Source organism: Hirundo rustica, chromosome W (assembly GCF_015227805.2).
Source record: "Hirundo rustica isolate bHirRus1 chromosome W, bHirRus1.pri.v3, whole genome shotgun sequence".
Taxonomy (NCBI): Eukaryota; Metazoa; Chordata; class Aves; order Passeriformes; family Hirundinidae; genus Hirundo; species Hirundo rustica.
Genome location: NC_053487.1, coordinates 2,748,645 through 2,820,733, shown reverse-complemented (window position 1 = coordinate 2,820,733; position 72,089 = coordinate 2,748,645). Strand labels below are relative to the sequence as shown.

At 42.8% G+C, this 72,089-nt stretch overlaps 1 protein-coding gene and 1 pseudogene across 11 annotated transcripts; both read left to right on the top strand.

Moving 5' to 3' along the window:
* The first annotated feature begins 28,938 nt into the window (after nucleotides 1-28,938).
* LOC120764826 (AN1-type zinc finger protein 5-like) lies at nucleotides 28,939-57,603 on the top strand. 11 transcript variants are annotated; one of them, XM_058423897.1, is made up of 7 exons: nucleotides 28,939-29,424; nucleotides 35,762-35,825; nucleotides 41,926-42,089; nucleotides 42,470-42,581; nucleotides 43,379-43,476; nucleotides 55,567-55,692; nucleotides 55,972-57,603. In XM_058423897.1, exons 2-7 carry the CDS (start codon nucleotides 35,776-35,778, stop codon nucleotides 56,118-56,120), a joined length of 699 nt encoding a protein of 232 aa, XP_058279880.1. In that variant the 5' UTR covers nucleotides 28,939-29,424; nucleotides 35,762-35,775; the 3' UTR covers nucleotides 56,121-57,603. The 11 variants fall into 11 exon arrangements, with proteins under 11 accessions (XP_058279880.1, XP_058279879.1, XP_039944809.1 ...); XM_058423896.1 differs by having other exon boundaries at nucleotides 35,759-35,825; XM_040088875.2 differs by lacking the exon at nucleotides 35,762-35,825 and adding an exon at nucleotides 41,734-41,838 and having other exon boundaries at nucleotides 28,941-29,424.
* Nucleotides 36,418-41,712, top strand: LOC120764825 (choline/ethanolaminephosphotransferase 1-like; annotated as a pseudogene).
* Nucleotides 57,604-72,089: the final 14,486 nt, after the last annotated feature.

Below are 72,089 nucleotides of genomic sequence, written 5' to 3'. Positions count from 1 at the left end.
ATCAGCAACGAATGGACGGACATTTGCCAATTTCCCGTCAGGTCCCTCAATTTGTACTATGTTTTTTGAGATTTTTGCCATTGTGATTCCTCCTATGCCCTGAAGTTTGCCTACCACAGGTTGCAACTCCCAATGTGATGGCCACATGCTCTCAGGTATAACGGTAATGTCTGCGCCGGAGTCAAGCACCCCCTCCACATGGAGGCGGTCCGACCCATGGGCTAAGTTACATGCCAGAGAAGGTTTGTTCTCCCCCACCACCTCTGCCCAGTAGACTTCCGGTGATTTTCCATCCGCTAGGACCTCAGCCGAAACAGGAATGGCCTGGGCAAGGACTTGCCCCTCTGTCAGGTAGAACGGTGGGTGCATGCAGCGTGCCAACAGCATGAGGCCTGTTATCTTTCCCTTAATGGTCATGGGAGCTACCTCCACCTCCAAGGGTGTGTGTGCTGTGTCCCCAATAACAAAATACTCACTGTTCGGTTCCATGTGGTTAACCTTCTGTCCTAGGGTAACTTAATGATGCCTGTATCCCCAATCGTCTGTTCTGTTTGTGCTGTATATTGAGTCCTGTGCCTTTAAGACTGGTTCTAAGAGCAAGGAGAAGCGCGGAGTTTGTTTTGAGAAAACTGCCTGACTCCTCCACATTCTTCTGCGGACGGGGGTTTGGCAGAGGCTTGGAGAGACTGCAGGACAGAGATTTTTTCTTTGCTTTTAGTTAGTTTCAGCTAGCTAGGGCAGAGAATTTCCCTGGACTGTTTTTTTCCTTTTTCTTGGAACTGTTTAAACCTGCTCTGGACTGAAAACCCAGGGGAGCACTGGGGGCTGCCCCTGCGGCCCACCGGGGCCTGGACCTCGGCATTTTCCAGCAGCGCCGGAGAGACTGGGACTGAGGAGACGCTGAGAGAGAGAGCCGAGCTACATCCATGGCAAGGACTTTCTCAATTTGCCATCTCACTTCAGAAGGAGAGGTTTTATTGTTTCATACTATTCATTCTTTATACTTGTATGCACTTCATTTGTTTAGTAAAATAGTTTTTTCCACTTTTCTCCAAAGAGGGTTTTTTTTTTTTTTTTTTCCGGACCGGTTGGAGGGAGGGGCCACTTGGGTTTGCTTCCTTAGAGGGATCCTATACAGGGGTTTTCTCCCAAATTTGTCCCAAACCAGGACATATTTCTAACTGGTGCCCAACGTGGGGCACGAGAGAGTGGAAAAAACTTGTATTGATTATTATTAACTGCATTTTTTGGTTGTCCTTTGGGTGGGGATTAAACAGTCAGTGGCCATGTTGCTTCTTGAATTCCTAATGTCTCTTAGAATGGAGTCTTTTCTGCATTTCTGTTCCCTAGGCTTTTTTGAGGTCTTAATACCTTTCTGGTCCCTAGGTTTGTTCTCTTACCCAGAAATAGCTCCAATATTGTCCCTAACATACAGCTTTTACACTAGGGATGCACAAATTAGAATAGTTATTTTGCTGGGTTCGGTGATTATGGTTTACAAGAAGCTTATAAAGATACTGGAGTTTGTTCTGGGTATGTTCAGTTTATGGTTTTTTCGTCCTACCCTGCGTCCTAGTTCCAGCAGCATGTTTTGGGGATTTATCAACAATTGCACCCAGTTTGTTAGAGGAGGAGTAGGGGATGAGGCTCTTCAGCCTCTTCTTTCCTTCTTCTCTTTTGAGTCAGTTACATCACTTTTGGAGAAGGTTCAGCGTCTCCTGAATGTTAAAGACACCACCTTCCTGGTATTTCACCTGGTGAGCTTCCTCTATATGGTTTATAGCTTTTCTAGAATGAGTCACACACTGCTAAACACTGTAGGGCAGCAGATAGAGGCAAGGGAGCAGGGAGATAAATCAGTCACTCAGGCTGCAGCCAACCCCACAGCTATTCAGGCTGCAGCTAAACCAGACAGTGAGGCTAAGACACCGGCAGTTGCTGCAGTAAAGAAGGGAAAGAAGCACACGGACAAAACCGGTCGACCAGTAGACGATGATTCGGGTGAAGGATCCTCAATGCCTCCTGACACCCAGTCAGGAGTCAAACCACCTGACACACAATCAGAAGCTGAAGCAACTGATGATACACAGTCAGAAGCTGAACCAACTGATAGAAAATCAGAAGCCCAATCAACTGCTACAACATCAGGAGCCTGACCAACTGCTGCAAGAGCAGGAGCCCGACCAACTGCTGCAAGAGCAGGAGATACTATTGAGTCCTTTTCCCTGAAGGACCTTTGTGGCCTAAGAAAGGATTATACTCGACGACCTGATGAATCTATAATTAGTTGGTTAGTCCGTCTTTGGGATGCTGCAGGCGAGGCTACAATACTGGATGGCACTGAAGCAAGACATCTGGGATCCCTATCACATGATCCAGTTATTGACCAAAAAATGATGAGGGAGGCTAGTCCTTGCAGTCTCTGGGAATGGGTCCTGGGAAGTGTGGCACAAAGATATCTGTGTGCCGACGATCTCTATATGCAGCAAACCCAGTGGAAAACCATTGAACAAGGGATCCAGCGCTTGAGAGAAATGGCAGTGGCGGAGATTGTCTTCTCAGATGACATAAACACTAGGAACCCCGACTTGGTACCATGTACACCTGTGATGTGGCGAAAACTTGTACGACTTGGGCCACAAGAATACTCCTCTGCTTTAGCAATAATGAAGCGGGATGAGACAGAGGAGACCGTGCTTGATATGGCGAAGAAGCTCCGAACATTTGCAGATGCTGTGCATGGTCCAACACATGCAAGAATTGCAGCTCTGGAAACACAGGTGCGGGAATTAGCAGACAAGATGGAGGAGAATCACAAAGAACTCAAGGAGGACATTCTCCAGATCTCTGCAGTACAGGTTAGAGGCTCTGGCACCACACGCAAATGTTCCCCAGGTAGAGAGGGAAAAGGCATCCCACGGGCTAATCTGTGGGTCCTCCTGCGTGAATGTGGAGAAAACATGAAAAGATGGGATGGAGAATCTACAGATGCTATGACACAACAGCTGCATGAATTGTTGGATGGCAAGATTATGAGAGGAAGTTCCAGCAAGAAGGAAGCAGCTCCGGTTACCCAGAGAAATAAGGATAATCAGGCTTAGAGGGGCCCTGCCTCTAGCCAGGTAGAGGCTAGGGAAAACCGTGTTTTTTGGACTGTGTGGATTCGTTGGCCTGGCACATCAGAACCACAAAAATACGAGGCCTTAGTTGACACTGGTGCACAGTGCACATTACTCCCATCAAGACATGTGGGGGAAGAATCTGTTTCCATTGCTGGTGTAACAGGGGGTTCACAAGATTTTACTTTGGTGGAGGCTGATGTGAGCCTGACTGGAAATGAGTGGAAGAGACACCCTATTGTGACTGGCCCAGAAGCTCCATGCATTTTGGGCATAGACTTCCTCCGAAATGGGTATTTCAAAGACCCAAAGGGATTTAAGTGGGCATTCAGGATAGCAGCTGTAGAGACAGAGGGTGTTAAGCAGTTGAATACCTTGCCTGGACTATCAGAGAACCCATCTGCTGTAGGTCTTCTGAAGGTGGAAGAGCAACAAGTGCCAATTGCCACTTCAATAGTGCATCGCCGACAGTACAGAACAACTCGAGATGCTGTGATCCCCATCCACAAGATGATTCGTGAGCTGGAGAGCCAAGGGGTGGTCAGCAAAACCCACTCACCCTTCAACAGCCCCATCTGGCCTGTGCGCAAGTCTGACGGAGAATGGAGATTGACCGTGGACTACCGTGCCTTGAACGAAGTGACTCCACCATTGAGCGCTGCTGTGCCGGACATGCTGGAACTCCAGTACGAGCTGGAGTCCAAGGCAGCAAAGTGGTACGCCACAATTGACATTGCTAACGCATTTTTCTCCATTCCTCTGGCTGCAGAATGCAGGCCTCAGTTTGCTTTCACCTGGAGGGGCGTGCAGTACACCTGGAACCGATTGCCCCAGGGGTGAAAACACAGCCCCACCATCTGCCATGGACTGATCCAGGCTGCACTGGAAAAGGGTGAGGCTCTGGAACATCTACAGTACATCGATGATATCATTGTGTGGGGAAACACAGCAATGGAAGTGTTTGAGAAAGGAGAGAAGATCATCCAGATTCTCCTGAAGGCTGGCTTTGCTATCAAGAAGAGCAAAGTTAAGGGACCTGCTCGAGAGATCCAGTTTCTGGGAGTAAAGTGGCACGATGGAAGGCGTCAGATTCCCACTGAAGTCATCAACAAGATCACAGCAATGTGCCCACCAACCAGCAAAAAGGAAACACAAGCTTTCCTAGGCGCCATAGGTTTCTGGAGGATGCACATTCCTGAGTACAGCCAGATTGTGAGCCCTCTCTACCTGGTCACCCGCAAGAAGAATGATTTCTACTGGGGCCCTGAACAGCAACAAGCCTTTGCCCAGATCAAGCAGGAGATCGCTCATGCAGTAGCCCTTGGCCCAGTGAGGACGGGACCAGAAGTGAAGAACGTGGTCTATTCAGCAGCCGGGAACAATGGCCTGTCCTGGAGCCTTTGGCAGAAGGTGCCTGGGGAGACTCGGGGCCAACCACTGGGATTCTGGAGTCAAAGCTACCGAAGGTCTGAAACCAACTACACTCCAACAGAGAAGGAAATCTTGGCTGCCTATGAAGGAGTTCAAGCTGCCTCAGAAGTAGTAGGGACTGAAACACAACTCCTGCTGGCACCTCGACTACCGGTGCTGGGATGGATGTTCAAAGCAGAAGTTCCCTCTACCCACCATGCCACCAATGCCACATGGAGCAAATGGATTGCCCTCATCACTCAGCGCGCCTGCATTGGAAACCCAAATCGCCCTGGGATTTTGGAAATAATTACAAACTGGCCGGAAGGTGAAAACTTTGGTCTCATGAATGAAGAGGAGCAGGAACAAGTGACACGTGCTGAAGAAGCTCCACCATACAACCAACTGCCAGCAGAAGAAACATGCTATGCTCTTTTCACTGACGGTTCCTGCCGCATCATTGGGATGAAACGAAAGTGGAAAGCAGCCGTATGGAGTCCCACACGACAGGTTGCACAAGCCACTGAAGGAGAAGGTGGGTCAAGCCAACTCGCTGAGCTCAAAGCTGTTCAACTGGCCCTGGACATTGCTGAAAGAGAGAAATGGCCAAAACTCTACCTCTACACTGATTCATGGATGGTAGCCAATGCTCTGTGGGGATGGCTGGAGAAGTGGAAAAAGGCCAATTGGCAGCATAGGGGAAAGCCAATCTGGGCTGCAGATGAGTGGAAGGACATTGCCACTCGGGTAGAGAAGCTACCTGTCAAAGTCCGTCATGTAGATGCCCATGTCCCCAAGAGTCGGGCTAATGAGGAGCACCGAAACAACGAGCAGGTAGATCAGGCTGCAAAGATAGAGGTGTCAAAGATAGACTTAGATTGGCAACACAAGGGAGAGTTGTTTCTAGCTCGATGCGCCCATGATGCCTCAGGCCATCAGGGCAGAGATGCCACCTATAAGTGGGCACGAGACCAAGGGGTGAATCTAACCATGGACAGTATTTCTCAGGTTATCCATGACTGTGAGACGTGTGCTGCCATCAAACAGGCCAAGCGGGTGAAGCCCCTATGGTATGGCGGGCGATGGTCCAAGTATAAGTATGGGGAGGCCTGGCAGGTTGACTACATCACCCTTCCCCAAACCCGCCAAGGCAAGCGCTACGTGCTCACAATGGTAGAGGCCACCACAGGATGGCTGGAGACCTACCCTGTGCCTCACGCTACGGCCCGTAACACCATTCTAGGCCTTGAAAAACAAGTTCTTTGGAGGCATGGTACCCCTGAGAGGATTGAGTCAGACAATGGAACTCATTTCAAGAACAGCCTCATCAACAACTGGCTAGGGAACATGGCATTGAGTGGGTGTACCATATTCCCTATCATGCACCAGCTTCAGGGAAAATAGAAAGATACAATGGACTGCTAAAACCACCCTGAAAGCACTGGGTGGGGGATCATTCAAAAACTGGGAGCAGCATCTAGCAAAGGCCACATGGTTAGTTAACACCCGAGGTTCCGCCAACAGAGCAGGCCCTGCCCAATCTGAGTCCCTACATACAGTAGATGGAGAGAAAGTCCCAGTAGTACATGTAAGAGGTTTGTTAGGGAAGACAGTTTGGATCAATTCTGCTTCAATTACAGAGGATCCCATCCGTGGGATTGTCTTTGCTCAGGGACCAGGCTGCACATGGTGGGTAATGCAGAAAGATGGAACCACACGATGTGTACCGCAGAGAGATCTGATTGTTGGGTGAGAACCTGTGTAATTATCGCTGTGTGCTGAATGGTACTGCCACTGTATGTAGCTGTATATTGCATATTGTTTTTTATATAGATGTATGTGTGTGTAGAGCTGGAGAATATATTAGTTTTAGTAAATTGACAATATGGGGATAAGGGGTGGAATGTCCTAGGGTAACTTTATGATGCCTGTATCCCCAGTCATCTGTTCTGTTTGTGCTGTATATTGAGTCCTGTGCCTTTAAGACTGGTTCTAAGAGCAAGGAGAAGCGCGGAGTTTGTTTTGAGAAAACTGCCTGACTCCTCCACATTCTTCTGCGGACAGCGTGTTTGGCAGAGGCTTGGAGAGACTGCAGGACAGAGATTTTTTTTTTGCTTTTAGTTAGTTTCAGCTAGCTAGGGCAGAGAAGTTCCCTGGACTGTTTTTTTCCTTTTTCTTGGAACTGTTTAAACTTGCTCTGGACTGAAAACCCAGGGGAGCACTGGGGGCTGCACCTGCGGCCCACCGGGGCCTGGACCTCGGCATTTTCCAGCAGCGCCGGAGAGACTGGGACTGAGGAGACGCTGAGAGAGAGAGCCGAGCTACATCCATGGCAAGGACTTTCTCAATTTGCCATCTCACTTCAGAAGGAGAGGTTTTATTGTTTCATACTATTCATTCTTTATACTTGTATGCACTTCATTTGTTTAGTAAAATAGTTTTTTCCACTTTTCTCCAAAGAGGGTTTTTTTTTTTTTTTTTCCGGACCGGTTGGAGGGAGGGGCCACTTGGGTTTGCTTCCTTAGAGGGATCCTATACAGGGGTTTTCTCCCAAATTTGTCCCAAACCAGGACAACATGCTTTGTAAAACAAAAAGTTTTAATAATGACAAAACTAACAAACATTATAGATAAAAGAAATATGTCAAACATAGTGCAGAGAACATTCTTACACTGCTAAGGCTGTCCAAAAAAGCGATTGAGCCCCTCTGTGCAGTCTTTTTTGTACTTGATGGTCCAGGTGGGCTTTTTGGCACCTTGCCCAATGAAATTGGCAACAGGCTTTGAGGTACATTTCTAAAGCCCAATCAGTGCTCCTATGCTGGCTCTGGGCCAATTACAATGAGAAGGTTATGGCAAATTCTAGTTTAACTTCCTTACGTGTTCAAAGATAAGTCAAAACTCTTCTCCTTATACAGAAAAAACTGCTTGGGTGTGGAAGTGCATTACCACAGGCCTCTATCTGAGGGCATCCCAAGTGGCACCCCAAATCTCGGTATGATTTCTTTAAGCATGATTTTTACCACTTCCCTAGTATTATTGGTGCAACAGGGAAAGGCTTCTGCCCATCTGGAAAATGTTATCTACCAGTACTAAAAGATAGTTATACCCATTTTGCCTGAGTAATTCAGAGAAATCTATTTGCCGATAATCTCCAGGTGAATTTCCCTGTTTAATGTTCCAGGAGGTGGCCTCTTCCTATATATGGGATTGTTTTTTAAACAAATTGGACATTTCACTAGGATTGATTTTGCTCTTTCAGTCATTCCTATGCTGAGTACAGAAGTTTGGAGACTAGATATCATGGACTCAATTCTCCAATGGGTTTTGTTGTGTTCTTTTTCCATTATTTTTCTCATTACAGAAGTTGGAATTATAACCTACTGGCTGTCTGTTAGCCACCATCCCTCCTGATTCTTAGTGGCTTTTAATGTGTTTGCTAAGCACGGATCCTCACTGTCATAATTAGGTGTAAATTCAGAGATGTCAATTTGTCTTTGTGGTACTAACACTAGGATGCCTTTTTCAGCTATTCCTTGAGCTGCTTTGTCTGCCAATCAGTTTCTGCTATAACATTAGTTTGTCCAGGTTGATGTGCTTTGCAATTCACCACTGCCACCTCCTTTGGTTTTTGAATTTCTTCCAAAAGTTGTAAAATTTCTTCTTTGTGTTTAATAGCTGATCCTTGAGCTGATAGCAGTCCTCTTTCTTTCCATATAGTTCCATGGGCATGAATTACACCAAATGCATACCTAGAATCAGTCCAAATATTCACCCTTTTGCCCGCTGCCAAATTCAATGCTTGTTTTAGTGCTATTATTTCTGCCTTTTGTGCTGACATTTTAATCGATAAAGATCAAGTTTCCAATAGTTCAGTAGTGGTCACCACTGCATATCCTGCCATCTGTTTTCCATCCTTCACAAAACTGCTCTCATCTGTGAATATTTCTAAATCAGGATTCTCTATTTGCTCATCTCACAAATCAGTTCTGCTGGAATATACCTGTTCAATCATTTGGAGACAATCATGTCAGGGCTCCCTCATCCACTGCCTTTGGATCAAGAAACATGGTTGGATTTGTGGCTGCTGTCGTCTTCAATTCCACATCATCCTGTTCCAAAAGCACAACTTGGTATTTGAGCATCTTTCTGGGGGATAGCCAATGCCTCCCCTTTTGCTCTAATACGGATATTACCATGTGAGGGACAAAAACAGTTATGTGCTGTGCAGTTGTGAGCTTCCTGGACTCTTGGATCAGTAGAAAGGTTGCAGCAACCGCTCGCAAGCATCCTGGCCATCCTTTGCTTACGTTATCCAGCTGTTTGGAGAAATAGCCCACAGGTGTCCTCCAGGTTCCCAGTTTTTGCATCAGGAATCCCAGGGCTAAATGTTGTCTCTCATGTACAAACAGTTCAAAGGGCTCGGTTAAGTCAGGAAGCCCTAATGCAGGTGCTGTCATTAATGCCTTTTCAGTTCTCAGAAGGCAGTTTAGCATTCAGGAGTCCACACCAATTGTCCTTCCTTTGCTTCTTTTAGGGCTTCATAGAGAGGCTTCCTTAAAAGTCCATAGTTTAATATCCACAACTGGCACCACCCAACCACTCCTAGAAAACCTCATAATTCTCGGATGTCCTGAGGTTCTGAAGTTTGGCAGATTGCTTCCTTTCTGTCAAGGCCAAGAATTCTCTGCCCTTGAGTGATCTTGAAACCCAAATAGTTCACAGTTGTTTTTTTTATTTGAGCTTTTCTTTTAGTTACTCTGATCCCATTCTGTCCCAGAAAGTTCAACAGACTTATGGTCATTTGCAAGCATTGGTTTTGGGTCTCCACTGCCAGCAGAATGTCATTCACGCACTGTAAAACTACACCTTCAGTGTTATTTTTCCTCCATTGGTCTAATTCTTTTACTAGGCGATTTCCAAATATTGTTGGGCTATTTTTAAATCCCTGCAGTAGAACGGCCCAGGTTAACTGAACTTTGCATCCAGAGATGGGACTTTCCTATTCAAAAGCAAATATTGCATGACTATTTTCCTCCAAGGGTATGCAAAAAATGGCATCCTTAAGATCAATCACTGTAAACCATTTATATTCCCTTTTTAGTGCTGTCAGAAGTGTGTACAGATTAACTACTACTGGATGAATATCTGGTACTATTTTATTAATGGCCTTTAAATCTTGCACTAATCTATATTCTCCATTTTTCTTTTTAACTGGTAATATCAGCGTGTTATATTCTGATTCACACTATTTCAATAACCCATAATTTAAATTTTTTCTAGCAGCTTCTCCAGCCCCTTCCTTGCCTCCAACTTAATAGGATATTGGTTTTGCCTTACTGGTTTAGCTTCAGGTTTTAGAGTAATCTTCACTGGTTTGGCCACTTTTGATCGTCCAGGCATTTCAGTTGCCCATACCAATGGGATCACAGCATTCTCTACCTCCTGTGGGATTTCTTCCTATTCATTTGATTCTTGTAACATAAAAATCCTTGCCTCAATGGCTTTTGATTCTGGTATTTGAATTTGTATTTCCCCATACTGAAAAATTATTTGAGCATCCAGTTTTCCCAATAAATCTCTCCCCAGCAAGGGGACTGGGCATTTGGACATATATAGAAACTGGTGAGTAATCAAATTCTTTCATGATTTGCATTTCATGGATTGTAAAAAGGATCAAGTTTTGCTTTTCCCTATAGCACCAATTACATTTACCACATCCCTAGTAAGTTTTCCTTTGCATGTATTCAATACGGAATAAGTTGTTCCTGTGTCCACCAAAAATTCCACTTCTTCTTTCCCCAGCCTCAATGTAACCAAGGGTTCAGCTGGGGTAGAATCCTCCAGTCCCCTTCAATCTTCATTTTCTAATGTAACAGCCTGTAAGGCCGGGTCTAGTTTTCTAGCTTGTAGGCATTCTCACTTCCAGTGCCCCTTTTCCTTGCAGATTGCACACTGGTCTTACCCTAACCGTTGTCGGTGAAACGGTGGAAGCCTCCTGCCTCCCCTTCCCCTTGATCCCCTGACCCAACCTCCCCTGTTGGCCAGTCCCTTAGTACCCTTCACAGGTCCCTTAGCCACCCCCAGAGTCGCAGTTTGTCGTGTCTTGTTTTCCCTTCTAGCCTGCTGTAGTTCTTTTTCCCTATCCCTGCTGTGATATGCTTTCCATGCTTCATCTAACAACTTACCTAGGTCACATGACTCCGCTCCTTTCAGTGTCTGGAGTTTCTTTCTAATATCCAAGGCAGACTGCCCTTTAAAGATAGTTGCTAACTATACAGCCTCCTCTGGATTCTTGGAATCCAGATCAGTATATTTTCTGGCAGTCACTTTCAATTGTTCCTTGAAAGTCATGGGGGATTCACTACTGTCCAGGTTTACCTCATACAGTTCTGACCAGTTCATGGCTTTTGGTATAGCATGCTTTACACCAAACAATATCCACTTCTGATATCTTGTCAAACAATCTCAGGGCCCTGTAGCACTGTAGAGATGGATGGTGGTTGCTGCTACCTCTCCCCAAAAAGTGTCTCTTCTCAAGAAGCCGTTTTGGGGGGTACACAAGCAGTCACTCAAGTCCACACATACACACACCACAGCTAGCTCAGCGAAGAAAGACGGGAAGGGTCTCCTGTATAGAATTCCAGCAAGGTGCATCTTGCAGACTCATGCTGAAGGGCCAAGAGACAGAAAGACCCAGATAAAAGGAATGTCCAGGGTTAAGTATGGGGTCAGACGCCAATGGTCTGTGGGCACAGGAGCGGTACGAGGGCAGGGCAAAGGGCAATAACCAATAAGGGACATAAGGGCAGACCATCAGCGATACCACAACCAATGGGGAAACAGGGAAAGGAGAAACCTTCTCGAACCGGAGACATTTATGAACAATAGAGGTGGGCAAGGCCCACAGGCCAATGGGAAAACCAAAACTGAGGTAGATTAACATCATGCTGCAGAGCATCCTGGGGGGAAGCCTTTTTGCTCACCCTAAGCTATGAGGCTTTCTCGAAGCCTATGTTAGATTCTTCCAAGGCATTGGCCTAGAAGTTTCCCTGACAGGCTCAGGGGCCTCCACACCCCTTTTAAGGTTTTGTTTCCCATTATAATCAATTAATGTTTAGGAGCTCCTTAGAAGGGACTCTAACTCATCCCTTTTCCCACCTTAGGTACCTTTAAACCCAATCCTGCAAAGCTTTTGCTGTGCCTTATAGGCAGGTTAACAGTTAACACCTTTAAAGTAAAGAATGCCTTTATCTTACATGGGGTCTTGCTACAATTTCCTTCAGACTTGGGATCAAAGGTACTCCAGAAGAATCCCTTGGTACTGGCTGGAGGACCTGCAATCCCTTGGATCTATTGAAATTCAGCTGTCTGTCCCATCTGGGCTGCCAAAACTGTCACCAAAAATTCAGTAAAATAAAAAATCTCTTTAATGCAAATGTAGCATTAAGAAGCAGGCATTCTTTACTCAGCCACATGCATGGGGGGATATCTCCTCCCAAAGCCATGCATGGTGAGTACAGGAAAGTTTCTGTTTATATACTGTATTCTACATACATATTCATTGGTTGTCCCAGACTAAACATACATACGATAATCATTTCCCTGAAATCATTAACATATTTCCCCTCCCCTTTACACATGTGTTCTTCTGTCCTGGGGGGTCTCTCTGGTGGTCACTGGTGGTCGTAGACCCCAGTGTTCCAGGTGACCTGGTGTCCTGGTTTAAGAAGACAGGTGTCTGCTAAGGAAGGCAGAAGCCTCCCTTGAAATGGAGAATGTAAATCCCTTCCCTCTGAATTATTATAATTTTGAAATTAAGGGGCTCTTGGGCAAAGATATGGGAATAAGAATAACAGGTTTTTACTAGGAAAATTAAAATAAAAATTCAGTAGTACAAAAAAGTGCCCAGGAGGAAAGGGACCTGGGGGTACTGGTCGACAACCGGCTTAACATGAGCCAGCAGTGTGCCCTGGTGGCCAAGAAGGCCAATGGCATCCTGGCCTGTATCAGGAATGGTGTGGCCAGCAGGAGCAGGGAGGTCATTCTTCCACTGTACTCGGCACTGGTGAGGCCACACCTTGAGTATTGTGTCCACTTCTGGGCCCCTCAGTTTAGGAAGGACATTGAGATGCTTGAGTGCGTCCAGAGGAGGGCAACGAGGCTGGTGAAGGGCTTGGAGCACAAGCCGTATGAAGAACGACTGAGGGAACTGGGGTTGTTTAGCCTGGAGAAAAGGAGACTCAGAGGTGACCTTATCACACTCTACAACTTTCTGAAGGGTGGCTGTGGTCAGCTGGGGGTTGGTCTCTTTCTTCAGGCAACAGCAGACAGAACAAGAGGACACAGTCTCAAGCTGTGACAAGGGAGATATAGGCTGGATATTAGGAAAAAGTTTTTCACTGAAAGAGTGATAAAGTACTGGAATGGCTTGCCCGGGGAGGTGGTGGAGTCACCATCCCTAGAAGTGTTTAAAAAAAGACTGGATGTGGCACTTGGTGTCATGGTCTAGTTGAGATATTAGAGATGGGTTGGACTCGATGATCTTGAAGGTCTCTTCCAACCTAAAAAATTCTGTGATTCTGTGATTCTGTGATTCTGTGAAAAATAAAACACTGACAGAGTCAGAATACAACCTGACACCTTGCTGCTCAGGGTGTTGATAGCAGTCCAATTAAATCGTGGCTGCAGTCCTCCTGGAGTGACAGATGTGGTTCTGTTGAAACAATGATCCTGTAGAAGGGTGTAGTTTTCCTCTGTAGGTCCAGTGGTGGTGTAGATGGGTCTGGTCTTCTGGGAATCCAGTGGAAACAGGCTGCCTCTGGTGTTCCAAATCTCAGATTATATCCAAGTAGGAATGCTTGGTTCCTCCTCCTGCGTGGAGCATCTCACAATATGATGATGTAATTTTATCAGTCCTGCAGTGAGACTCAATGGCCCATTAACAGAAGATATCTCCCTGGAGGGAGGATGGGTCCTGGAAGCGATAAAGAAGACTGCCCTACCTGGTTTTAACAGATAGTAATAGAATACATACTTTTGGTTACATCTTGAATTGCAACATAAGACACCTGGCTGAGTTGGTAGGATACTGAGGGTGGTGAACTTGCAGTTCCAGACTTATATGTGGCGTAAAGCAGACAATAGGGAATACCAGACCATAAAGTCACCCCAAGACATTACACAATGAGTATTGTGAAGTTTCCATAGGCCAGTAGTTTGGGAGAACAAGCATTGTATTATCTCACCAGGTGTAGGCAATTTATCATTTGGTAACACTGAAGGAGAAAGTGGTGAAGGCACAAATCAACAGTGGTGCTGAACTGACAGCACTGGTGTGGAGGCTGCCACAGGGACAGGACCATTGGGGATGACTCCAGCCCTGACAAGCCCGTTGAGCTGAGCGGAGGGGACCCCAGCTGGGCCCAGCTGAGCTGAAGAGAGCACAGAAGAACGGTTGAAGAGGTGGCAGCAACCTGCAGGAGTAACCCCCAGCATAGCAGAGGAGTAGAAATGGTAGTGCAGACACCTGTGTGGAACTGAGCCCAGCAGGTCAGCAGAGTGGTACAGTTTGGATGACCTGGCTTTTGGGGGGTTTGTTTGCCACTGTTTTTCGTTAGGTGCAATAGCTCCCTGGCCATCTTGCCTTTGGGGGCAGAATCTATTTCTATTGCTGGCGTGACTGGGGGATCACAGGATTTGACCTTGGTGGAAGCTGAGGGGAGCCTGACTGGAAATGAGTGGAATAAACACCCTATTGTGACTGGCCCAGAGGCCTCATGCATTTTGGGCATAGACTTCCTCCGAAATGGGTATTTCAAAGACTCAGAGGGACTCAGGTGGGCTTTTGGGATAGCTGCTGTGGAGACAGAGGGTGTTAAGCAATTGAATATGTTGCCTGGACTATCAGAGAACCCATCTACAGTAGGTCTTCTGAAGAGGGCAGAACAATGAGTACCAATTGCCACCTCAACGGCGCACCACCTACAGTATAGGACAACTTGAGATGCTGTGATTCCCATCCACAAGATGATCCGTAATCTGTAGAACCAAGGGGTGGTCAGCAAAATCCACTCACCCTTCAACAGCCCCATATGGCCTGTGGGCAAATCTGAAGGAGAACAGAGATTGACTGTGGACTATCGCGCCTTGAATGAAGTGACTCCACCATTGAGCGCTGCTGTGCCAGACATGTTGGAACTCCAGTACGAGTCCAAGGCAGCGAAGTGGTATGCTACTAGTGACATTGCCAATGCATTTTTGTCCATTCCTTTGGCAGCAGAGTGCAGGCCTCAGTTTGTTTTCACCTGGAAGGGCATGCATTATACCTGGAACTGATTGCTCCATGAACAAATCCATGAGCGATCTGCTTAATCTGGGTGAAGGCTTGTTGTTGTTCAGGGCCCCACTGGAAATTGTTTTTCTTGCAGGTAACCTGGTAGAGAGGGCTCACAATCTGGCTGCACTCAGGAATATGCATTCTCCAAAACCCTATGGTGCCTAGGAAAGCTTGTGTCTCTTTCTTGTAGGTTGGTGGAGACATTGCTGTGATCTTGATGACATGGGTGAGAATCTGATGCCATCCATCTTGCCACTTTACTCCCAGGAACTGGATCTCTCAGGCAGGTCCCTTGACTTTGCTCTTCTTGATAGCGAAACCGGCTTCCAGGAGAATCTGGATGATTTTCTCTCCTTTCTCAAACACTTCCATTGCCGTGTTCTCCCACACAATGATGTCATCAATGTACTGCAGATGTTCTGGAGCCTCATCCTTTTCTAGTGCAGTCTGGATCAGTCCATGGCAGATGGTAGGACTGTGCTTCCACCCCTGGGGCAATTGGGTTGTGTGTGGGAACGGTTGCCATATTGCCTTTGTCTGGGGAAGCCATACAGATGCAACCTATGGGGAACATCTGCCATCTTGTTTTTGTTCCTGGCGGTGAGGACCTTTTTGTGGGTAAAACACATTCTGGTTTTTTTATACCTTTGTTATTAATATTGCTGTAACTATTGTGTGTGTCTTATGCCATTGCTTTTTGCTTTCAGTAAATTGTTATCTCAGCCCACAATCTCTGCTTTTGTCCCTCCCTTACAGAAAGGGGCAGGTGAAGGGGAGTGGATTATTTGGAGTTTAATATCCATCTGGTTTTAAAACCATCACAGTGGCTCACTAGCTGGTGTAAATAGCTCATCTTAATATTATCAAAAGAATCAGACTGTGGTAACTTTTGGTCCACATTACCAAAGATAGACACTTCTGGCCAATTTTCCTGATGTAGTTCTATAGCTTGGGCTTTTGACAACCCACCTGTTCTATCAATAGATTTCCAGTGTTGCAATAATTCATCTATTAGTGATAACTTTGTTATACTTTATCCTCTTCCCATTATTATTAAAAAATCACCTTACCTAGTCACGACACCAGAGGTTTATGTCCAAAAGGAGACAGAGGAGTCCTTCAGCTTTATTCAAATAAAGGGAGAGAGTCCACTGGGGCACATGCCCACGGGGTTTTCTCTCTGGAGCTTTCAGAGGGTGCAGCCTCCTTTTATCCTAACTTCCAGCTGCATGTTGCCCTCTTCCTTTCTCCACTGGCTGAGGTACTAGGAAGGTAGAGCCTTCCCAAACTTCCTACCACATATCCCCCCTTGAACCTGTCATTGTACCCCAAAGTTCAGAAGTTCAGGCTTGTGCAGGCCCACTTATCTATTTCAGGAGCCAAGCTGTCTGGGCTCTGCAACAAACCTGCTGCCCAAAGTCAATAGAACCGTTAAGACCCATTTCAAAGATGTTAACACCCATACCTTCACCCATCAAATTGTTTGTAAAGACACACATCTTCCCTATCACCACCAAACAAGATCCACACTACACCTGTGCCTGAGTATCTTCAGATGAACTCACCCACAGGCCAGCAGGGCAGATTGTTGGGATCCAGGCAGTAGTGAGATGTTGGATCAAATGAGTTAGCGAAGTCCCAATTAGGTTGCCAAACTGTCACAAAAATTTCATAACTCCCATGTCAACTGAGAAGAGAGGTGTCCTAGGGTGACTTTATGATGCTTGTATCCCCAATTGTCTGCTCTGTTTGTGCTGTATATTGAGTTCTGTGCCTTTAAGACTGGTTCTAAGAGCAAGGAGAAACGCAGAGTTTGTTTTGAGAAAACTGCCTGACTCCTCCACATTCTTCTCCGGATGGTGTTCGGCAGAGGCTTGGAGAGACTGCAGGACAGAGATCTTTTTGCTTTTAGTTAGTTTCAGCTAGCTAGGGCAGAGAAGTTCCCTGGACTGTTTTTTTTTTCCCTTTTTTCTTGGAACTGTTTAAACCTGCTCTGGACTGAAAAACCCAGGGAAGCACTGAGGGCTTGCACCTGCAGCCCACCGGGGCCTGGACCTCAGCATTTTCCAGGAGCGCTGGAGGGACTGGGACTGATAAAAGACTGAGAGAGAGCCGAGCTACACCCATGGCAAGAACTTTCTCAATTTGCCATCTCACTCCAGAACGAGAGGTTTTATTGTTTCATATTATTCATTCTTTATACTTGTATGCACTTTGTTTGCCAAGTAAAATAATTTTTTCTACTTTTCTCCAAAGAAGTTTTTTTACTGGACTGGTTGGAGGGAGGGGCTGTTTGGGTTTGCTTCCTGGAGGGATCCCATTCAGGGGTTTTCTCCCAAATTTGTCCCTAAACCAGGACAAGAGGTTAGGACACAAAGTATAGAATTGTAAGAGTAATTCGTTATTCATGTTCATGAGGTATCCCATTCAAATCAGGGCACCCCAAATGTGGTTTTATACGATTCTTATACCTTTCAAACATCCAGGTACATGATTTGGCCAATCATTACTTACACACAAAAAAACCCTATTTTATGTCATCACCATCCACCTTCTGCTTTCTTGATCTAGGCATCCCTGGAGTTGGTCTTGCTACAGTTACTTGTATATGATGCCAGATAATTTGAGGGTTTCACAGAGGTGTTTGGAGGGGCTAGGATGCTGGCATTATCTCAGTATTATCATCTCAGTAGTCCAGGGATAGCCTTTCTTTGTGGATGGTTTTAAGATTTTGAGAAACAAAAGGTTCTCATCTTCAATATGGGGGGCTGTCCTTGCAGTGAGCCAGGGCCCTTTAGTTATGTTGACTTAACAATGTTTATACAATGTAAAATATATCTCTTTAAAAGCTAATAAAAACCCAACACAATTTCATACTATAAAGACTATTTGGTAGAATTTTTAGGGAATACAATTTTCCTAACAAAGCTCTCCTGTTGCTCTTGACATTCCTTGGAAGTCTCAACTCCAACTGAACTTTAACTTTCCTGATACCATCCTTATATGCCTGGGCAATGTTTCATAGATACTCCTCTGTAGCCTGTCTCTGCTTTCATCTTCTGCATGCTGCTTTTGTGTTGGAGGTTCATTATTAGTGCCCTATGCTATTGCAGAGCTTGCTGTCCTTCAGCACAGTATAATTACATTTACCTGAAAGTTTCATCTATCTCTGATAGAAGTTTTTGGGTCTCAGGAGCCATCCCTCTGACAAACAAGGAAAGAGATCAGCTCTAGAAGACATGTCAGACAAAAAGGTTTTTTCTAAAGATTTCAGTGGCATGCTTCATGTAAAACCACACCTTCTAATTCTAGCTGGATTTTTTTTTTTTTTTTCAGATTAAATGGTTGTAGTGGTTTCATGTTCACTAAATTCTGGTCTTAGTACTCACTCTTTTTCTGTGGGAGAGAGACTAGGAGAAAAACAAAGCAGGCTCAACCTTAAAAATGAACAAAGAGTTTTATTAACACACACTAAAAGAATAGAAAAAGAAAGTTGGAAAAAAACTAAAACAGAATGAAACTCTAAAAACACTCTTCCCTCCCCTTAAAAACTGTTAACTTTCTTATAAAACAACATAAAGAGACAAAATTCGTAATTTTCAGTCAGTTTCACTATCTGACAATAGTCTTTCATCAATTCATTAGGGGAAGAATCTCTCTTAGAGTCATGGATCCCACTGACAACCTAGAACAGTTCTCTTGTGGGTTTCTTAACTGTCACAAAAACAACCACCCAGAGAAACTTGCTTTTGTGACTTTCCTAGGAGCAGTTTCTTAAGCTGCTTATGGGTCATGGGTCTTAGACTCTTGCATACTGGGGTGTCACCTTTTAAAGATGAATAACTCCAAAGCAAAGGATTCTTCATCTCAAGGTACAGAGATATCTTCTCACTTCTTCACTGGCGCAGAGGGCTTCTCATCTCTATCTTTGTTTAAGCATCTTATAGGATTAATATTACTTAGTCCATCACAAATACCTTTGCTCAAATCCACACGCAAATCTAAACAATCATCTCCCCAAATGCTTATCTTTCCCATGATTTAAAGGGATAATCTAAATATAGAGTTCATTTCCATGGCTCAAATAAGAATGGAACAACCAACTCTTCAACCCTCTGTCCCAATAGTCTTTTCACTCTTACTCTACTGACTTCATGCTGTTTTTTTCTTTATGTTCACTCTGTCCTTTCTTACTCTCTCAGAGAAGGGCCAAGCTCTGGAAGCTTCATGTTGCCAGGAAAGGGTTAAATCTGCTCAGAGTCTTTGTCTCTCTTTCTGTAGCTCATGGTATTAGACGCTCAAGGCCTCGCTGGTGAGGGAGGAAGAACTCACAGAGGAACATCAGAGATCAGAGCACCCAGGCAGTCCAGAATCACAAAAAAAAAACCCAGGCAGGATCATAAATGCCTTCTCAGCCCATCCCTCGGTGTAAATTGGGGTAGCCTCAGCCTAAATGGTGCCCATAGCTCTTATCAGGGGCCTGGCAGAGATCTCTCCCTGCTCCAGGGAAGTTTAGAGAAAGTAGTTGTTGTAAAGCAGCAACCTCTCCTTTCCCCTCCCCCCCTCCACCCCCCCGGGAGCCGATAGAATCCGGCCAGGCCTCAGGCCAACTCCCTCCCAAAAAGGGGGGAGCAGCAGGCCTGACTCGATGTTACCTGTCTCCCTCTAGCCAAAAGAAAGAAGGAAATAGACCCACCTATAGGAAATCAAGGGGTTTTATATGGTACTTCACAAAGTCGTAGCTAACAATTTTCAGTGGTCAAAACAGATGCCAGTATTCCAATGTTGAGGGTTAAGATTCCTGTAGAATTTTTCCCCCCCCACAAGTTGCTAGGAAACTAAATACTGGTAGTTAGACAGTGCTTAACCTGGACAAAAGAGGCTGATCACTTAGTTTTGGGGGAGGGAGAAAGCTCCGGGGAGAGCTGAGGGTGGTGGTCACGGCTCTCAGTCTTCTGGGGAGCACAGATTGGGGGACTGCTGGCTGCCGGGAGGACACGGTTAACGGAGGAGTCTGGTCCTGGGAATTCTACCATCTGTTAGAGCACCCAGGAATTCGGAGTTTTCTTCGCTGTCCTGCTGGATTTTGGGTCAGCCCGGGTTCAGCCGCTGCGGCTTCTCCGGCACTGCCAACTTTGCCTGCCAGGACACCCCCCTGCCTGCGGAGGACAGTACACCGTGCCCGGCTTCCAGCCAACAGCGCCAGAGCTTCCACCGTTTGCCCTCGGGGTTCTTGGTTCTGTTTTACTATTATTATAATTGCTGTTGTTTTTTTGTCTGTCCTGTTATATTTACTAGTAAAGGACTGTTATTCCTTTCCCCATAGCTCTGACTGAAAAGGGTTTTTTTTAATCTTTCCAAATTATAATAACACGGAGGGAAGGATTTGAATTCCTCATTTCCTAGAGAGGCCTGCCTCTCCTTAGCAGACATCTGTCTTTTCAAACCAAGACAGAATTTGGTGCCCAAATCGTGGGGCATTGAGAGAAAAAGGAATAACAGTTCTTAAGTGCCTACATTGTTGTGTACTGGATATCATGTGGTCTGGCTTAACCTGGTTCGGGTGGCATGTGGTGGTGACCGTATTCCTCCCATTTGCAGGCCCTTTTCTAAACATGGGCCCTGTAACTAAGGTTACTGTGGCCGTCATCCAGTTTGCTATATGGGTTAACGAAGTGAGGAAATCGTGGATTTTTAATTTCCTCTGGAAGGCAGGCACATGGATTCAGGGCTATCATACACTAACGGTGTGTTTCTGGGGTTACTTTAACAACGGTACCTACTGTGAAGAAATGACACCGGGGGAAATTTTTTCACAACCCTTCACCCAGCTCTTTGGGCCTACCCCACCAGTCTTTGAAGGGTTCAAATCTCTGAATGTTAATGACATCATACAGTGGCTGGTGTTGCTAGTATGCCTGTTCTGTTTAGCATTTAGAGATAAGGGGAGACTGACCTAAATAACCACCCTGATACCTACCCTAGAGAATAAGGATACAGCCCCACAGCCTGAGCCCGTCCCACAGCCTGAGCCCATCCCACAGCCTGAGCCCGTCCCACAGCCTGACCCTGCCCCACAGCCTGACCCTGCCCCACAGCCTGACACTGTCCCACAGCCTGCCTCAGGAATAAACCAACCAGATTGGGTGAAGGAGATAGGTGAGATGCTAAGGGAGTACCTTTCCCCTGTAGTAGCCTCATTAGCCCCAGCTGGTGGGAAACCCTCCCCCTGCCCTGACAAAGGAGAGTCTGATGGTGCAGCAGCAGAACCCACAGACGTTACAACCGTCCAGGTTCCAGCTGAACCACAGGGGCAGCCACAGCCAGCAGCAGTGGCCCCTGTGGAAACAAAGAAGTATAAGGTGAAATCAGAGCACCCAGGCAACAAGGATAAGAAAGGAGGGCCCTCACAACCCGGGGGGGAGTCAGAGGTTGAGATCATCACTGAGTCCCTGACATATGAAAGTCTCCGTAATCTGCAAAAAGATCTTGCACGACGGGGACGTGAGGCTTATACAACCTGGTTAGTTCGGGTCTGGGACCTTATAGGTACAGGCATGCAACTAGATAATAGTGAGGCAAGGAATTTGGGACCCTTGACCCAGGACTCAGGTGTGAATCAGGTATTTGTAAGGGAGCCAGGGCCCCTTTCCCTTTGGGAGCAGCTTTTAATGAGTGTACGGGAGAGGTTTGTCCACAGAGACAGAATGCAGGAGCACCATCATAGAATGTGCTGGAAGACCCTTGAGGAAGGGATCCAACAGCTGAGAGAAGTGGCAGTATTGGAGGTACTCTTTGGGAGGGGTGGACAGCATGATAATGACCCCGACAAAGTCAGGTGCACAGGGCAAATGCTGTGGAATCTGGCAACTCTAGGACCATCTCAATACGCCACATTCATTGCAACAATTCATCCTGATAACAACCGAGAGACAGTGGGTTCTGTAGCCAACAAGCTTAGAAATTATGAGAGTATCATCAGTGGCCCAATGCAGGCTCAGGTCTCTGTCGTGGCTAAGGAACTCAGAGAGGAGATGAGGGAGATGAGGGAGGAGGTGACAGAGAAGATGGAGGAGATGATGAGGAGGAACAGTTCCCATGTGGCACCGGTGCGAGTTACAGGCCCCAGAGTCAGAGCTCAACGGCCCCCAGCTAGAGAGAGAGGGTACACCCCACAAGCTGACCTGTGGTTCTTTCTGCGTGACCATGGGGAAGACATGGGAAGGTGGCATGGGAAACCCACTTCTGCCCTGGCAGCACGGGTGCGTGAGCTCAAGGAGAGAAACACTAACCGAGGGGTTCCCACTAAGATGAAGGTAGCCTCAACATCGCATGACCAGGCTGCCAGGTATTATAGAAGTGAGGATGATATGTCAGATCCCTGTGAAGGAACCTCCACCATGTATGCCCAGGAAGGGAATAATGACCAGTGCTAGAGGGGCCCTGCCTCTAGCCAGGGAGAGGCACGGGAAAACTGGGTCTATTGGACGGTGTGGATCCGATGGCCTGGAACATCAGAGCCACAGAAATATGAAGCTTTAGTTGATACTGGTTCTCAGTGTACACTGATACCATCGGAATATGTGGGGACAGAACCTATTTCCATTGCTGGGGTGACGGGGGGATCACAGGAATTGACTCTGTTGGAAGCCGAGGTGAGCCTGACCGGGAAGGAGTGGCAGAAACATCCAATTGTGACTGGCTCAGGGGCCCCGTGTATTTTGGGCATAGACTTCCTCCGGAATGGTTATTACAAAGACTCTAAAGGACTCAGGTGGGCTTTTAGAATAGCAGCTGTGGAGGCAGAGGGCATTAAGAAAATGAATAGCTTGCCTGGACTGTCAGAGAACCCATCTGCAGTAAGACTCCAGAAGGTAGAAGAGCAACGAGTTCCAGTTGCCACCTCGACGGTGCACCGCAGACAGTATCGGACAAATCGAGATGCCGTGATCCCCATCCACAAGATGATCCGTGAGCTGGAGAGCCAAGGGGTGGTCAGCAAAACCCACTCACCCTTCAACAGCCCCATTTGGCCTGTGCGCAAGTCTGACGGAGAATGGAGATTGACTGTGGACTACCATGCCTTGAACGAAGTGACTCCACCATTGAGCGCTGCTGTGCCGGACATGCTGGAACTCCAGTACGAGCTGGAGTCCAAGGCAGCAAAATGGTATGCCACAATTGACATTGCTAATGCATTTTTCTCCATTCCTCTGGCTGCAGAATGCAGGCCTCAGTTTGCTTTCACCTGGAGGGGCGTGCAGTACACCTGGAACCGACTGCCCCAGAGGTGGAAACACAGCCCCACCACCTGCCATGGACTGATCCAGGCTGCACTGGAAAAGGGTGAGGCTCCGGAGCACCTACAGTATATCGATGACATCATTGTGTGGGGGAACACGGCAATGGAAGTGTTTGAGAAAGGAGAGAAGATCATCCACATTCTCCTGAAAGCTGGTTTTGCCATCAAGCAGAGCAAGGTCAAGGGACCTGCCCGAGAGATCCAGTTCCTGGGAGTAAAGTGGCAAGATGGACAGCGGCAGATTCCCACTGAGGTCATCAATAAGATCACTGCAATGTCCCCACCAACCAGCAAAAAGGAGACACAAGCTTTCCTAGGCACTATAGGATTCTGGAGGATGCACATTCCTGAGTACAGCCAGATTGTGAGCCCTCTCTACCTGGTCAACCCGCAAGAAAAACGATTTCCACTGGGGCCCTGAACAGCAACAAGCCTTTGCCCAGATCAAGCAGGAGATCGCTCATGCAGTAGCCCTTGGCCCAGTGAGGACGGGACCAGAAGTGAAGAACGTGCTCTACTCAGCAGCTAGGAACAATGGCCTGTCCTGGAGCCTTTGGCAGAAGGTGCCTGGGGAGACTCAGGGCCGACCACTGGGATTCTGGAGCCGAAGCTACAGAGGATCCGAAGCCAAGTATACTCCAACAGAGAAGGAAATCTTGGCCGCCTATGAAGGAGTTCAAGCTGCCTCAGAGGTGATTGGCACAGAAGCACAACTCCTGCTGGCACCTCGACTACCGGTGCTGGGGTGCATGTTTAAAGGAAAGTTTCCCTCCACCCATCACGCCATCGATGCCACGTGGAGCAAATGGATTGCCCTCATCACTCAGCGCGCCCGCATTGGAAACCCAAATCGCCCTGGGATTTTAAGATAATTACAAACTGGCCGGAAGGTGAAAACTTTGGTCTCACAGATGAAGAGGAGCAGGAACAAGTGACACGTGCCGAAGAAGGTCCACCATACAAACAACTGCCAGCAGAGGAAACACACTATGCTCTTTTCACTGATGGTTCCTGCCGCATCGTAGGGATGAACCGGAAGTGGAAAGCAGCTGTATGGAGTCCCACAAGACAGGTTGCACAAGCCACTGAAGGAGAAGGTGGGTCAAGCCAACTCGCTGAACTCAAAGCTGTTCAACTGGCCCTGGACATTGCTGAAAGAGAGAAGTGGCCAAAGCTCTACCGCTACACTGATTCGTGGATGGTGGCCAATGCTCTGTGGGGTTGGCTGGACAGGTGGAAAAAGGCCAATTGGCAGCATAGGGGAAAGCCAATCTGGGCTGCAGATGAGTGGAAGGACATTGCCACTCGGGTAGAGAAGCTACCTGTCAAAGTCCGTCATGTAGATGCCCATGTCCCCAAGAGTCGGGCTAATGAGGAGCACCGAAACAACGAGCAGGTAGATCAAGCTGCAAAGATAGAGGTGTCAAAGATAGACTTAGATTGGCAACACAAGGGAGAGTTGTTCCTAGCTCGATGGGTCCATGATGCCTCAGGTCACCAGGGCAGAGATGCCACCTATAAGTGGGCACGAGACCGAGGGGTGGATCTAACCATGGACAGTATTTCTCAGGTTATCCATGACTGTGAGACGTGTGCTGCCATCAAGCAGGCCAAGCGGGTGAAGCCACTATGGTATGGCAGGCGATGGTCCAAGTACAAGTACGGGGAAGCCTGGCAGGTTGGCTACATCACCCTTCCCCAAACCCGCCAAGGCAAGCGCTATGTGCTGACCATGGTGGAAGCCACCACTGGATGGCTGGAGACCTACCCTGTGCCCCATGCTACTGCCCAGAGCACCATCCTGGGCCTTGAAAAGCAAATCCTGTGGAGACATGGTACCCCTGAGAGGATTGAGTCTGACAACGGGACTCATTTCAAGAACAGCCTTATAAACACCTGGGCTAGAGAACATGGCATTGAGTGGGTGTACCATATTCCTTATCATGCGCCAGCAGCCGGGAAAGTTGAACGATGCAATGGCCTGCTTAAAACCACTTTGAAGGCACTGGGTGGGGGGACTTTCAAGAACTGGGAGAATAATTTAGCAAAAGCCACCTGGTTAGTGAACACTCAGGGTTCTACCAACCGAGCAGGCCCCGCCCAATCTGAGCCCCTGGGAACAAGAGATGGAGATAAAGTTCCAGTAGTACACATGAGAGGAATGCTGGGAAAAACTGTTTGGATTAATTCTGCCTCCAGCAAAGACAATCCCGCTCCTGGAGTTGTTTTTGCTCAGGGACCTGGCTGCACATAGTGGGTGATGCAAAAGGATGGAGAGACCCGCTGCATACCTCAAGGGGACCTTGTTTTTCGGTGAACACTGTGACTGTGTCTGTATTTATATTCACATGTATATATATATATATGTATATTATTTAAAAGTTTAAATTCAATATAATATGTTGGTGTGGGAAAAAATTCGGGGTGGATAATGTTGAGGGTTAAGTTTCCTGTAGAATTTTTCCCCCCACACAAGTTGCTAGGAAACTAAATACTGGTAGTTAGACAGTGCTTAACCTGGACAAAAGAAGCTGATCACTTAGTTTTGGAGGAGGGAGAAAGCTCCGGGGAGAGCTGAGGGTGGTGGTCACAGCTCTCAGTCTTCTGGGGAGCACAGATCGGGGGACTGCTGGCTGCCGGGAGTCCACGGTTAACGGAGGAGTCTGGTCCTGGGAATTCTACCATCTGTTAGAGCACCCAGGAATTCGGAGTTTTCTTCGCTGTCCTGCTGGATTTTGGGTCAGCCCGGGTTCAGCCGCTGCGGCTTCTCCGGCACTGCCAACTTTGCCTGCCAGGACACCCCCCTGCCTGCAGAGGACAGTCCACTGCGCCCGGCTTACAGCCATCAACGCCGGAGCTTCCACCGTTTGCCCTCGGGGTTCTTGGTTCTGTTTTACTATTATTATAATTGCTGTTGTTTTTTTGTCTGTCTTGTTATATTTACTTGTAAAGGACTGTTATTCCTTTTCCCCATAGCTCTGACTGAAAAGGTTTTTTTTTTAATCTTTCCAAATTATAATAACACGGAGGGAAGGATTTGAATTCTTCATTTCCTAGAGAGGCCTGCCTCTCCTTAGCAGACACCTGTCTTTTCAAACCAAGACATCCAACTAACCTTCTGATAGGTCCCTGTCCTTTCTAAAGCAATTCCCAGGTCCTGACCTGGAGAATTATTCTACATTTTTCTATAACTAAAAAACTAAACTGTAATAACACATGACAATGGTTTAAAGAGGCCCAGAACTATGTCCAAATATACTGTAGCTTCAGAAAATCGGTAGAATATAGTAGAAACTAGATTTAAGTAAAGTTGAATTATCTAGACCATTTATCTAAAACAGCTTCGAATTTTACAGATCTTCTATTCCTAAGATACATGTAATTATGTAAGCATGGTATGTTTGTCTTCCATTTCCTAGAAATACTACCTTACAAATATTTAAATTACCTGTTATTTATTATGAGAAATTAATCACTGTCCTATACTTACTGACAATGGTTTGAAACTATAAGCTACCCTGTGCTCCTCCAACAGTGAGGAAGAAGTCTGAAATAACAATCTTTACTCTTTCCTTTGACTTCCTTTTCCTCTTTCCATGCTCTCCAGGCTTGAAAACCCTTCTAACTCCCTCTCTCCACAGTGATGTAACTTTTCTATCACTCTTACCTGCCTAGGTCAATGCTACATCCTCTGAACACGTAATATTATCAACATCCAATAGACACAAAGTCTGATCTAAAGCTTGGACATGCAAAAATATATAAATACTTAACTGTGAGGTTCAGTGACCCACAAATTTGTAAACCTGAATGCAGGTCAAGGTTTGGATTTCAAGATTACCCTATGTTTATAGGGGATCACAACCAATAAAGTCTGTGAGGAAAACAACAAACCTTCAGGTAGACCATAGAACAGAGAGATTTTATCCCATATATAACAAATCCCTTCCTGTCTTAATTGTCTGGAAAATATGTTTTAATATGATATCTTTGTATACTATAGAGATTCCTTTGCTCTTTTAGCAAATACTGTTTATAAACATTCAAAATTTTAGAATTTTAAATCAATAAAACTCACAAGAAATAGAAATTCTTTATACTATAATCTCACCCAAAAAAAGTCCATCATCAAGCACAGAATTATCCCATTTCTTTTAAAACTGAGTTATCACTGCAGACAATTCATTATCAGATAACCTATTAAAAATAAAAGTAGCCAACTAGTGCCTAATAGTTGTCTAGGTAAAAAAGTGTAAGTAGCCAATAGCCAATGAATCCAAAAGATAGATAAGACAGGAGTGCAAGGTTAAAAAACTATTAGCTGCTTGTGATGGATACACCTGCTATGAATGAGTGATCAGTACTTTGGTTCAGGCATCAACAACTAGGCTTGACTGAAATCTTCCTTGATGTGCAGACCTTGAAAACTGTGCTAGGCCATAACTTCTCAGGAACTAAGGCGTCTGTCAGGAACTAACAACACTAGCCTGAGCTGGAACTAGACAAAACTGAAACTGCTACAACTGCACTCCTGCACATACACCAAAGGGGGGTTTGACTACAAGTCAATCACTATGTTATAAATATCTGTAGCCCCCTTAAACCCATTGAGCTCTCTTGTATTGCAGCAGGCTATACAGAAATTATCTCCCCCTTGAGCAGGGATGCCTCTTAAGATCACTCCTTGCAGGTGAGACCCCTTATCCAGCATCTAATATCTATAACGAGGTAAGCAACATTTCACATTAGGCCTAAAAGTATATTGTATGATTGTGATAAACGCCGATCACTTGTTTTAAAATTTTAAAAGTTTAATAGTAAATAAGATGGTTATAAAAATAGAATTAGAGTAAAAAATGGAACAGTTTTAGAGTTAGGACAATACAAGACAATAAAAACAAAGTTACAGACGTCTGGGTGCCTCTCCCGAGCTACAAGCTCTGAAGAAGGACCCCTGTTAACAAAAAAATATCTCTTAAAAGCAATAGCCTGTTGAATATTCATACAATTTATACATAATGCATAAATTCCATTCTAACTAAGAATTGTCTCTGGTTAGTATCACTTTTTTCCTTTAATCTCTATGGCGTCCACTAGGCTGAGAAAAGCAGGAGGAGCTGGTCTCTTCTGATAAGAAAGTAGTAAATTCTTTCTTCTTTGAAAGATTTATATTTTCCTGTGGTTGGTACATAAAAACTACATTTTAACTACAAAACTACATTTACCATACTATCAAAATATTAATACCACATTAACAATTAGCACAACATAACACATATAGTAAATATCTTGCGTAGAGCCATATAATATGCACTTTTCACATGATAGCAACACTTATATATCTATCTAGAGCTTACTTATTAAGTGTAGTGTTTGACTGATATAAAAATCAGTCTAAATTGTTAAGTCATTTAAATATTTGTCAAACCACTCTCAAATTACCATTCAATTATTGCTTAATCATCATTTGTCATTTACTTTTCATTCAATCATCAATAACTATCATTTAATCATCGCTTAATGATTAATAGAACCCCTTTAGTTAACCCCATGACGATGACTTCTTTTAATAATTCACTTGTGACACCACTGCACGTGCAAGTTTAAATGGAAATGTTAACTAGGGGCGGAAGCGTCTGTTATTAGGGCAAGTGCATGGGGAAAGGCTTTGTTTCCTCTGCGCGCAGCTCCATCCTTTCTGTGAACAGGGTGAGGCAGCGCGAGACAGCTGTCACTGTTTGGACACCGCTCCTTCCGTTTCCCCACCCACCTGGAGAGCAGACAACATTCGCCATTAACGCGCGGAGTCTCTGTCCATTCCTGTATAGTCCCTAGTCTCGGGGAGGGGGAAGTTGGTGACTCCGCAGGCAAAGGCGACGGTACTGTGAGCCGCCTCACGTGTGTTTCGTGCTCACTTTCCCTTTCCCCTCGTGTAGGACCGCGCTGGCTTGTAGGCCTCAGCAACAGCCAGAAGGAGGCGGAGCTGACGCGAGCGGACCAGCTGGTTCAGATCCCTCCTTCATCTACCCTTCTTCCTCAATTCTTTCTCCTTTTTGCGTCTTCTCTTCGTCTTTCCCCTGTGCGTTGCGCGTCTCATTCCGTGCTGCTGCCGCAGAAAGGAAGTGGTGGTGGCACCGCCAGCTTCGTGCTCCCACACCATCTTGCCCTTCGCTCTCCCAGAAACAGTCTGAAGCCATTTGCAGTGCCTTCGACATCGGTTGTGGTGTTTCTCGCTCCGCCCCCTTCCAGGAGTAGGTACGCGGGCGCTGAAGGGTGGCTGCGGGAGGATGTGGACTCGATTTCTAAGAGCTGTTAGCGCGGTAGCGTTGTGCGCAGAGGAGCGCCGCGGTAGGTGCTTGGGTATCCTCGGGGCGTTTTCCCCGGTGGACTCTTTCACTCTGACGTGATGGGTACTGCGGCGCGAGGCCGCGAGCCAGGATGGCACACACACTACTACTCCCTCCTTAGTTGGGGCAGACAGGGAGAAAGACAATGAGGCTTACTCAGTTCTCGCTGGGAGAGGAGCTGTTTTTTTGTTTGTTTGTTCTCCTTAGACCGGTAGCCTCCACGTCTTTTGTGTTTTGGTGTCGGGAGGGGGTGGGGCGAGGCGAGTGTGTGGAGGTGATGGCGACTAAAACATACCACGCTTTGAGCACTTGGCGGTGCCGCCCTTTTTGTCTGGATTATCGAGCTGCATTTAATTGTTATTGGGAAATGCCTGGGTTTGATTCGCGTTATTCGCATATACTTCGTCTTTTTGCTTCACCTAGATCTCTGTTAGAGAGGTGTATACCTGAAATAGCCTTGCTGGGGTTTTTTGTTTTGAGTTTGTTTTGTTTTTTTTTTTAATGGTCCATTTTCTAGCTGAGGATATTCAGGTAAATAAGTATTTATTTAACCAGCCCGTTTAGGTTTTACTATTGATTTAAAATTAGTTAGTATTTGTATTCCCTTATTATATTAAGTAATTAAGTTAATCTAGTACCTAAATGGGGCCTACAATAAAGTAGAAGAGGGATTTTTTACAAGGGCATGTAGTGATAAGAAAATGAAAAATGGCTTTTAACTAAAAGAGAGTAGGTTTAGATTAGGTATTAGGAAGAAATTCTTTGCTATAAGGGTGATGTGACACTGGAACAGGTTGCCCAGAGAAATTGTGGATTCCCAATTCCTGGAAACGTTCAAGGCTGGGCTGGATGGGGCCCTGAGCAACCAGATCTAATGAAAGATTTCCTGCCTGTGGCAGGGGGTTGGAACCAAATTATTTTTAAGGTCTTTTCCAACCCAAACCATTCTAGGAGTCTGTGAAGTATTAGGGTAACTTGAAATGCTTTTATTATGTATTTCACATAGATCATGTTGTATTTTCTTGGAAGTGCACTTGGTGTGCACAAAAGCTTAATTATATTTGCCACTCAATCTAAATATCTGCTGTTATTAGAGTTGACTATGCCTCAGTTTAGTTGTAATTTGGAATTAAAAGATGTCTTAGTTATGAGACTGATAACTTTAATAATAACAAAGTATTTATTTTCCCCTTTTAGTTTGGCTGGGTAAATTTGCCAGTAACTGAAGGTCAGTGGTGTAAATTACTGTTTGACTTGACACACTGAAAAAAAAAGCTCCTTTTTTATTGGGAGGTCAGGGTTAAACAGGGACATCTCTTAAATGTTGACTTTTTGGAGGCAAGAGAGATAATTATATGTTTTGTAAAGGTTTGGTTGTAACCAGTCAACCAAAAGATCTGGGAATGTAAGGTTGTGAGGGTGTAATATGTTAGGTCTCTGATCATAGCCATTTTTTTGTACTTGCTGTGAAATAGAGATGAAAATGTCTGAGATGACTGCCTCATGATGCTGCATTTTCTTGATTGAAGTATCTGCACTCCCTTTTCCTCTAGAAAAGAAGCTGTAGTCATGTTAATTGAATTTCACATTTTCCTCTTATAGTGGGTATGTGCTTGGCTGCTTCAGGTCTGTGGGTTTTAGGAGTTGGCAGCTTTCAGAGATATAAATAGAAGCTGATTTCAGAGGCCCCTGTTGAAAAGGTTTTGTGTCTGAGCCTTTAGATTAGTCTGTCACACGGCAGCCTTGTGACAGGCAGAAGTTAATATGCTCAACCATGTGACCCAAGTGTTATGATCCAATTATTAAAAAATTTTAGAGAGGTGCCTCTGCCCAAATTAAGGTGCAAACTAGAGCATGTGCTGAAGTCAAAAGTATGGGTTTTATTTAATAGTAAATGTGCGTGAGAGATAGAAAGAAATAGGAAAAGTGGTGGGGGGGAAGAGAGAGTGACAGATTAAGTAGGAAACCTCACCACTCTGGATCCCAACGGTGTCCTTTTGATCCTCTTCTTGTCTTCTCAGTGGTGAGGGGCCAGCAAAACACAGAGTTCAATGGATTAATATACAGCCAGGTGTGAATGCCTAGGTGCCTCCCCTGGAGAGGGCAAGTTTGACACTGTCTCTTGCAACAGACTGGATCTGTTGCATCACATGCAGTCGTCTGGTGTAAGGCCTCAGGAACCAGTCTGGGGGGCACTTCGGGGGTCTTTGATGGTTTATGACACCTTCTCAGCTGCTTCTCACATGAATGTCCTGTGTATATGTGACTTTCCCAGGGTGGGGGGGGTTATAACTGAGTCAATTTGTGTAAAGGAGGATGGGTGTTAACACCCTCTGTCCAAGGGTTACGCCACACACCCCAAAACTCTCCTCCCTTGGTTGGGGGGGTGGGAGTGTGTGCAAACCTGGCCTCAGCAGATGAGCCTGTGGGCTATGGCTTCACCCACCCCAAACCCAACCAGAGCTGATTTTTAGGACAGCTGCTGGGTTTGACTTTCTTGTGGATACATTCTTCTCCCTCAGCCTTGTTTGCTTCTCCCTAGGCCTGAGATAATTGGATAGTAGTGTCACCTTTATCTTATCTCAGGTTCTATTAGGCAGCTTAACTCACAGTCCAAGGTTCCAGTCAGGAGGCATATTCAGGGAGGGTGGGCTTTATACAGCTTCTTTATAGAGTTTTTCCATAATGGGCAAAAAGTCCTTCATAACAATGTTTAAGCCATTAACCATAACATTTGAGTCTCTCACACCAAGTTTCTGAGAAAAGGTCAGGAAAACAGATGCATAATGGTATTTGCTTGTTTTTCAGGGTAACAGAACTGAATTTGTAAGACCTTAGGTACTTACTGTTCTTAGAAAAGTTAGTAAGGAAGAATTTCAGAAGTCTGTAATTGTCTTTTCAGAAAACTTTACTTTTGCTCTTGGTTCAAAATATTAAATGGCATATTTTAGTTTTCTGCTTATTAAACTCTGGAAAGTATATTATAACCTAGTCAGGTGATACCTAGACCTTAAAGAGTGAAAATCAAAATTTCTTAAGCATTGGATAACAATTTGATCTTTTTTTAATAAGCAGCATGTATTTCAGGTAGTAAAGGACTGTGCTGAAAAAGAGTTATAAAGACTCATTTGTAATATGTTAATATCATCATTAATACCTAAAGCTAAACTTAGTGCTGAAAGATTCTAATTTGAGTTGAGCAAGTCAAATGAGATTGATGATGATAGTGTTAGCACTTTTGATAGTGCTTTGAGTGTACCTGCATGTAATAAGGCCAGAAGTACAGTCTTTATTTGTGTTATAACAGAGACCTACAATAAAGATGAGAATATTTTTTAAAGTCTTAGATTTTCTGTTGTGTCCACTGATTTGGTGTGTGACTGTAAAACTGCAAAATCTTAAGTGGTATATCAGAATAAGTACAAGTTTGCTTTGTAGTACTGAAACAAAGGTATAAATTGTTGAAATCCTGTGACCACCAGCAGGCAAGCAGATTGATTTTACTGTTGCTATATTCTTTTTAGCCTTCTGATTGTTTGCATTTTTGTAGTGGAGTTTCTCACAGATTATAACATAAACAAAGTGATTGTTTTCACATTTGTCTTTGGAGGAGGGACAATTGATAGACTTCTAGTTTGACCAGTGGGGTCGGAGATGTAGCAACCTCATTCTCCAATCCCTGGTCATTGTCCAAGAATCTATATAAATCGAGGTCGAGAAATAAACTGCTCTCTTTTTGCTCTGACAACAGGCTGTGTGAGGTTGTTCCTTTCATGTCCTCTAGCAACAATTTTACTCTTTTCTCCTGCTGTTGATTTACTTTGATCCCAGAAGTTTAGATTAACTAGTCAAATACTGCTGTCAATTGCAGTTGTCATGCTGTTGAGATATATGGTTACAGCTTGTAGTATGGCTTTTTTAAGTTATAAAATGTATTTCTTTATACACTAGAGTTAATTAATGTTTGGTATGCTTGAGTTTTCATGAGCATCAGCAGACAAATATCTTGTTTTGTGGCTGCCCTTAAAGAGGAAGGTAGTAATCTGGAATTTTCACTAAAATGTCTATATGCTATAGGCAGCACTTTCACTAAATCTAAATTTTTGGAGGACAAGTGTGTCCTCAAATTGTAGTAGATTGCTTGATTATTATATTCTTAGTTCCCAATGGCAATAAAACTAGGATTTAGTTGCTATATCAGTTTTTCTACTAGCCTTGTTTTGCAGAGGTCAACTGCCAGTGAAGGTGAAGTATTTTTATTCCTAACTTTTGCAGTTGATGACAGAGATGAGGGTTAGAATTATCTACCTTTGAAAGATGCAGAAGTCTGCCTATATTTTAAAAACAAAAGATTTAACTGGCTCTTTGGAAATGAATATAGTGTGCAAATGAATGTATTCAACAGTCAAAAATAGTTTTATTTTTCTTGGAAGAGCAAAATTTGGTTTAAGCATATTTCAGTAATGCTTTTGGATCATGTTTTGAGGGCCTACTGTATGCATGTTGTTGCTAGTTAATATTCGGTATTGGGCTTTGTATGCAATTTAGGCAAAGTTAAAGGTCTTGTTATAGAAACGTCCCCATAAGACATAAAATACAGTTTTAAAATGACTGTTGCTCATCCTTCAGTGATTTTTGTTCTGTTTAACAAAGGTGTTGTGAAAATACAAACTGCTAATAATGTTATTAGCATCAAAATGATACAAGATCACCATTACTGGAAAGGTAGAGCAGTTCTGGAGTCTGCAAAAATAAACTGTGCTAATTACCAAAACTGTTTAGTAGACCCAAACTTGGTCTTGCTTGTTTTACCCATCTAGCTGTGGTTTGTTTGGGTTTTTTTATACCCTGTAAGTGCTCAGAGGTTAATGAACTTTTTGTTGGCCAACTAATTAAATTTGGTCATAACCTGCACACAGTTTGGTTTCTGATAAGTATATTGCTTCTCAGTATTACTGTGTGTATTGGGTTTATGTGGCAGGATTTTGGTAGCGGAGGGCCATGGGGTGGCTTCTGTGAGAAGCTGCCAGAAGCTTCTGCTATGTCAGATAGAGTCAATGCCAGCTGGCTTTAAGATGGACCTGCTGCTGGCCAGTCAGCAATGGTGATAGCACCTCTGTGCTAACATATTTAAGAAGCGGGGGAAAATGCTGCACAACAGCAGCTGGAAGAGGAGTGAGAATGTGAGAGAAACAACTGCAGGCTCCGAGACCAGTGGAGGAGGTGGCCTAGGTGATGGAGTAGGGGCTGTGACCCTGAGGGAAGCCCATGCTGGAGCAGGTTTGCTGGTAGGACTTTTGACCCTGTGAAGGACCCATGCTGGAGCAGTCTGTTCCTGAAGGACTGCACCTCATGGAAAGAAAACATGGAAGGGACCCACACTGAAGTAGTTTGTGAAGAACTGCAGCATGTGGGAAAGACTCATATCAGAGACATTCATGGAAGACTGTTCCCTGTGGGAGGGACCCCACATTGGAGCAGGGGAAGAACGTGAGGAGGAAGGAACAGCAGAGACATGTAATGAACTGACTGCTACCCCCATTCCTTGTGATGCTGGAGGATGGAGGGGTGGGGGAATAGAAAAACTGTGAGTAAACTTTAGCCCAGGAAGAAGGGAGGGGTGGGGGGAAGGTGTTTTAAGATTTGATTTTTGTTTTCTCATTATCCCACTCAGATTTAATTGGTAATAAATTAATTTTTCCCAAGTTGAATCTGTTTTGTTTGTGATGGTAATTGGTGAATGATCTCCCCTCCTTATATCTGTTATGAATGGACTAGGAGACCAGCTCCAAAGTGATTTCAGCTTTTATTAAAAAAAGTAAAATAGCCTTTGTAGCAGGATTTTTGGAGACAGACAAAGAGAGGCCTGACAATGCTGGGAAAGTTCTATTGTTTTAGCACTGTCAAGGACGTTGAGCCTGAGAACCAAGACACTGAGCCTGAGAACCAGCTTTTTCCCTCAACAAAATTGAAAAACAAGTAACTGCAAAGGAATGCTTATGCCGATAACACTAGTCAATAGCTAGTAGCAAAATGCCGTGTGAACAGCTTATGCACAAGAATGATATATGTATAAAAGAACCCTGTGTACCCTCAATAAATGGAGCATTTGCCACTACTTCTGTGAAGGTGTTTGACTCTGGCTGTTCCCCGTGTTTTTGTTTTCGTTTTGTTTTTCTTTCTTTTCAAAAATCACCTTCAATTGGCGCCTGAACTTCGGACCTTGGGGTGACGACCCGGAGGAGAAATTAGCAGTGGGATGCTGAGCGGTTGGACGCTGAACTCGCCGACAGATGCAGCTGCATTGAGGTGAGACCCTCCGGAAAATAGCGGTCAGACGCTGATCTGCCGAGAGATGCATCAGCATTGAGGCAGAAGCTCGCCGTCCTTGCAAATAGAGTGCGAGGCTGAGCTGGTAAGGGGAACGGGGGCAGTTTCTTGAAAAAAGATGGAAGGCTCGGAGTACTCACTTCCCTGCCCCATTGATGACGGCAAGCATGGAATGCGAATTTGCTGCCGCATTGAAGTTATTTATTATTATACTCTCTGAGAGAGGAAAAACAGTAGCAGAGAAAGTACTGCAAAAGCTGATTAACTGGGCGCGGGGAAATGGACATTTAACAACTCCGTGGCACTGCGAAGTCGGGGAAGCGCCGCGGGGCCCCTGCTATGCCCTCTGGCCGCCTCCGGCGCCCCGGCACCGTCGCTGGCCGATGCCCGGCTCGCCGTTCCCGGCCCGCGGACCGCTCCCGTCCCTCCGCGGCAGCGGCTCCATCGTGCCCGCCGCCCCGCAGCAACAGGCAGGACGAGGAGAAAGCAGCCCCCGGAGGTCCGCCGTTCCCTCCGCCCCGCAGCAACAGGCAGGACGAGGGGGAAGCGGCCCCCAGGAGTCCGCCCCGCCGCCGCCACCATGGGCCGGAGCAGCCGCCGCGCCCAGCGCCACCGCTCCCACAACGCATGTGCAAAGTTCCCCCCCTTTCTCGGCTGTGCCCGAAGAGGCACCGGTCGACCAAGAGAGGGGAACCCATGACCCCTGCTGTCATCCACCTTCCCTCGACAATGTTCCGCTGCTGGACGAATTAGAGGAGGACCCCAATGATGGAGCAGAACCCACGATTGGTTTAAAAGAACTGACTGATCAAATTCAGGCAGTGATGCAACGCCTGGATGAGCGAGGGCAAGCAGCAACTAAGCTGCTGCTGGAAAAAGCCCAAGAACTTTCTACAATAAATGCTAAAAATCAGGAGGAGCCAACATCTTTCAGCTCTCAGTTAACTCCAATGCAACAATTGCTAGAACAAACTGCAGAAAGCAGTTCCCAGGCAACACCTTTGGCTGCCCCCCCCGTGACTCAATGGTCCAAAATTATAGGTGATGTTATACTAGAAGGACAGTGGGAACCTGCAGGACACATGGCATGTCCTATAGCGTGTCCTGTCGTGTTCAGAGATGGCAATCCTGTGTGTGAGCAGCATGAATGGAAAATCTTGCAACAGGAAAAAAAACCCCACGGTAAAAGAGCACAGCTTGAAATCTGAAAAGTGCTCGAACAATGTTAGATTGGATTCATACTGCAGATATCCATTCTCCAGCCTGGACTGCCCCCAGTCTGATCACCATCATCGAACTGTTAATAATATATTTACAACTCTGTTATTAGTATGTTACTGCTCAACAGCTTCAAAGGCAGGCACCTTCCTGGACATTCATTGCATGTGCCTGTGGCATTCCAGTCCCTGAATGCTACAGATGGAAAACAAGCAAGAAGGACAAATAGCAGCACTCCGTTAAGAGAGCTTTTTGATCGTGGCTGTGATTCATTGTCCACAGTCTTTGTGGTTTTAGAAACTTGTATTGTTGTGCAGCTGGACACCAACCCTGATTGGATGTTCTTCTGTTGTTTTGATGTGACATTCATGTTTTACTGTGCACACTGACAGACGCACGTCTCAAGAACGCTGTGCTTCGGCATGATTGATGTGTCTGACGTACAAATCTTCATAATAATCATGCATTTACCAGCAGTGATTGGAGGACTACCTTTTTAGTAATCTCTGATTCCAAGACTGAACATTCAGGTGAAAATACTCCCAGCCCTTTGTACTGTGGCAGGAACCATATTCTCCTGTACAAACTGGAGTTGGCAAAAAAGAGATCCACTTTAGCAGGAACAAGTGTCCTCTCACCTTTTCTTCATATTGGCTCCGTGATTGCCTTGGCTGCAATGATCTACAAGAAATCTGCTGTGCAGCTCTTTGAGAGGCATCTCTGCCTCTACATCCTGACTTTTGGCTTTGTGGCTGCCAAAATCAAAAATCAACTGGTGGTTGCCCACGTGACCAAAAGTGAGATGTATTTATATAACACAGCATTCATAGGCCCAGCATTGCTGTTCCTTGACCAAGCATTTTAACAGCTTTATTGATAAGTATATTGTCCTCTGGATTGCCCTGATCCTGTCCCTGTTTAACCTGCTCCGATACTGTGTCAGTGTGTGCAGCCAGAATTGCTGCCCACCTGCACATCCACCTGTTCCGCATCAAGGGCTCCGCCATGCACTCGAACCATCACTAGGGATGGGAGCTGCCACAGGGGAATGGAAAAAGAGTTAGGTTTCTACAGGAATGGATGAAGACTTGTAAGAGACAAATGCTAAAAGCAGATGAGAACAAAGTAATTTATAATAATCAATGTTGTATAACTTTTCTTCTTTGTTATCAGTAATACTCCTTAACTAGTCTCCTGCCTGAGAGAGTGAATTCCGAGTTCACCCTAGTCAACTCTCCATGTAGTCAACTCTGTTGATTCCAAGCCTGGAAAAGCATGCAGGAAACAAATGCTCTTTGTAATTACTTTGATTACTAATTTCTCTCTATATGGTGAATGGATCTCCGCCAACTGGAGTTTCTAATGTAGTATAATTACAGCTGCCATCTGACTTGCTTTTAATTTTAATATTTCATCATCTCTTAGTGAAATACTTGTTTATTGTCCACTTGGAATTTATTTACTAAAGACTTAAGCTGGTAAAATCCCAAAGATATCTTATGAAGTTGTGTGGCTGCAGCAGCTGTCAAGTAAGAGCCAAGCTGGGGTGGTTTTTACCCGTGCATTGCTGACAAAGTGGTTTCATGCTGAACAGGGTCACAGTAAGCCTTCTGCAGGCAGTGATCACCGCAAGCCCTCTGAAGATAAAATGCCAGATGGTCAGCTCTGGAGAAGATAAGAGGAACACTTCTGGCCAGAGCAGCTGATCTCAAATTCATCCCAGACTGACAGATCTCCAAGGGCCCTGGAATCTGTCACTCTGAAACCTGCTGGTCAACTATCAGGACACCTCTGAGGCGAATTCGACAACAGCTGCACCCAAGCCTTTGAGCTTTGCATCTGGGCCACAATGGATACCGAGTAAATGGACTTGGCCAGAAAGGAAGGAAAAGACGTAAGAAGAGCATGGACCGTCAAGTCCTTGCTGAGACAGCTGGTGGTTGAGGCTGCCGGTAAACAATGGCCTCCTGACCCAGACTGGGTTGTAGCATGCATTTTTGATCGCCAAGGCCCCTTGAGATCGTTGGAACTTTCCCAGGACTTGCATGAGTGGCGAGAAAGAGTGTCCTCAGTGTCAGGAAGTAATAGTTATAGAAGTGAGCTGCGGCGTTTGTGGTGCACAATTTGAGAGAGAGACACCAAAGCTTTGGCGTGAGGGTGGTTTGTGTGACCATTGCTATAGTGGTACCCTTGGTGCCTTTTATCAAGCAGCACAGGTAGTGTTGAGAATACCTAACCCTGTTCCTTACGATTTTGGTGGAGTAGCAGATTGGGGATTTGCGCAGACAGTGTGGGCCATTAAGAGAGAGATATAGTAGGTCCGCATGGTAAGATGTTCTTGCGTGTTGCGTGCCTTTTGCTCATGGTGTCAACAAGTGTTGCAGGATCTTCTCAACTAGCTCATCAGTTTTCTAAGAGAACTAATGTATGGGTAACATTTGCCAAAATGACTGGACAGGATTCTATTTGCCTTAGCCTGGCCAATCCCCAAGACCCATTCAGAACTTGTTTGATAGGAACAACCCTTGGGAGCCCTCACAATTTAAAGGTTATGTGAAAAATGAGACAATGCTGAATTTTACCGTGGCAAACAGCACCGTGTGAATGTCAGGTTTCGCAGCCGCCCAGGCTGATGAAGGCTGGCAGTGAAAAATTATAGAGCAACTTAATGATATGCTTACTTCACCACCTGAAGAATTAGACCTCCTTGGATGTATGAATGCCAGCTCTACAAATAGAAGTAAGGGAGGTTGGGTGTCCTTTGAGCCCCCCACAGAGCAGAGTTTAAATATACATAGCCAGAAATGGGCTGCAGTAAATTCAGCTTGACTATCTAGTAGCAGTGTATACCAACAACTTTATTCCAAATGTAACTTGACTGGCAAACCAGCGCGACGTCTTCCACCAGGAATATTTTTAATATGTGGGGACTGCGCTTGGAATGGAGTTCCAGCCAGCCCACATGAGGGCCCATGCTATTTAGGGAAGCTTACCCTGTTTCACCCTAACATAACCACATTGATGACTTTGGCAAAAGTCACTCAGAGTAAATGTGCCATACATGAGTTGGACTGTACAGACATAAAAGATCCTAAATTCTAGTCCCAAGCTAGGACAGTGTTAACATCCATGTTTATACCAGGAGCAACAGCCGCCAGTGCAGTGACACATTGAAGCAGATAGCATGCTGGACCAAATCAGAAGTGAATGTGACTAGCCAAATTTTGGATGAGCTATCAGCGGAAGTTACCAGTGTTAATCATGCTGTTTTACAAAACCGTGCTGCGATTGATTTTTGCTTTTAGTGCATAACCATAGGTGTGAAGAGTTTGAAGAAATGTGTTGCATGAACCTGTCCAACCATTCTGGATCAATTCACAAAAATTACAATTAATGAAGAACAAATTACATGATTTAAAAGAAAGTGATAATGTACTTAGAGATTAGTTAAGTAGCCCTAGGATTACAAGATAGCTGAAGTTTGTTATTAAACAAGTGATTGTTATATTAATAGGATTATTTGTACTAAGTTGTGTAATGTCATGTATTAAGATTATGTTGTGTAAGACAATATCTAATGCTTAGCTTGTGCAAAAGAAAAAGGGGGGATTGTAGCAGGATTTTTGGAGACAGACACAGAGGGGCCTGACAATGCTGGGAAAGTTCTGTTGTTTTAGCACTGTCAAGGACACTGAGCCTGAGAACCAGCTTTTTCCCTCAACAAAATTGAAAAACAAGTAACTGCAAAGGAATGCTTATGCAGATAACACTAGCCAATAGCTAGTAGTAAAATGCCGTGTGAACAGCTTATGCACAAGAATGATATATGTATAAAAGAACCGTGTGTACCCTCAATAAATGGAGCATTTGCCACTACTTCTGTGAAGAAGGTTTTTGACTCTGGCTGTTCCCCATGTTTTTGTTTTTATTTTCGTTTTGTGTTTTTTCTTTTCAAAAATCCCCTTCAAGCCTTTATTAAAAGAACAGCCGGGGGGGGGGCCGACACACACCGCTGCTGCTCCCCTGACGACTCAGAGGAGGAGGCAATCAGTTCCGTTTCTGCAGGGCGGATCTGGGTCTTCTCACCTCATGAGAGGCTCCAGGAAGACACTTGCTGGCTCTTTGTCTAGGGGTGCCATGCTGTTTGAGTGCAGTCCTGGTCATGGTGACAAGACGAAAAGCTTTGGTTGGTGGTCTGATGTTCTTTTCTGTTTTCCTCATCTAAAGGTGTTTAGAGATCTTTATTGGTACTAGGGCTCGTTGGTTTTAGGGGTTTTGTCTGCTAATTTAACTTCCGCCGGGTACTAGGCCTTATGGGAGTCTTACATTTGCATAGGAGGTGATGCAATCTTCTGCCATCATGGGTACAAAGGGAGCAGCAGGGCAATACTCAATGGTAAGGGGGGATATTAACTAGGAACTGATTAACTTACATAACTTATGAGACATTTACAGAACATTTTAACAAACAACTGTATAACTTAACATTGAAACAGGTAATTAACCTTTAGAAACTTTATTTCCTACAATATCAACTCATGAGCCTTTCATTGTCTTTTTTTCCACCTGTCCAGTTAAGGAGGGGGAGTGATAGGGCAGCTTGGTGCACACCTGGCATCCAGCCAAAGTCAACCCACTAAACTATGATAATGTTTTTTACCTCTCTTAGATGTTCCTGACAATGTTACTTATCAATACAATTGAAGTATTGAATTATATATTAACATCCATATAGCCATCTTTAAAAATGCTGATATCACTTTTTGTGGGCAAGGTAAGCAGACCTACTTTAATTCTATAACCCTGTAATCAATTTTGGTGAAATGCAAGTTCTTAATGCAGTTCTTGGTTTTATTTACAGCACTGAAATGGCTCAGGAAACAAACCAGACCCCAGGGCCCATGCTGTGTAGTACAGGATGTGGATTTTATGGAAATCCTAGAACAAATGGCATGTGTTCTGTTTGCTACAAAGAACATCTTCAGCGACAGCAGAATAGTGGTAGAATCAACCCAATGGGTAAAGGTTTGAGATGTGTTTTTTTGTGTGTATCTTGAAAATAATGTGTAGGTGATGAGATGTATTCAGATCTTCTGATAGCTGCATATTAAAACTACAAATATCAAAGGGGTTAATACTTTAAATCACAATAAAAATGCTTTTTTGTGTAATGTATTCTGGCCCACTTGGTGTTGAACCTTAAGTTGGATTTTTACTTACTCTCTGCTACAGTTGTGTTCTTATACAATCCTTGTGTTTTGGTCATTAACAATATAGTCTCTATTAAGAAGATGCGGTAGAATGAGGAATGATTTGAAATGATTCATAACTGTATTAAAACTTGCTTGACTAACTTGTATTCTATAGTTTGCTTATAATTAACTTCTCAAATTTCTGTTGTATAGGGACAGCTAGTGGTTCAAACAGTCCTATCTCAGACTCTCCATCTGTACAGAGAGCAGATGCTAGTTTAAGCAACTGTGAAGGTACTGCTAGTAGTACATCTGGAAAATCAAGGTAAGATTATACAATCATTTAGGTTGGAAAAGACCCTTAAGATCATCAGGTCCAACCATTAACCTAACATTGCCCAGTCCACCACTAAACCATGTCCTTAAGTGCCACATCCACATGGCTTTTAAATACCTCCAGGGATGGGGACTCAACCACTTCCCTGGGCACCCTCTTCCAATGTTTGACCACCCTTTCTGTGAAGAAGCCTTACCTATTAATATGCAGTCTAAACCTCCCCTGGCACAACTTGAGGCCATTTCCTCTTGTCCTATCCCTTGTTACTTGAGAGATCAGCTCCCACCTCGCTACAGCCTCCTTTCAGGTAGTTGTAGAGAGCAATAAGGTCTTCCCTGAGCCTCCTTTTCTCCAGGCCAAACACCTCCAGCCCCCTCAGCCGCTCCTCATAAGACTTGATTTCTAGACCCTTTACCAGATGAAGGTATTATTTTGAGGTTTGAATGAACTGTGAGTATATAGTAAGTTAAAGTAAGGTTGCCCTATTACAGAGAGTTTCTGCAGAGGAAAAAGTGACAGTGCACTTTACAATGCTCTATGAATCTTTATAAATTAGGACAAATTAGTGTTTGCTGTTGGACTGCTACATTTACAAGGACATTTCTGGTTTATCTGGGGAAATGTTTGCTACAGTTTGCTTAGTTTCTTCTAGGGAAGAGAGATAGAAGTACAGGTCAGGAACAAGTATCAATAATAACTGATTGGGTAGTCTGATGGATTTTGACAGTTTAGGCTCTTATGTACTGTAAACTAATGTAATCACCCATTTCACTGTATGTAAACAGAAATGTGCCTGTTGCTGCTTTGCCTGTAATGCAGCAAATGACAGAAATGAGCATTTCAAGAGAGGAGAAAGTATCACCAAAAACAGACATCGAGCCAGGTATGTTTGCAGAGTAACACTGGATACAACTGGCTTAACAGAAGCTGACAATTTATTTGCTTTCTCTTAAGGCATCTCTATGGTGATTGTCTTGAGGAATTAATTATGAATGCTTCTTGAGTATTAATACTCTCAGAATCAAGAAGACTTACTAGTGCTAGAACATAGTTTTCAGATGTTTCAATTTTACTACATAATTTTTGACACTTGAGGAGCATTTTGGCTATCAAGCCTTCATTTTTAAAAATAAGATACTTAAATTGTATGTGGGCGCAAGATGTTCAATTCTGAAGTCAGTGTTGATTTCTTTATAAAGCCTAGCAATGTGGTTTCTGCTGACTTGTGGCAATCAAAATGATTTGTTGCATTTGAAGAACAAGGTTCTTAATTCTATTCTACAGAAGGATGAGAATGGGGCAGAAGGGAATAATTAATTTAAAATACTAACAAAGACTGCTAAAGGATCTTGGACTAAGTGGGTAAATAGTGGATATAACTGAAATGCTGTTGTGGATATAGAGTACTTATGGCATTAATTGCTTAATAAGAATATTCAATTTAAAAAAGCTAGTGAATTAATGTTTATTATATAACAGCTTGTTCAAATGGGTATCTTAATGTACTTGTTTGATATCTATAGATATTGATACTTGTTAATTTTAATAGTTCTGAAAGTCTTAAAACATTGAAAGCTGATTTTTAATAGGAAAATGTGTTTGCTACAACTGAAGATAAAATTACTTCTTTTGTGTTGAAAATTCCAGAATTTACCACTCAGCACTGTATAGATGCATCTTTGTCTTTGTTTAAGACTGCTGTTACAGCTGATATTTGATTGCTTGGGTTTTGTACACAGGTTTTTACTATTTTAGTTGTCATGTTAAGTTAAAATTGTGACATGAAATAAATTACAGTTGCTTTTACAATATTCTTTTTCGGTTATGTACAGAGTGAGGAGATTTTTACATGTTTCAGCTTCTTGTTACTTGTGTTATCTGAAGAGACTTATTGTATGTAACTTAGAAATTTATACTTTGTTACAATATTTCTAAACCTATATTGTCTTGTTATGTATTGGTATCTGAAAAAGAGATAAACAGGAAAGAAAAATGTAAATTGGTAGCAGTGATCAAGTAATATCTGAATTTTGTCTTATTAAAACTGCCAATAGAGATTTGTCATTTTGCTAACTATAAAGGCCAGTCTTCTATTTGTGTTGACTCATTCATTTTCTTATAACAAGGCAACTAAATGGTAGTGTCACACAGCACTCTACTCATTAGAATAGGAGGAAGAAAAAAAAAATCCCTAAAAGCAACTCAAGATAATAATCTTGCAGCTTGAAACTCTGAGTTTAAATCAGTCAAAGCTCTGTTAAAGCTTGTGTAGAGATCATTGGGAACATGACTATGGAATTTAAAAGTTTGGAAAACAAACTTCTATAACAAAATTGTCTTCCTTAGTACATATCCTTAAAATTCTTGAAACAGTCTTCAGCTGATCTAAAAGTTAAAGTTCATAAATTTGAGAGCAGATTTTAGACAGCACAGAATAGTGCATTTGTCTGCTGTTTTTAGATTAAAGGGTTTATCAGACATTTAAGATACAGCATTTGCTGTATTTACTAGTACATTGATCCTGTGTCTTGCAGTCAAAAAAAGCTGGTCTCACCTTTTTATAAGTCCCTATTGTGTTTGGGTTAGTTTATTTTTTTTTCCTTTCTCTTTTTCTGCAGCATCCAATGTGTTGGTCTCTCTTGAGGAGGAGCTGAAAAACAATAGTAGAGTAGATAATTAATGTCACCTCATAAAACAAAGCTAATACTTTCTATGAGATGTAATTCTCTAAGCTAATGCCTGTCATGATGTTGCTGATGAAAATACTTTAGTTTTATCTGTAGTCTCACCTTGGCAATTGAATTTCATAACTGTCTATTAGATGATAGGTCTGGAACAAGCAATGTATCCTTCAAGTAAAGTAGGTTTGGGGTTTTTTTTTCTTAAGCATTATGAAGACATTCTCCAAGTCGAAGTTCTCAATAGTTAGGTCTGCACAATTTTCTTTAAGTCTGTGGGCTAAAAGAGTACTCTTGCTGTTTGGGTTTTAAGCATCTGATTCCAGAGGGTTCTGAAGTTGAAAAAAACTTAATCTTAACAGGCTTGTATTTTCTTTTGTTTTTCTCAGGTTGAGGTTGTAATCTGGATTCTCATTCAGAACAAATCAGGTCTGAAGGCAGTGAATCATATCTTAGCAATTGAAGGAAGAGAGGCCTAACAGATGTAACTGGCCTAGTTGGTTATAATTTAGATGTCTAACATGCTATATTTTAACTTGTAATTTCTTAATTCAACTTTGTTGCTTGTTGTAGTTTTATAATTGAATTGTGGCATGTGTTCAGTTGCTTATCTGATGAACTGTGTGGAAGTCAATGAAATATAAATACCTTTCTATCAAAACTCCAATTCATAATTGGGCATTAAGTATATAATGCATTTTATAGGCTTTTGATCTGCTTCTGCACTTCTTAACTAAGGGTTTAATTTTTGTTCAGTCTTGACCATAGTCAGAATATACCTCAAATATTCTAGAAATATTGTTCATATTTGTGGGATTTTTCCATGCTAACTTACAGGAATTAAATGCCAAAATCCCCTTATATAACTAATTTACTTTCCTTGTGTTGATTATTGCATAAGAGCAATACCATTACTAAGTTGGTGAGGCATAGTAGAGGCCTTGAAGAAACCTGTTTTGTTTAAGCAGATTTTTAAGTGGCAATAAAAGATTCTAACATGACAGCTGACTTGCATATTGAGCACTAAAACTCAACTGTTGTGAAAACAAGTATGTTTAAATAATCATATTGTATCCAGTCATATCATATTTCTAGCATTTTTGTGGGTCATTACTTTTCTGAATAAATCTCCTCTCAGGGCTGTTAGTGTTTCCAGACTTAGTCTAGTGTGCATATCAAAAACCTTATTTTTCTGAACCCAATAATAGCTTTGTTTTACAGAGCAGTGTGGTGAGTTATCACTCTGAAGCCACAGCTGTGCAATAGTGCTGCCTATGAAGAAGGTGAACTGGAACTTGAAATGCATATAGTCTTGTGTAAAATAAGTGTTAAAAGTTCTTCCACAAACATTTTTAACTTAGTCTTATTCCATCCATGTTGTAGGTTACTCTTCCCATTCCTGAATGTTGTCATATAATGAAATTAATGAGATGATGATTAGCTCATTTTTCTTTTGGCTCTGTACCAAGCCAATATGATGAGTTATTCTAATGGTCAACACCACAGCTATCTTAGATGCAAGACCCTGTTTAGGGTTATGTTACAGATAAAACCAGTAGCTATGAAATTTACAGTGTGTTACAGAGAATATTTTGATTAATATGCTGAATATCTTATGAGCTATTAAATGTTCAAGATAATAGATTATATTGCTTGCTTCTTGTTTTAATATCTGATTCTGATTTGTTTTCGAACATGGCTATAGTATTTAAGTGTGGGTGCTATCTGTAGACAGTTCCTTTGTGGCTGTCAATAGAACCATCAGATATATCAATTTTGTCTTGTGTTCAAAATTACCTCCCCATTTCCCATGTCTACTGTAGCTCAAGTAGATGCCCTCAATTGAAACAATTCTGAAATTGAACTAATAATCTCCTTGAAGTCGTGAAGCTATCTTGAAGAATAAGACTGGAGACCAAACTGCTGGTCCTGTGCTTGTTGTGAATAATGTGCAATATCTTTTTGAGAGATGTGTAAAAGGCATCAAGTCTTGATGGCAGCTGATCTAAACCATATTTCAGTGTGATACTTAAACAGGGGTATCTGTTATATTGATGTAAGAGTAAAAATATTCAGTGTGCCTGTTGAGCATGTGAGATTAATTTCATGCTGCAGGATAATTTTTATCCCAGTTCTTTGGCATCAAATTGAATATACAGTTTATTCTTTAGCATTTTATCATGGACAGGTAGATCAACATAGCAGTTGCAGTTTCTAAATAATAAAATATTTATTCTCAAGCTTGATAAAGCATAATAAATACTGTCCATCTTATTTTCATTTACTCAAACTTTATATACAAGTCAGTTGTGTGTGCAGCACAAGAATTATGTAATTTGTAGTATAGTCTTCAGTTTTGATGCTGTGGAAGTGCTGTATGTTTTTCTGGTGACTTTTTAGGTGCTCTTTGTCTATTACCTTTATTCCTTCTTTGGTTTTATTTTTTCCAGCCCTTCTGTGGTAGGAGTTGGGGTTTACCTTCATGTAAAAGTAGTTAGAACACTTAAAACTTTTTCTTTTTAATGCTCTCAGGCACTTCACTCTTCACTGGCATGCTTACTGCTTCCTGTTACTGTGGAAGTCAATGCATTTTTTAAAGTGATAGGGTTCTATTTTGGCTAATTTGTTTGGGTATACAGGAAGCTTCTAAAACCTTGCTGTTACTTTAGTAGTCCTTTCTGGTTTAATTTAATGCCAATTAAAAATATAGCATGATAGTAAGAAACAAAACTAAAAATGCCTTCCCTTCACCCATTTCTTCCTAAACCCATCTTTTCTTCCAGACTCTTCTGCCTCCTCTCCCTATACTCTAAGTAATTCAGGAGGAATGGAGGGTTGCAGTCAGTTCATAACTGTTCTCTGCTGTTCCTTCCTTCTTGCACATTTTACCTGCTTCAGCATGGGTCCCTCACACAGGATACAGTCCTTTATGAACTGTTCCAGTTGTATTGGTTTGTGTAAGGAAAACCACTGTCAGTTCTGACAGTCTAGTTACAGAACCACAGAATGGGTCAGGTTGGAATGGACCAGTGGGCCATCTGGTCTGACCTCCCTCCTCAAGCAGGGTCATCCTGGAGCACATGGCACAGGATTGTGTCCAGGCAGTTCCTGAATATCTCCAGTGAGGGAGACTCTACAACCTTTCTGTAAAATCAGTCCCTGTGCTCAGTCACCTGCACAGTAAAGAAGTTCTTCCTCATGTTTAGGTGGATCTTCCTGTGTTCCAGTTTCTGCCCATTGCCTCTTGTCCTATTGGTTGGCACCACCAAGAAGAGCCTGGCTCCATCGTCTTGATACCCTCCCTTCAGTTACTTATAGACATTGATGAAGTCCCCTCTCAGTCATTTCTTCTTGAGGCCAAACAGGCCCAGCTCCCTCAGTCTTTCCTCATAAGAGAGGAGCTCCATATCTCTTGTACTGAGGAGCTCAGAATTAGACAGTACTCCAGATGTGGCCTCACCAGGGCTGAGTAGAGGGGCAGGATCACCTCCCTCGACCTGCTGGCAATGCTCTTCCTAATGCATCCCAGGATTCTGTTGGCCTTCTTGGCCACAAGGGCACTGCTAGCTCATGGACCCAATCCTCCTCAACCAAGGGAAAGTCTTCCTTCTAACATACCTTTACCTTGGTCTCCTGGGTCAGAGATCTCTGAGCGCTGGCCTTGTCAGTGCAGACTGATGCAAAGAAGGCATTCAGTAACTGCCTTCTTTGCATCCTCTATCACTAGGGTCCCCCTCCATTTAGAAATGGTCCCACATTATCCTTAGTTTTCCTTTTATAATTTTATTTGAAGAAATCCTTCTTGTCCTTGGCATCCTTGGCCAGGTTTAATTCATGATGGGCCTTGGTCTTCCTCATCTCATTTCTGCTTACTCTGACAACCTCTCTATATTAATTCCAAGTGGCCTGACCCTGCTTTCACCTCCTGTGTGTTTTCTGTTTGTGTTTGAGTAATGACAGGATTTTTTTATTCATCCATGCAGGTTTCTTGTCCCCTTTGCCTGATTCCTTGCTCATTGGGATGCATTGTTCTTAAGCCTCTTAGTACAGTAGTTATTGCTTTTTCAGAAGTCTTAGTCACTGTGGGTTTAACACTTTGGGATCAGAGTAGCATTAGTCTTCCTATTTGCAGGACCTTTTCTTTGTGTAGGTTGAACAGCTGTCATGCTGTGGCTTGTGGTTTACTTCTAATCATAAGCAACCTTGCTGTTCTCCCTCTGTCTGCTTTGAAGATGCATGTTACTTAGGAACTGAATGAAATAAATGTTCCCAAATATACAGTGCAACAGTTGTATTTGTGGGGGGGTTGTTTGTCTTTTTATTTTTCGGGCACTTTTTGTACTAGGATTAGGTTGGTTCCTTATCCTAGCAGATTTATGGTAATAGAATTGTAGAATTGTTTGAGTTGAAAAGGGACTTTAAAGATTGTCTAGTTCCAACCCCCCTGCCATAGGCAGGGCACCTTGCACTATTCCAGGTTGTTGAAAGCCCCATTCAACCTTGCCTTTGACAGTTCCAGGGATGGGGCAGCCAGAGCTTCTCTGGGCACCCTGTGCCAGGGCCTCCCCAGCCTCACAGTAAAGAATTTCTTCCTAATATCTAATCTAAACCTACCCTCTTTCAGTTTAAAGCCATTCTCCCTTGTCTTATCGTTACATGCCCTTGTAAAAAGTCCTGCTCCAGCCTACCTGTAGGCCTTCTAGGTACTGGAAGGCTGCTCTAAGGTCTTCCCTGAGCCTTATCTTCTCCAGGATAAACAGCCCAAACTCTTTCATCCTGTCTTCATGGGAGAAGTGCTCCAGCCCTCCCTCCTGAAGCCTTTCAGTGGCCCTTCTCTGGACTTGTATGAACAGATCCATGCCAGTGTGCACTGGTCTCTGCTTGGACATTGAGCTGTTGACTGCAACTCTTTGAGTGCAACCATCCAGCCAATTTCATATCTACCAAGTGGTCCATCTGTCAACTCTGCATCTCTCCACTTTAGGGACAAGGATGTTGTTTGGGGCAATACCAATGCTTTGCATGAGCCCAGGTAGTTTTTTGGGGTTTTTTTTTTGTCACTCTTCCCATATTTGCCAAACCTGTAACCCTTTCGTAAAGACCTCCATGATTTGCCCTTAGTGAAGCCATGTTGATTGTCACCAATCCCCTCCTTATTTTCCATGTACCTTAGCATAGTCTCCAGGAGGACCTGCTCCATGATTTTGCCAGGCACTGAGGTGAGACTGACTGGCCTGTAGTTTCCTGGGTCTTCCTTATTTCTGTTTATAAAAATGGGGTTATGTTTCCCCTTTTCCAGTCAATGGGAACTTCACTGGACTGCCATGACTTCTGAATATGATGGATAGTGACTTAGCCACTTCATCCAATAGTTCTCTCAGGACCTGCAGATGCATCTCATCAGGTTCCATGGACTTTTGCACCTGCAGGTTCCTTAGATGCTTTCAAACCTGATCTCCTACAGTGGGTGCTTATTTGTTCTCCCAGTCCCTGCCTGCCATCCAGGCTTTCATCCACCAGTACCCCTAAGTCCTCTTATACAGGGATGATCTCAATCCCTGCATCCCCCAGCCTGTATTGATATTGGGGGTTGTCCTGACCCAAATGCAGGACTTTGCACTTTGCCTTGTTGAACCTCAAGATTCACATGGGCCTACTTCTTGAGCTTGTCCTGGTCCCTCTGAATGGCATCCCCTGTGCCTGTTTGTTGTTCCTGATGGCACTGCATTTTACACTGCCTGTGGTTAAGTTACTGTTGTATTACTTAATAAAATTAAAAAATCATGTCTGTTTCTGGAAACGTCTTTTTGCTCCCAGGTTCTTCAGCCTTGTAGCAGATCTGGTCTCCTAAAACTGAAGTGAAACAAACCTCATCTGGTAACCTGAGCTGGTGGTAGACAAGAGAAATAACCATGGTGGTGAAGAGGGCTACATGCCAACAGGACCTCTGTTAAGGCAATAAAACATGTTCTGGTGATAAAAGGTTTTGCTCCATATGAATAGGGTTATTGGTACTGAGGAGGCGGGTCTGCAGGTGACAGTAACAACCATTTTCATACCATCATTTCACCTTTTGTCTAGTGATTTGTTTCATGGCAGTTTGAGTACTTTGCCTGATAACTAACACAGTATGATTTCTGGTGTAAAATTTGTTTAATGTATACTAGAGGGAGCTTTTTGTGACAAGCAGTTGTCAGAATAGTATCTGATGGATGTGGGTACTAATGTCATGTCAGAGGAACTAAAACTTATATTTCATTTGAGATACAGTTTGATGAAAAAATGGGGGGTTGTTTTTATGTGTGAGCTTTAGTTAAAGGGTGTTGTCCCTGTTCTAGCTGTTACGCAAAGCTACTTTGAGGACTTCATAATTAAAACCCATTATTAGATCTAACTCTGCTGGCATAAAAGTGGGTGGATGCCTACTTTTTGCAGGTGTTATCTGTGTTGAGTAATAAATTGAACAATTCTGATTTAGGGCAACCTGTGAAATCTTGTGTTGGGACCTTTTAGTTGCCCATTTCTGCATGTTACCTGCTTTTCATTTTTGGAATATGTTTTAGTTGTGGAGGAATGATCCTGTTTGGCAACTCTTTTTGGAAATGGGCCTTTGCGCTTTGGTTTATCATCTAGTTCCCAGGTTGCTGGTTGTGGCAGTGAACACCTGTCAGTTTCACAGAGTTCACAGAATATTATGAGTTGGAAGGGACCCACAAGGATTTCAAGTCCAGCTCTTAAGTAAATGGCTCACACAGGGATCAAACCTGTCACCTTTGTGTTACTAGCACCATGCTCTAACCAACTAAGCTAATCTCAGGGTCAGTATATATGTGTAGAGGAGGAAGTAAATATATTTAAAGTAGTTGGTAACATTTTCCCTTAGATGGATTTGGTCTTAATCTTTGTTTTGTGGCACAAAATTATCTAATACACTATCTCTTTGTCTTGATGGATCAGTGAGCTCAAATCTGGTTGCTGCACTTGCTTGCACTGCTTCTTATGACGTTTGTCCTTCATTGGTTCAGGTGGTTCCTGCTATAAGTACATCCTATAACATGTAACTCCAATACCAGATTACAACAGTTTAAAGGCATATTCATTACAATCTCTAGCATTGATCCCTTTTTACCAGGCCATAGGATTTAACATTGCAATTAACTCCTCCCCTTGCCCCTGGTGTGACTTGGATTTATTCACGGACTGCAGTCCCCCAGGAGTGTGCCTGCTCCAAGTGGAGCTTTATCTACAAGCCACAGTCTCTTTAGGGTATACCTTCTGCTGCACACTTATCCATAGCCACAGTTGCTTTGAGGTGCATCTGTTCCAGCATGGCCTTTTTCATGGGCCACAATCCTTTCAGAGATGTACCTGCTCCAGTGTGGCTTTACCCACAGCAACAGTCCCTTCAGGAGTGTACCTGCTATGTTACAGACTTATCCACAGCCACAGATGCTTCAAGGTATACCTTCTCCTGTGTGGACTTCTTGAGCTACAATCCCTTTAGAGGTGTACCTGCTCTGGCACAGATGTAACCATGGCCACAGATGCTTCAGGGTGTCCTGTTCCCATGGGGACTCATCCACAGGTCACAGTCCCTTTGACTTGAGTTCACACAGAGTTCCAGCCTGTCCAGCACAGCAGCAATGTCCTGGCCATTTACCAGCCCATGTGCATGCATGGTCATTGCTGTTATCAAAATGTTTCCAGGCAGAGCAGAGTAAGACGATAAGCAGCGAAAGCAAAAAGCAGCCACTAATGAGCACTAGAGTTTAATTTGCAGTCAGGCAAGCAAGCCTATGACAAGCCCAGGAGCCTGCTGATTACTAGTTAAACAGCACTAACAGCTATTAATTTGACCTAGCACATTCCAGTCAAGTCTGTTGTTACCTCAAACCCTTCAAGCCCTTTGTTGGGTGCCAAAATGGTCTGTTGTGGTTTAACCCTGGTAGGCAGCTAAGCACACACAGCTGCTCACTCCACCAGAGAGTTGGAAGGTTCCTTTGTTCCATCTGCCATAGCATATAACTAGCATTTCATTTTAAACAGACTGGTAATATAACAAATCAAAAAGGAGCTTGACCATGCTGTTTGATTTGGGAGATGTTTAGTCAGTTTCTTAATTCCTGTCAGCTAAGGTGTGTGGTATCCAACAGCCTTACACTGTGGTATCTGTTTTTAACCTGATTTTTTTTGGTCATAGGCTTTCAACTAGATTATCTGATACTGAATCCTACTTTCCTTGGGGTTTAAAGATGTGTTCACAAGGTTATATCTGTTTATTTTGAAAATATTAATTGTCAAGACAAAGGAATTGCTTAATTTAAAAAAAAGCAGCTGTTGAAATTACTCTGAAAAGTATTAATAGCAGTTATGATTGTAGTGCCATACCTTTGCTTTTTATTAATAGCATGCTTAAGTATGGAAAAAACATTATATGTCCAAGACTGGATAGTAGTGTTGTCCTCAGAATTAGCAAAATAGTGTTGATGCTGAACTCTTCACATTTTCTAGAAGAATCTATAGAATATTCAAAAATAAAGTCAATAAAGAGCTTGAGTTGTTCCTTAGGATTTACAGCTATAATATTGTATAAGAAAATACTGATTTCCTGTATAAGACTTTTTGGGGATGAGCACTGAAAGTTCCTTGTTGCCTCTAAAAGTTTGTTACTACTGAATCTTGTTTAAAATCTGAAATATGAACTGACCGGAGGCTCTCTTTGTTCACTTCTACAGTGATATGTGAAATGGAGCTTGGATCTGTGAGGCTTTGTGTTAGTAGTAATAGGCGTATGAACATAATACAAATAAAATCTTATAAAAGCAGGTATTAATAGTAAGGATAATAAAATGTTAACTATAAGGGGTTCATGATGTTGAAAAAAATCCACTTGCAGAATGCAATGCTTACTGATCCAAAAAGATCCTCAACTAAGAAATCATATTTGTGTGCGTAAAGTTGGTTACAAGTGAGTTCTTTAAACCTATAATCTCAATCATTAATTACGGAGTGTATTTTATAGTTTGCTCATTATTTTTTAAAACAATAGATGTAATGATACAATTGAGTGTCCTGGAAAACTGAATAGAGACAGACTCTCTGGGTTGTATGTGTTAAAGTTTGTATATAAACACATCTCCCTTGTGTTTCCTCTGCACTAATTTGGGTATTTAAAGGATTTTTAAAACAACTGATAAAAAGTTTAATTTTTCAAAGAAAACTAACAGATCCACAGAAGTTCACAGAAGGACCCATTTTTATCTTGTATAGAACTCGGATAAAAAGTGAGAAATGTTAACCAAAAGTGTTAATGACAAAGGCAATTGAAAAACAAGCCATTTTGACTCAAACTGTTTGATCATTAAGGTTGACTATAGTACAAGGATACTGTCGCTAGAGGACACGAAGAGAAATTATACTCACACGTCCAACTCCAGAACAAAAGAAGGCTTTTTATTTTGATGACCTTGTATATATAGATTCTGGATAATGACCAGGGATTGGAGAACAAGGTTACCACCTCTCCATCTCACTGGCCAGGCTAGAAGTCCATCAACTGTCCCTCATCTGAGAGGAATGTGAAAAACAACCACTTGTTTATGTTACAAGTGTGAGAAGACTCCACTACAGGAATGTAAACATCACAGAAGGCTAAAACTCAGGTCACCAGGATACTGATATCCAATGTAAATATGTACTTTTTTCTTTAAATTACTGAAAAAAAGTGTCTGAAACAAGGGCTTTTTTGAGCTGTGTGGCTTGTAGTAGTATGTTTGGTGTATCACAAAATCAGTGATTTGAAGCTCAAGAATGTTAGGTGTTGTACCGTTTGAGGTTTTAGATCATCTGACTTTGCAAGTACAGTGTCAGAGTAACTTGGTACTATGACCAAAAAGCATTACTGTAAATGTCATTAGTTTCTAAAATATGGTCCTATTGACTATTATCCACAAGTATCCTCTCTGTTCAACAACTTTGACAGTGTTGTTATTGTTTTAGATTAATTTAAACTGGGTCATATTACTTTTAATATTGTGTACAGGACCTATATGGGTGTATACAGGTGATAACACTAGGTATGCTGTATTTTCTAGATGATGGAACGGTGGGGAAAACTTGATAATTTTCTGTAGAGATAAAAGGGAAGCTAACAGAATACCTATTCTACTTACCACTTCAGACAATAAACTTCAAGGTCTTAGTAGAGGGGAATTTACTTTTAATAAATACAAACATGCTAGTGAAGTCAAGAAAAGGAAGAAAATTATCTTTATTTCTTTTCCTTGCTTTAACAGTTATTACTCAACCAAGCCCATCAGTTTCTCAACCTAGTACTTCACAGTGTGAAGAGAAAGCTTCTGAACTGCCTAAACCAAAGAAGAACAGATGTTTCATATGCAGAAAGAAGGTTGGCCTTACGGGTATGATAGTGCTTTGTCAATATTGAATAGATTTATATTATTAGTTGCCTCTTACTAGATTAAATTTGTTGAAATCTGTAGGCATTAAACTTGCTTGCTCTTACAAAATTCATAACGTTAGATGCCTTAATACAGCTGATATTTGAAAATATTCATTCCACTTAATCTGTTTGATACAGAAGATGCACATACCCTCTTTGAACTGGCTAAACTCTTAATTTATAGCTTTCTTAAGTCTGAAGCTTCCTAGTGATGCTGCTTTTCCTTTTCTTTATACAGGGTTTGATTGCCGATGTGGAAACTTATTTTGTGGACTTCACCGTTATTCTGACAAGCATAACTGTCCGTATGATTACAAAGCAGAAGCTGCAGCAAAAATCAGGAAAGAGAATCCAGTTGTGGTGGCTGAAAAAATCCAGAGAATATAAACTAGTCTATTTGTGAAAAGACTGCCTTTTATTTGTTTTATTTTAATATGCCCTATGAAAGCATTAAAGAGCAGATGCATGGCCATTTTCCTTTGTTCTCCAAAGTTTTAATTTTAGCCTTGTCTGTCTTAATGTTTTTTCACAATGTTTGGGTGTTTGTTACAGGCAGAATTGGATAGATACAGTCCTTGAAAATGTATATGCTCTCCTCAGACTATGATTGGATGGCTACAACCTGCACAGGAATACACATGCACAGAAGACAGGCTCTAGTTCACATGTGTTAAACAGATGTTTTCTTCATGTTTGCAGCAGATCTGCCTTTTGAGATGTTCAAGGTGTTTATGACTAGCCAAAGACTGTCCTGTTTGGGAGAAGGATATGTCAGAAAGACTGATGGTCTACTTCTAGCCATTTAAAATCTTATACTTTTAGTTTCCACGCTCCATTGTATTCCAGCAGAATATAAGACATGTAGAGGGCTCTACCATCCAGTAAGATGAGTGTTGGTGCCATATTTAATAAAAAGTCATTTAGCAATTGCAATAAGAAAAATGAAAAAAAATCAGATATGTATGAGAAGAAAACTATTTTAGAACAGATAACATTAACTTTAGAATAATGAAAATTATAATAATTTCCCAAAGGAAATGTCTTGTTAGAAACTTAAGAACTGTCCTGCAACAGTTGTCTGCTTTTCCTTGCATAGCTAATAATGTTGTGTAGCACAATATTGTGCTAAGACTGACTTAGAAAACAAAAGCTATGGGTGGGATTTTTAGACATACCACAGCAACTCTATCAAGTGACACATGCATCTGTGTAAGTTGCAGAAGTATTTGAGCAGTTTATTATTCATGTGCTTCTTAAATTCAGCACGTTCTGGGTTCAAAAGACTATTAGGATCTTTTTTCAGTTAAGAGAAAAAGAGTTTTAAATGTAACAATAGTTGTGTATTTGAATCATACCCAACATGACTTGTAGATTTAAGTGGGAGCTGGAACCACTCTTGGAAGGCTGTTTTATAATTTTTAATTGTATTTGGGTGTAGGACTAGTGTTCTTGGGTGTATTGCATGGGCTTCATTATCTACAGCTTTGTATAATAACTAGAAAGGACAGTATAGTTCACTGATGCTTGTGTGGTAATATCATTTCTGTGTTATAATGGAAAGGGGTTTTGTGATGTATAAAATTGTGGTGGTTTTTTATATAATCGAGTATAGTGTAGACTAGTGTTGTAATGCCTCCTCATGTGTATGTACACAAGATGCTACTTATGTTTTTTATTGCAGTGTTCAATCAGTTTTTTAGTTCACTATTAAAAAATCAATTTTTTGCTTTTAATTTGTTCTTTCAATTTAGTTATCAGATATGCAAGCATGTACAGATAGTTCATACTTAGGTATTGCACATAATCACACTATCCAGCATCTATGCTCTGCCGTATTATGTAAATAATAAAAATCACGTACAGAAGGAAATACTTTTTTGTGGTAGTTCATTGGTTTTAGTTATTGCTGTAACTTAAAAGTGGCTCTGTGGCAGTTGGGATACAAAACTAATACTATAGATTTTTTTTTTTTTCTTAAACCATTCTAACCTCCTTATTTCTCATTTTGACATACTGACCTTCTTTAAGATGACTTGTTGAAGTCAGAAAAGCATGAACAGCTGGAATATAGGTAGCTACTTGATGACCAGATAAAGATGTCAGCAAACAACAATGTGCTTAAAAGGGAATGAAGGAAATAGTAGTAGTGAACTTTAAACGTTTCTGTTCTGTTGTGGCTTTTGAGGGGTTTTTTTCTCATTTCGGCTGCAGAAGTTATTTCCGGTGGATCTGTTCTAATACAGCCAGTGTACCAACTGCATTGTTTTGTTAGAATCTTAATCAGAAGGCCTGGGCAGAGTTGTCAGGGTCTGTATCCAAATATGAATGTCATATATACCACACATACCTTTCCCAAGGAAAAACAAAAGTACAGAGCACCCAGCACATGTTGATTTGAAAGACGCTATCTTTGCTGGTAAATAATACATAATAATTACTGCTACTACTTTATATGCTTCTGATAAAGGATTAAGGGCATGTTCTGGGCCTTCATGTGCCAGGATATCGATGACTGAGAAGGAGATGGGAAGACTGATTTCTGATCAGAATTTGTTTTTTACTGTGTGCTACCAATCTATATATCATTCTAGGAAGGCTAGTAATTTTTTACTACAGTGATGAGGTTAAACATCACACAAACTTATACATTTTACATCTCTTGCTTGCAGAGATTGATTCAATCTTCTTTTCCTGTCCTTAGTCTTGATCCAATATTCTTGTAATCTTTAAGGCTCTGTTTGTTCTTGCCAAGGCATCTTGGTTATCAAACTGGCTATGCTAATTAAATCCACATCCTCTGTCCACATCTCCTGTTTCTGTTTATTAATTTTTACACACTGTAAAATACAAGGAATAGTTATAACAATACATAATAAAATGCCTAATACATAAATGCCTATTTTAACTAAATTTCTAATCTCCCCATTGAGTCCCCAATCTCTTAGGAGCTTATTCAGCCAATCATACCCATCATCTACTCTCTTTCAGGGCTGATGCTTCAGCTCTCATCATGATTCCTGCAATATAAGCTGAATCTGTTACTTGATTAAAAGGAACAGAAAATTTTTTAAAAAGCTCTGACAACAGCAGCAAGTTGAACAATTTGGGGGGATCCCTCAACTGTGGATACATCTGATCTTTAGGCACTAGACCAGGATGAATTTTATTTTTTTTTTAATTGTGAAGCTGTTTTAAATCATCAGTTATATTTTTTTCTACCTTTTTGTATTAAAGTCAAATCAACTCAACTGCATCATAAAAAGCTAGTTCAGTTTGGGGATGGGGTTTTTTGTTTGCTTGGTTTGTGAATGCACATTGGAACAGGATATTTGAAGAGAATGTACCCAGATTTATGATATTGTCAGGGTGAGAGTATTTTAGGAAGGATAACCATACTGATACTAGTACTTAGTGATTCTGATGGTCCCTCTTGCATTCATTTGCTTTTTAAATCTGCACAAAGGCTTGTTTAATTTAACTCAATAGATCTGAGGAAGAAAGTATGGAACAAGAAATTTCTCATTGTTCTATAAAATCATTAACTGGATTGTGTAAATTGTTGACAAGTGTGATAGGAGCCTGTATTCAAAACTAAGCTTTATTCTGTAATAATTCATATAGGGTCTATAATCATTCAGGAGCACTAATTCCATTGAGGCTCATTGAACTTTCAAAGAGAGGGAAGGCTGGTAAGTAAGAGTGAGTACTAAAGTCTGATAAATGTATCTTTAAATTTTAGTGCAAATAGTGTGGTATATATCCCTTGGCAAAGGGATATGAATATAGGTGCAGAACACTTTGGATTTTAATTGTTTGGTCCTTAACTTTGTCATAACCATTTATCACTTTAGATTTATCCACCTAGTTGATCAAGGGAAGCCACTTGATAAATTATACATTACCACATCCTATGACAAAACAACCTTGGAAAGTCCTGGGAAATGCAGACTGAGCTCTGGAGGCATAGATAAGATAAAAGCAACCTTGCTAATTGCTAGAAACAAACTGTGCATGTTCAAAACCAGGGGTCAACCAGAAGACACCACAATTTGGGGAACAAACCACCAGAGACTCTGAAAGAGATCCCCAAGGACCAAATAAGGACTTCTGATAGGGATGGGACTATGCAAAACAGGACAATGAATAGACATCAAGCAACCGAGGATACCTGAATATGTAAACAATATGTATAAGAAAAAGCCTTCCCTGTCTGTCTTGGGTTACACAAGATTAGAGGAAAAATTCCTCATGTCCAGCACGCTGCAATAAAGAATGGCTGCTTTCTAATACTCAAAACTGTGTTAGTTTCTATCTGGATGATTTTGGTATCAGAATTGGCACCCCAGATGGGACAATCTGACTGATTTCCTGGATCCCTCTGGATCTTCATGCCAGCACTGGGACTTTCCTGAAGGAGACCACAGATCCCTGGTCTAGCCTGGGACACAGGTAAGATCCCACCTCCTAATAAGGCAATCTTTCTGGGAACCCTGCCCACATGAGATGTGCAGATTTTCCAGTGCTGTGGGTGGGTTATTTGGTATTTGATTTGGTATTATTGATCGTTAACTGTTTTGTATTTGTGTAACTGTTTTGTATTGTATTGTAACATTTTGGGGTCTCTGTCACCGAGACACACAAAGCAGTCACACGCAGTCAACAGATTTTCGCAGAGGTCCTTCCGATCCAGCTCCCAGCTGAGAGAGCGGAGAGAAGAGAGCTCCTTTGTTTATTTCTTACTTTTTATACTTTTGTGGGTCTAACAGAAGATTGGCTTTTTGGGGTTTCCACCCCTCAGCCTCAGTGTCCAGACCAATTGTCAGTTACAATTGTTTTCAGGTTAGAAATATGCAAACAAAGGACAGAGAATGAAAAACAAAGGATTTGTTTATGTTACATCTGTGGGAAAGGTAGAAAACTGCTCTTAATATTGTACAATAACTAAAAAGATCTGACTCCATTTAAGAAAATCAAAAGGCTCAGAAAAACCAGGGTAACAGGTCTCCTGTTCAACGATGGGCAGTAGACAATCTAAAGGGGGCATTCTAAGAAGTCCCCACTTGGTTGTATTTTGAGACATTGGGGGAAAAAAAATGGTGAGCCCCCTGGGGGAACAGATACCAGGGAGAATTTGATGAAGTATTGTCATCAGTAGTGGCTGTTGTATAAACTAGATTCTGGAGAAAAATGGCTACACAACAGAACCTTGAAATAATGTTTTTAAAATGAGAACAGAAATGGGCTGGAAATATGAAAGAAATCCAAATGCTGAAATGCAGAAACCCCCTTAAAAAAACAAAACAAAACAAAAACAAAAACAAAAACAAACTAAAAAACCCCACAACCCCCCCCTAAAATAAATCCCTCCACAAACAGATGAGAACTGCTAAACATAATCCACCCAAGAGAAATGGACTATGGAGCACTGCCTTGTCTTTGGGAATACGGAGAGATGTCTTGCAAGCAAAGGCGGGGGGGGGGGGGGGGGGGGGGTTGGGAATTGGCAGATTTAAACCCAAACCTACAGAGAGAAAAAAACAACTATTCCAATTCCTTTGCAACACAGCAGGAAAAAGAAAACAAACCTTAAGTGCTGGTCGAACTTTGAGGCCCAGCTGGTGCATTCCTGCATAATGGTTTTCTGATAAGACTAGTCCCTCTGTTTATCTGGCTGTAGGAACAGAAAGACAATCTTTGAAATTCGTTGAACCCTCTTTAATTACTCCTAAGGAAGCTGAAAAACTAAACTTAAGTTTTAAAAATAAAAAAATTGAAATTGTTTAAATGGCTTTTATGAAAAAGTATTATCTGTTACACTGCTAAAATACGTTTTGATGTAATTTAATATTTAGAACAAAAGGCATTGTATTTAAGATGCATTCTGCTTACAATTCTCCTGTTTGGCTAGTGAAGAAAAAACAAAACAGGAGGTGATGTTTAACAATTGATTATCAAAAGCTTAATGCTTACATAGGACATTTCACTGCAGCTGTAAATATTGCAAACCTCACTGCTACACTGCAGGCATCTGCAAACAAATGGATGGCAGTTTGGGATAGAAAAGACATGTTAGCTTTACAACAGCCATATAAACCTAGTCCTATACTGGATACCCCTGCATTTACCTCAGACTGCAGTTGAAGATGTCTGATTCACTGATGCCTCAGCCAAACCCATTGATGGTAAATGGAAGTACAGGGCAGTTGCTCTTAACACTGAAACAGGAGTGGAACTAGTAGAAGAAGGAATAGGAAGTGCACAGGTGGGAGAGTTGAAAGCTGTGTTACTGGCAGTAAAGGAGAAAGCAAGGATGGTGTATGTTGATTTCTATGCAATCTGGGCTGGTGTCACAGTGATTGTGTCAGTGGAAGTGTTAAATTGGCAAGTGAAGGGAAAGAGGTTTGGCGGAAAGAAGATTGGAAAAGGCTCTTGTTATAGGCTCAAGCCTTACAAATCCAGATAGGATGGGTCAAAGCTCATGCCAACCAGTCATGATCAAATTACCCCAAATTGAGATTGTACCTATGGCTAACACTTGAGGGCCAATAGCCTGGGTGGCTACTGACTCTAATGGCCATCAACACAGAATCAGTTCCCGATGGATATTTCCCACATTCTGAACTACTCTTATCATTGTATAAGTTGGGGTTTTTTAGCTTCTTCAATAACCTTGGATGTTCAAGTATATCCTCACCAGACAGAAAACTGCGTGTGTATCCAGATGTGAGACAAGAAGCTGTTCAAGCAGCAGTGGAAAGGACTTGATTACCTACATGGCTGTGGAAACTATGGACAGAGACTCCTAAAAACCTCCTATAAGCAAATAAAGCCAGTTCTGGCCACAGAGAAACCATATGGGACAGCACAGTAACTAATAAATCTGCTGTAGCTAAAGCTGCAACAATCAGAAACTCTAAAACGTACAACTCTAAAAGTACAATCATTGTATAGTTTACCTTTTTATGTTTACAGGCCAATGTCTTCAATACTGTAGCATGGCTATTTACACCTGGATTTGTCAGCCATCCCAACAAAACCTTGTAACTAACGATTATAAAAGAAAGAAAAGAGAGCAATGTCATTTTTCCTTAAGGGCCACTCTAATATAACACACATAGAACAAATACTACCTGACCCTTGGAAGAGAAATTCACACCTAAAGCTAATGCAAACTGTGACACTGATAACAAACTGCAGTAACTGTTGGATTTGTTCTGTTTTCCTACTCATTCAGATGAAAGTATTCAGATGATGGGAATTCCAACAGCAAATATGTTTTCCAATGGTATTCCTTCCACTGGAATGATGCTCCTTCTGGAAGGGAAGGCAGTCCAAACCTCCACAGACTAACAAATCCTGACAATAGATATAGTAGCTGTTGAAACTTCCTGTGTTCACAGATGCCTAAAGGGGCCAGGGGTGACTTCATACCAAAAAATGGAATTACCAGAGTGTAACCAAGGAATAATGTTAGGAGATTATCCCAAGAGTCACTTATATTTGGATGTAACAGGAATAGGCATTTAAAATATTTATTGGTGGCCTATTCTGTTGTAGTGCGTTAATTGGGTTTATATTGTGTTTCATTTTTATATTGGGTTTTGTAATGTTTCTTCTGTTCCCTAGAAACTGTATCACGTGGTTTGTCCCTGCTCGGTTGTGCCCATCCTCCCACACTGGGATGTAACCCAACTCTGTTCCACTCCCACCTTGTTCCTGATTGGGTAGTGGCTTGTACCTGCCTCTAGGCCCTGCCCCCTGGATAAAAGCCCTGGGAAGAGGGGGGGCAATCTCTTTTGCCAGGGATCAGGATGAGGAAGGAGCTACTGGGCTCTGGACTCTGCAGGGGCAGGACCCTCAAAAATAAAGCCGTGATTTCCCCCCCCGGAGCAAAGAGCAGACTCTCTTTCCTTTTGCCATCGACGGACGTCTGGGTCTCTCTAAAGAACCGACACAGCTGGCACCCAAACATGAGGCTCAAAGCCACAAGGGGTTCCCAGAAAGCTGGAAGAACCACGGGTGGAGCATGTGGCTGAGGAACCTCACGCAGGCACGTGAGTCCCGAAACGTAGCCCAACCACGCAGAGAGACAGACCCATCAGGCTTGGCGTTCGCTGTGGAGTCTCCGAAACACAGGACTCCACAGACCAAGGCTGTAGTTTTCCTTTGGACTTTGGGCTGTGAAGAAGCCCCCCGAATGGCAGGCTGCTCCCAGAGAAGGTGACCACATGTTCGTGGACAGCCGACCCTGGGATCTGAGACTGGAAGCCCTTTCTGCACCAAAAGGGTCAGTCTCAGGCAAAAGGAGTGATTGGGAAAGAAAGGAAAGATTCATCTGCACGCTGGATGTTTGGTAAGTATTACCACTTTGGGATCTAAGGCAGAGGCCTTGTTCCTCAGGGAAAAGGGTTTTTTCCTTTGGGGGAAGGTTTTCGCTTTCAGAGCAAATCTTCAGGGTGCTTTATTAGCAAATTCGGTTTTGGCTGTGCAGCCCAGGGGGTGGAAAAGGTAACAGTTTCCCCTCCGGCTTTTTTCTCTCCAGCGAGGTGTTTTTTTCCTTTTGGTTTCTCAGTCACAGTTAAAGGGGACACAGAAACTTAAAATCTGAGCCAAAAATGGGTGCTAGGCTGTCTGTGTCTCAAAAAAGAGTATTACCAAATTTTAAGTGCCTTGGATGATGGGAGGACCCATTGTTCAAAGAAACAGCTGAAAAAATTAATTTGGTGGTTGTTTTCTCAGTTTTCACATGTATCATTAGAGCAAATAAGCTTCCCAGAATTTTGGGAGGCTGTTGCAAAGAAATTGTCTGAATCAGGCTCCCCTAATGATAAAGAAAATGCAAATTTTGCTCTTTGGAGCTTGCAGATTTGATTTGCATTACAAAACCCAATATAAAAATGAAACACAATATAAACCAAATTAATGCACTACAACACTATTCCAGAAAATATGGGATACTATTGGCCTTGTAGAAATCAAGGTAGAAAAGCTCTACCCCTTAAATGGCAAGGAATAAGCACCATTGGAAATGTAGTCCCAGAGATAGACATCATTGATAAATCAGAATTCCCCAGAAGACACATACAATCTTTTATAACAAGATACAAGCAAAATATAAATCCCTTGGTTGAGAGATCCTCTGGATTCCATAGATTTGTGAGAGGGTTCCTACCCTGGTTAGGAGTGCCTGAATTAGAAAAGGCAATAGTGAATATATCTGGAGTATTTGAACAAATAGAAAATCGGACAAACTATGGAATCAATGCCTTGCAACGAGAAGTTACCAGCCTCCCAAAGGTAGTCAAGCAAAATCGAATTGCTTTGGATTTGCTTTTGGCTTCCAAAGGTGGGTTAAGCATGTTTATCAACACTAGCTACTGTGTATACATACATCAGAGAATGAGAAAACAGATGGATTTGAAAGAAATTAGAACAAACACTGGAATATTTCATGAAATACAAAAAATCTAGGGGAAGATATATTTGGTTGGATAACATCATGAATGCCAAATTTAAATGTGTTCGTAAGAAAACTGATTGGCATAATAACTTTAGTTCTGACATTAATGCTTCATATATAGATTCTATTCCAAATCTGCAAAATAGGATGGATCAAGATGCATAAATCTGACAAGAAACATTTTTTGTAAAACGATCTCAAAAGTATGGATGGTTACTGTAACTTAAATCTTTTTACATAGTGTTAGGAATCTTGATCAGCATTATTAGTGTACTAGATAATTTGAATAGGAGAAGTTTTCAATAGTTTTGATGAATATTTGTATATGTTTTAGTTTTGCAATATGTATATGAATTTTCTGCAAGCATTGCTTTGGAATGTTTGAGGAGTTTTTCTCTGGTTGCCACAGTGGACAGAGAAGATTCCTCCCTAAATTCAGCTTGGAAGCTTGCACAACATTTCATGTAATTATGGAATCAGATTTGCATACCTCTTCAGAGGAAAGTATAAAATTATTATATTGAAGGAAGTGCATGTAGTAATGGGAAACAATGTATGAAGCATGATTGTACAAAACAAGGAATGCTAAACTTTTGATGGCTCCTGGAGGAAGGGAGAAAGAACTGAAGGAAGAGAGAAAGAAAGAACCTTTGGGTTTGGAAACCAATGAAGGATTTGGTAAAATTGGGAAGGTATTTGGTCCAAACCTAGGACCCTGACTGGAGTAATATGCTGAGTAGGTAGGAACTATTTGATTTCATTTTACCTTTGATTCTCCCTGAGGCAACCAGACTATTGTTATTGTGTAGTAAAATTCCTATATTTGTTAATACTGAACTTAACTAAAGAATTGTATTAAGAAGCATGGTTGAAAGTGAAGGAAATTGCTGACCAATCTGCTGAACTCCTCCAATCACTGCAATTGAAAAACAGTCTTCATGAACCCTTTTTTCCTGGATCCTGGTTTACATCACATCATTCCTACAGTTTTAAGACTCAAGGAAAGGGAAAATACTGGTCTTCACAAGTTAGTAACATCGTGGAAGGATGATTCATTTGGCTTGTTCCCAACTGTCTAGGTTTGAAAAGACAGGTATCTGCTAGGGAGAGGCGGGGCCTCTCTAGGAATGGGGAATTCCAATCCCTTCCCTCCAAGTTATTATAATTTAGAAGATTAAAAAAACCAAACTTTTCAGTCATGTGGTATTTCTTTATGAGACTAGACGACCGCCGATGGCAAAGGGAAAGAGTCTGCTCTCTTTCACCGGGTGGGATATAACAGCTTTATTCTCGAGTCCTGCCCTGCCTGGCTGGAGATCTTTCCTGGTGGCTCACCAGTGCCAGAGAGCACGAGGCCCCGCCCGTGCTGGGGCTTTTTCCCCAGGGGGCAGGGCACAGAGGCAGGGACAAACTACTACCCAATCAGGGAGAAGTGGGAGTGGAAGGGAGTTGGGTTACAGCTGAGCAAGGACAAACCATGTGATACAGATTACAAATCTGATGAAACACAATATAAACCCAATTAATGCATTACAACATTTCCCCTTTTCTTATTAAATTAAGAAAGAGGAAGGCTTGGTTTGTGGGAGATGCTCAGAGCTCGGACCTTGAGTACCTTTAAAGTTGCAGAAGAAAAATGACCTTTAGTGCAAACAAACTGTTTAGAAAAACACTGTTAAGGAATAATGACAATTAGAAGGAGAAGGTTCAGCACTTTCTCCTCCTCTAAGCAGCACTGGCCACTTGTGGGGCCTCTGCAGGTGGCTTTGCAGTTTTAGGGATGAAAGGTTTTACCCACTCAGCTGGCACCCACTTGAGACCTCGGGGAGTGGACACATAGGCGTACCCATGACCCCAGGTGACCTGATCATGAGGACTTTTTGTTTCTCTGGTCGCTGGATCCTTTACTATCATATCCAGTGACTTTTGCTGAAAGGCAGAACTGGTTAAAGCAGGATTATTTAGTTTAACATTTACATTTTCTAGTTTCTTTGAAAAATTCCCTTTGGACCTTTGAGACCTCCCACCCCCATTGTCCCGAAAGTCCAGAAATTGCTTCTTTAAAGGGCATTGAGATACCTAATGTCCAGCCTGATCGCACAGGAGACACGTTGTTCTCTTGGGCAGTGGCCATGGCACAGGTACAGGAGGCATGGTGTCTGCAGCAGCAGCTTTTTGTGGCGGCTTGACTCTGGAACTGTGGTTTTAATGAGCTTTTATGAAGGGAATTTTCCTGGCACACACCTGGAGCATGTCATGGAAAGTTGGAGCCGGTTCTATAGACAGGCTGAGGATAGCTGCCTTGCACCATTCGTTTGCATCGGCCAGAGCCATCTCCTCCAGGACCTGTTCTTGGGCTCCTTCATTCTTAACCTGTAACTCGATAGCTCGGGTTAATCGCTCCACAAATGTTACAAAAGGTTCTGATGGAAGCTTCTTTATTTTACTGTAAGGTTGGAAAGACCTATCGGGCTGGGTTGCTAATTGAATTGGCAAATTCTTATTATCAACAGCCGTTTCAGGATTTTGCCAAAGCTCTGGAAGTAAATCTTTTTGGAGGTCAAAGGGAACTGTAGTATTCCTTGCTAAATTTGCTTTTAAACAGTTGCAAAAGTATTCTCTTTCATATTCAAATTTGGCCTGAGCTTTGCATAAACCCTGAATCGCTTGTTGGGGGAAGGGGTCCCAATTACTGTGGACAGCACCCCCTCTTTTTGGCTGTTGATATGTGAAAAGGGTAGCAGAAAAGCCGGGATCACTTCCTGCTTCTGGGTTCCTGGCTCCCCACCCCCGGGGTGTGGGAACTGGGACTGTGGGCGGGGAAACTGTGGGAACCAGGGGCAGGGAGGGGCTGGAGGCTTGAGTCACACAGGGCGGAGTCAGAGGGCGGAGGTTTGAGGGTAGGGGGCAGAGTCAGAGGAGAGGGCAGTGCTGGGGGCGGCACCGAAGAGAAGGAGGGATCTGGGGAGAAGAAGAGATTGTAGGAAGGAGGGACAGACAAAGGGAGAGGCTCTTCGTGGCTCGAGAGCAGATGGCTTCGGCCATTTTGGACAAAGGAATCCCCTCCATCTTGTGACCCCCCCCCCACTTGGGAATCACTAAGATAGGAGGTTTGAGCACTCAGACTGCCTGCAAAGGTAGAAACTGGGGAAAATTCACAAAGAACTGGCTTTTTTTCCTTTTCATTTTGCTTTTGCAATGCAAACTTAATTTTTAAGCTATAAAAAGCAAAATTTGCATTTTCTTTATTATTAGAAGAGCCAGATTCAACGATTTTTTTTGCTATAGCCTCCCAAAATTCTGGGAAGCTTATTTGCTCTAATGATACATGTGAAAACTGAGAAAACAACCACCAAATTAATTTTTTCAGCTGTTTCTTTGAACAATGGGTCCTCCCATCATCCAAGGCACTTAAAATTTGGTAATACTCTTTTTTGAGACACAGACAGCCTAGCACCCATTTTTGGCTCAGATTTTAAGTTTCTGTGTCCCCTTTAACTGTGACTGAGAAACCAAAAGGAAAAAAAACCTCGCTGGAGAGAAAAAAAAAGACAAAAGGGGGAAACAGTTTCCTTTTCCACCCCCCCCCCCCTCCCCCAGGCTGCCAAAAGAAAGCACTTTGAAGGTTTTTACTCTGAAAGCAAAAACCTTCTCCGAAAGGATAAAAACCCTTTTCCCTGAGATTCAATCTCTCTTAAAAAGATTTCCCCTTAGAAAACCAAAAGTGGTACTCACCAAAAATCCAGTGTTCCTTTCCTTTCTTTCCCAATCACTCATTTTGCCTGAGACTGACCCTTTTTGGTGCAAAAAGTGCTTCTAGTCCCGGATCCCAGGGTCATCTTTGCACGAACATGTGGTCACCTTCCCTGGGAGCAGCCTGCCGGTCGGGGGCTTCTTCGCAGCACTCCGATGGGTTCTTTAAGTCCAAAGGAGAAAACTGCAGCCCTGCCTGTGGAATCCTGTGTTTCGGAGACTCCACAGTGAACGCCAAGCCTGACAGGTCTGTGTCCCTGCATATGTGGGCTATGTTTCGTGACTCATGTACCTGCATGAGATTCTTCGGCCACGTGCTCTCCGAGTGGTTCTTCCAGCTTTTTGGGAACCTCTTGTGGCTTTGAGCTGCACGTAAGGCACCAATTGTGGTATTTCTTTATGAGACTAGACGACCGCCGATGGCAAAGGGAAAGAGTCTGCTCTCTTTCACCGGATGGGATATAACAGCTTTATTCTCGAGTCCTGCCCTGCCTGGCTGGAGATCTTTCCTGGTGGCTCACCAGTGCCAGAGAGCACGAGGCCCCGCCCGTGCTGGGGCTTTTTCCCCAGGGGGCAGGGCACAGAGACAGGGACAAACTACTACCCAATCAGGGAGAAGTGGGAGTGGAAGGGAGTTGGGTTACAGCTGAGCAAGGACAAACCATGTGATACAGATTACAAATCTGATGAAACACAATATAAACCCAATTAATGCATTACAACACAGTCAGAGTTATGGGGAAAGGAATAACAGTCCTTTACTAGTAAATATAACAGGACAAACAAACAACAACAGCAATAATAATAATAAACAGGACCAAGAACCCCGAGGGGCTTTGTCTCACATGTCCCAGGCAGTCTGATCTCTTGGGACCCCGAGAGCACCAAGCCGAAACGGTGGAAAAACTCTGGGGCTGTTGACTGGAAACGGTGGGTTGTCCTGGCAGGCAGGGGGGTGTCCCGGCAGGTGAAGTGAGCAGTGCTGAAGAAGCCGCGATGGCTGGATGGGGCTGACCCAGCTCCAGCAGAGCAGGCGAGGGGCTCCGAATTCCTGGGCGCTCCAGCAGATGATAGAATTCCCAGGATCGGACCCTCCGTTAACAGTGGACTCCTCACACAGCCAGCAGTTGCCTGACCCTCCTCTCCAAAACTGAGAGCAGAAGAGACCACCCTCAGCTCCTGGAGCCCCTGAGCCTTTCCCTCCCACCCCAAACTAAGTGATCTACTTCTTTTGTGTGGGTCAAGCACCCTTTAAGCATCAGTATTTAGTCTCCTAGCAATTTATGGGGGGGGGAAAATTCCACAGGAAAACTTAACCCCCAACACCCACTCTACCATGGACACTCTGAATTTAATATTGTACCCTGTTGTTATATTATTTCTAATCAGAATTTGTATTTTTGTTAGTAATCATTGTATGCATATACAAGTGTAGTACCTAACCCAACACATGAGGACACTAACCACAATGTTTCTTGTCAAAACTAGTAACTAATTCTACATTATGCTCCATTTAATCTTACTAACTAAATTCTGGCTGACTTCATAACAACTTTCATTATAATGTATGATGATAATATAGCAAACACCCTTTTAAATTACATGAGATAAGAAAAAATAGTAAAATTTAAGATATTGATGTATCTCAATATACTTAACAATGATGTACACATATACAGTGGACACTTTTATAGATGCCAAAAAGACTTTTGCTTTTTATACATTTTTCATATATTCGTAGCTCTGTTAACTATTATTATATAGTTATATAGCTCCTTAATTAACTCTAGTATGTTTCCTACCCTTTCTCTTAAACAATAAGCTGATCTTCTAAACACATTCCTGAAATACTGTTTAATCTTATTGTCAGGAAGAGGACTTACAAGAAGAACATTTTGTTTTCCTACCAAATTCTGAGAAGACATAAAGAGAAGTGGGGCAAAGAAGCCCTTGGACCAACTCCAAGGGGCTGACCCAGGGGTGGGTTACTGGGGCAACTGAATCTCCTATTGGATGTACCTGTTAGATATCATAATTAAACTTATAAAATTGTGTAAATCCAGTGCTGGGTGTGCCCATCACCACCGAGACACCTGGAAACTTCCAAATAAAGGTCTACTTTTTGCTTTACTATTTTAACACTGTTGCAAGGGGTTTTTTCCTCTTTTGATTACAGGCAACACTATAGCATGAAAGCAAGAGGTATCTGCACTACCACTTCATGAGGTAAAGATTGTTGACTGCAGTCAAGGGGTGGACTGTGGCAGCATGCCTCTGATGCCTTTTTCAGGGCTACCTAAAAATGGACGCCAGACAAAATTAAGGGACTAAAAAGCGGATATATTTAATGAAGGGCCTTCAGGTACATTTCAGGCACTCCCAGGGTCTGCACCCAAAATGGACGACAGGTCACGAGTTTTCACACTTTTATAAGTTGGGTCCATTTACATCTTGGGGGTAATCTTTCAATTATAGCTTCAGATAATTAAGTCATTTACCCCCAGTTTTCTCCCCTCCAACTCACTTCTGTTTACCTTTCTCAGGGCCTGAGACAGTAAGCTGTCCTTGATTCCCAGGCCTAGAGAGGAATTGTTTTGTCTGACAAAAATGTGAAGACAATAGCTAGCACTGTATATGGAGTTTTGAGCTATACACTAAAGAATTACAGGATTACAGATATATGAAAAATATAAAAACTAAAATCTTAAGGCATCTTTCCCCCCCTTTAGAGGCTTGACAAGGCCTCTACCTTGTTGAGTTTCTATACTAAATATTTACTAATAGTATGTATCTAACTGTGAGGTGGGGATCTGTAGTGGAGTCCCCAAGCAGGTGCAAATGAGAGCCACTTTATTCCAAAAACCCGGCCTTTTTAAGCATATAGCCAGTTATCAGCTGCATAGTTTTAAATCATAACAAACATAATTCAACCACCATACACCACGATGTGAACACGCAATGGTTACATAACTTGTTTTTCTACCTCTAATTCAGCTGAGTCACTTTCCTATAGGCCTTTTCTGCTTAGCCGAAGTAACAGGCCTGAACCATGATTTTACAAGGCCTTCCTTTTGTAAGGTTTTACTTATACGCAACATCTAACAGTATATATCTAACAACAATAAATATCTAATAACAGTAAC

Excerpts from the sequence above, each read along its gene's own strand:
- LOC120764826 (XM_058423897.1), top strand. The coding sequence starts at position 35,776 with ATGCTGAGCGGTTGGACGCTGAACTCGCCGACAGATGCAGCTGCATTG. Across the intron at positions 35,826-41,925 it reads ACAGATGCAGCTGCATTGAG|CACTGAAATGGCTCAGGAAA; the intron begins GTGAGACCCTCC and ends TTTTATTTACAG. Across the intron at positions 55,693-55,971 it reads AAAGAAGGTTGGCCTTACGG|GGTTTGATTGCCGATGTGGA; the intron begins GTATGATAGTGC and ends TTCTTTATACAG.